A 51927-nucleotide genomic window follows, 5' to 3' on the forward strand; every position below is an offset into this window, starting at 1 on the left:
CCTAATTTTGGGAGATTGATCCACGCCTTTACTCCTCCCACTCTCTTCCCTATATAAACCGTCACTTCCTCTCTACCTGTGTGTCAAACAAGTTCGCACCACTCCTCCCCATCTTCCTCCTTCGTCCCTTCAGCGAAGCTGCCACAAACTCCTGCCCAAATCCTCTAAATCCTCTGCCACATTGCATGGGAGACTGTGGTTCAATTCCTGGCCTGGGTGACTGAACGCTGTGCTACACCAAGAAGAGTCCTTGGGCAAGACTCCTAACACTCTATTAATCCAATAATAAGAAAAACCACGTAGGCCGCTCTGGATAAGAGCGTCAGCTAAATGCCAAAAATGTAATGAAATGAAATGTAAAAATAAAGTATTAAACATTAAATGAGACGGGGTGTGTCCATACTTTTGACTGGAACTGTACAGGAGAATAAATACAGGGGTCCTATCTACACATTCCTGCTTTCCCTGTGTGTGAAAAGCTTCCATGCTGCAGCTGCTGAAGCTCAGCCCATAAAACTCCCCTCTCCACTGGAACACGCCCTCAGACTGTCTCAGCCAGGAGGAAAAAGTTTAACCTGAAAAAAAAAACTAAATCACGGAAGAGGCTCTGCAGCCTTTCGAGTTTGACAAGTTTTGTGGTGTTGAAGAGAGAGAAGGAGTGAAGAGACGGGAGAAGAGGGGGAAGAGAAAGGAAGAGAGAGAGAGAAGTGAAAAGCTGCAGCTCAGTCGTCGTTTTCGTGTCCCGGGTTTGAGGGTAAGTGTACTGAACTCCTCCGGCTCTGCTTCCCGCTCTGTCAGGGGCTTTTCCCCTCACACAGAACCGCCGCTCAAGCTCTGACTCTCAGCGCCACGTTTTACATTTTACACACACACACGCGCGCGCGCGCACACACACACACACACAGGCTGCCGGCCACGAAACCGCTGCTGCTCCAGGGAGCCGTGGCCTGTCCGCCGGGTCTCTGCCCTGTTCTGCTGCTGTGTTGTATGTGGAGGGCTGAGGTGAGGAGCAGCTCTCTGTGGAGCTGCAGCAGCAGCAGCTGTTCTCTGTGGTGTGCGGTTCTGTTCTCGGGTGTTTGTTAGACTAGCTCAGATAAGTGAGCAGTTAGCAGTTTGACAGCTTTCTAAGGTTTCTGAGGTTCAGATAGTGGAGATTTGTGAGATCTATCACACACAGATCAGATGCACAGCTCCTACTTTTTCAATTGGACCTTTAACTAGAATTTTAACTAACATTTTAAAGCCTATTGTACATATTCTACAAGGTCTGTGCTAATACTGCAAGTTAACATAATAATAGTAATAATAATAATTAAAATAAAAATAATAATGATAACTTTTATTTGCCAGTGTTAAATAAACACTATTAGATGTAATAAAATAATATATAAAACAATATGAATAAAAATAAATAACACTTCAACTTATTGTAATAGTGGCTATGCTAAAAACATGTTTAGCTCAAGCTGGTTAAGTTTTAAATATTCTTTTGATCACTTTGTGACTGTCTGACTAAGAGAAGTTTATTCATATATTAACAACCATAAAAAGAATACCAACAAAACCAAGGTGGCTGACCACATGACCAACTAGACCAAGCTGGGTCACCAGAATGACCAACAAAATCAAGTTGATTGACCAATAAAACCAAGCTGGCTCACCATCATGACCAACTAAACCAAGCTGGCTGACCATTAAGCTGGCTGACCATTATGACCAACTAAACCAAGCTGGTTAACCAACATGACCAACTAAACCAAGCTGGCTGACCATTAAGCTGGCTGACCATTATGACCAACTAAACCAAGCTGGTTAACCAACATGACCAACTAAACCAAGCTGGCTGACCATTATGACCAACTAAACCAAGCTGGTTGACCAAAATTACCAACTAAACCAAGCAGTGTAGGAACCAGCTGCCAGCAAAAGCTGATACTGGATGCTGGATTATTACTACTACTAGTAGTAATGGTGTGATGATTTTTACCCTTATTATTAACACTTTTAGTCTTGCTACAGTAGATCTATCTGTACTTGTTGTTGCTCTGGTTCTCGTGAAGGAATCTGTGTAAACCCTAATTTGAGTTCCTATAGCTCAGCTAGCTAAATTACACCCACGCGCCAGGCAGGCTCATATTAATTGAGGCTTGTCTGGTGTGTCAGTCTGTGGTTCGTGGTGCTGGACAGACCCGTGGCTGAAAGCACAGGCAGGGCGGCCGCTTTTATACGCAGCCTGACTTTGTTCCTCTGTGAATTTTTCATGGCACCGGGCGGATCACGTTCACCCTCAATCTGTATCGCGCACTGCAGGGAAACGGGAGCCCGCCAGGCTTCATGTTTAATGATATGCCTCGGGTTTTTATGTCTTTTGCGAGTAATAATATGCAGTGGTGGCTGAGAACTGCCTTCAGCTTTTTAGATCTGTGTACTGATCTGTGTTCTGAAGTACAGTTTTGATGAACAACTGTTTTTAATAGAAGCTGCCTATCCTGTTTTACCTCAGGAGCTTTTATTTTTTTAATTAGTTTCAGTTTAGTTCAGTTCCTCGTTTCTTTTGTGTTCATTTCATTTGGGGATTTCTCTTCTGTTTCTCTTTGTCTGCTTGATAGATGCCAGACTGCTGGACGTAATAAAATAAGGAAAATATTGTCCCAGAAACAATTGTGAGTTTGAGACCTGTTACACCCTTTTAAAAGAAATTAATTTTTAGGTCATTTTTTTATCTTATGCCGCATTACAATCTGTGTATGAAGTCACTGTGTGACTGTTTAAAATACTGAATAGAGAAGTTTTTTTCATATATAAACAAACATGCAAAGTAATACAATCGATTATATCAAGGTAGACTAAAATGACTGAGGTTGTGTCCATTTTTTGCCCAGTAAGTCCACAACTTAATGATTGTGTGATAGGCCCAAATTGTGTTTTTGGTAAGTTTTAGGTCCAATATATACATTACAGGTCAACATTTTTTTTAGAACACCTAATTTTTTCCCATTTATTTCTGCCGTTTAAATTCTTCTGGTCCAGTCAATAGCTGAAAACAGTACAAAATCCAGTTTAGAAACGTTTACAGTAAATTGCTAGAGCTTTTAATGAAAACAAATGAACTAAAAACTGAGTGAAAGTGGTTAACTGCGCACAGCTGGTAAGTAGTAATGGAAATAATCTGAGTTTTGGAAATGAATTTTATAAAAAGTCAATATACTAAGCTGTAGTAAAGAAGTATTGGAACGGATTGTGTTACTGCACACTCTACAGCAGCATAACACTTTACTTAACACTACATGCATCACATTCACACTTTCATCATAATAACTAGAAAAAGACTTAGACACACAGATAACTCTGTAACTATGAAAAGTGTAAGTCTTTTTAAAGAAATTTCAGTTGAAGCCAGAAAGCGGTGACTACAGTTTCCTACACATAATAAAGAACAAAGAGAAAGAGGTCTGGCTGATCCACATGGCAACACCTTTAGCTCAGATTAACATTGGTCTATGTCTCAGTTTCAGCAGTAAAGAAGAATTAGAAGACTCTGACATGTGAAGTGCAGTAATAAAGTCATTGCTAAAATGAGAAAATAAAAAAGCAGCTTGTCTGGGCCATACAGCACTGCTAGTTTTAGACAACTAAAAAATAGGTGTGTTCTAAAACATTTGGCTGGTAGTGTATATATAAATATTACTCCTACAAAAGTAATTTTTCATAGCTTTGATACCTACTTTTATCGTTTCTACTCCAGTCATTCATTAAAGTAAAAAAAAAGCCTGACAATACCTTTACTTAACGGTCTGCTTTTAGGCCACTGCCCACCTCTGAAGGGCCTTGGCTCGAGCTTTTAACTGCCCACTGGATATCCGGGCTACCGGCCAAGCCTTCAGTCATTCATGTATTTTTATGACTGGAATGGAAGTTGAGAGGTTGGCATCCTGGGGTGCAGGATCACCAAGCTCACATTTAGTGACACCCAGCCCACAGACTTGAACAGTGGAAGTGGAGACAGTCTTGTTTGAGCTTCAGGTGGTGAAACATGCTTGCAGGGCTGTGTGACAACAGTTCATTGTCCCAGAGAGAAGGGGCTTGAATGAAGAGATAGTAACCTAGATAGGCACTGACAGCACTGACACACACAGACACACACACTCAGCTTAACACACTCTGCAGCTGTTTTTTGAAGCCCAGCAAACAGGTTTCATTCATATTCATGAAGTTGTTAGATATAAAAATCTCATTAACACAATAAATTAATTTACCTTATTAGATTTTAATTGTATATACATACATAAATTCACATACACTTACAAAGCACTTTATTACACACACCCATTTATGTAGTCTTATTTGTGTGTCTGCAAACAGAGCATAAAATAGTGCAGATAAAATGAAAAAGCTTCAGGAAATGGGTAAAACAGAATGGTTAAAAATGCATTCTGCAATTTTGAGCTGTGTGTGGTTTTAAATCACATGGGATTTTTATTTACAGTAATCTGTAAAAAAAAATGAATATTGCAAAATAGGAAAAAACATTTAGTGACAAAATGCTTGAGCTGACAGAAAGGCTACATTAGTTGTGAAGAGATACTTGTTTGGCCATGTGTTTACATAGACAGTTGGCTGTGTCATTAATGTAACGTTTACATACTGAACGCTGCTGCAGGCCAACACGCCCTGTCTATTTTTTTTGTACTGCCACTTGCGAAAGCATAGCATTTATCTCTGAGGATGTGCACATTCAAAGCAACAATAGGATGCAGGATATGTGAGGCAGCCACCAGGAGTATGCAAATACATAGTTAGCAGCTAGTAAATGACTAGCCCTCAGATAACTCATATTTTTCACAATTGTGGTGAGTAGAAATGCATCCTAGAATGCACAAAGAAACTTTATTTGGATTAGGTTACACAGGTATATGTATGTAGATTCAGGAGTCTTTTTTTATAATAATAATTTTATTTCTAATTTTTATCCCATTTTTTTCTAATTTACATGGCCAATGAAGACTAGCACATGCCTCTTCCAATAAATGTGAAGTCAGCCACCGCCTCTTTTCGAACTGCTGCTGATGCTGATGTAGCATTTTCGAGTAGCATCACAGTGTGCTCGGAGGTTTGGATACATCGGCTCACAGATGCCTTATGCTGAGCATCATCACCCTCTTCCCACTCAGAAAGAGCAAAGCCAATTGGGCTCTCTTAGGGCTCCGGTAGCCGATGGCAAACTACATAAACTGGAATCGAACCAGCAATCACCTGATCATAGTGGCGGCGCTTTAGCCTCCTACCTTTAGGAGTATTGCCCAAGGACTCTTATTGGTGTAGCATGGTATGCTTGCCTAGTCATGAAGTCAAACTCTGATTTGCTATTGAAAGTTGGTGTGCTATTCAACCACACTACATCAAACATTGTCGGATTTAATTCTGACACCCAAGAAAAGAAAGCTGAGGCTATAGTGAGCACACATTCATAAAAACTGGACAGTTTAGATGGGAAAAATGCAGTCTGATGATCTCACGAATCTCGACTTCTGCAGGTGCACACAAATAATGGGGGCAGAATTCGGTGTCAACAGAATGATGTCATGGACCCAACCTGCCTTGTGTCAGCAGTTCAGGCTTAATAAAAGCAAAAGTCATCTCGAACTGGTTTTATTAACATAACAGTACATACAATATTCTTTAGTGGCCTTCCCAGTCACTAGATCACTGTCTAATACAATACAATGGGATGTTGTAGAACAGGACATTCACAGCATGAAAGCATACCAGATAAGTCTGCAGGCATTGTGTGATGCAATCGTGTCAACAAGGAGCATAATTTCAAAAGTATGCTTTCTGCATCTTGTGGAATTCATGCCATAATGAGAATAAATAAGTTTTTAAATGATAGAGATTATTAATATTGTGTTGTCATTTTGTACAGGAAATATGGCAGTATTTTATAATATGATACATTTTATTTTAATTTACAATTTTAAAAATGAGCATTTTTAAGAATCTGCCACAGCTAACACATTTTGTTTGCAAACAATATGTATAGCACTGAATCTCTCCTAAAAAAACTTTATTTGTGTGAGTAAAGTGCTTCTGTTTATTTACAGTAAGCTTAGATTTACAGATTTACACTAAAACTGGAGCATTTGCGTTAGCGGCTAACCGGTAGCAGTTAGCGGTAGGACGACCAGCGAGCTAGCCCTAGCAAGCAAGCTGTTTGCACTGTTAGCAGCTAATGCTAATGCTACTCCAGCAGTGCTAGCCGAGGTTAGCAGCAGGCTACAGGCCGATAATACTCACCTCTGGATGGCCAAAGAGCTAGCACAGTTAGCAGATAATGCTAATACTGCTGGAAAACTAAACTGAAACTCTCTACTTCAGCTGAGTGGCTTTACTGCTCCTTATAACTGGACTGTTAAAATTCATACATAAAACGCACTGGATTATAAGACACACTGACGATTTTTTAGAAAATTAAAAATTTTAAGTGCACCTTATAGTCATAAATAGTACAGTGATAAATATTGTGCATTGTGAACCATATCGCCTCAACAGCTCTGCTGTTGAGCTCTCAATAGTTAATAATGCTTTTATGATCTCTATGGGCTTTAAAAAGACCTTATTCATCTTATATATATTCTTCTTATATATCTTTGTATGTTTTTGTATAGTTAATCATAAAGCACAGTTTTTTTTAAGACTTTTGGTTCATTCATAATTCTATTTTTATTTTTATTTTTTGCTGCTGTTGTTGTTGGTGGTGATTTACGTACTGCTTTGTCCCTTAAAATAATTTTCTAAATTATGTATGTATTTTGAAGACTGTATTTTACAATAAATATTATTTTTGTTTATTATAACCCTAGTGCCTTAATAAATGAATGGCACAGGAAACGTCTCTGAATTATATGCATTTATAAAATGCATTTGTGTGTACTCATTGATGAGTAAAGAACTCGGTATGATGAACTGTATAGCCTGAAGTGGTTGGGTTTCACCAGAAGTGATCTAGAGAACAATTTCCTGTCCACATGCCAGAGACTCACACAGCAGTGTCCTCACGCCCGTGTCAAACCGTCTATGAAACCAAATACTTTAATAAGCAAGTAATGCGTCGTCTCTCTCTCTCTGTTCTTAGTAATTAGTCTAAGAGCTATGTTTCCTAATTGGTAACTGCCTGTACATGTACGTATTCCTGACAATTAGCGTGGAGAGGGCACACTGTGTGTGTATACATGTGTGTGTGTGTGTGTGTGTCCAAACAGTAGGTTAGCTAACAGTACAGCAGTTCATCATGGGTAACAATGCCTGCCAGGATTTTATCAGGCTAGAGCTTTCTTAGTTGTCATTTTAAATGGTTCTGTTAAAGCTTTAAACCCCTATATCTTAATCGACACTTTGAGGTACACTGGCAATAGCGAGTCTAACATTCCAGTCAAGTTTGTGTGACTCACACACACAGCAATGCATGGAATCTCTTTACTAACAAGTGATTGGCTGTTTTCTGTTGTTTTCCTCTGCGCCTGTATCTCACTTTCTCGATTGCTGGTTCCTGTCTCACTGGCATATTTCTTGTTTGTCAGACAGATACTAGAAGGAATTTACTACGTTCCCACTACTACTACTGCCGTCAGTGACTGCCACTTCAAATTATATTAGTAGTCAGTTAAAATAAAAAAGATTTGTAAGATTTTTTAAGCACTCAGAATTTAAAAAGGCTACACAACAAGATTTTTAAGGATTTAAGATGCTTTATTGTAGAAAGAAAGAAAAAAAAACTTAAAAAGAAAAAAATATTTATGTAGACATAAATGCATATAAATGGCTCAGTTTCGTATTGTAAAAGAGACATAAGGCAGTATACATTATTATACATTTATATTTATAATTATTTGTCCAACGGTCACTACTGATAATATTAACCTCTTAAACTCCACTGAGCCTTTAGTAATCTTAAAAATCACAGATTATAAGTAGTACTGGGAATAATAATAATAATTTACAACCGTAAATATTTTGAAGAATAATAATATTTTAGGGCCCAACAATAAACCATATGCTATGGTTTATTGAATAATAATAATAAGCTCCTAGAGCCATACAAAATGTAATTTAAATTGAATTCAAATTCATTCCGTTTCAATACTGAAAATACTGAAAATATTTAATATAAGAAAACACAGTGGCAAAAGTGCCAATAAATAGGTTTATCTTTGATAAGGTTTTACAGTGACTTTACAGTCACGTTAATAGCAATGGCAATTTGAGACATTTGGAGATTTTTTATTGCTGATTGTAGTTGGACATCTTTACTTTGTAAACAACCTGAGTTACTCGAGGAGAAGCCTGATAGCTTTATATATTTGACAGCACACCTGTTAAGTCTAGACCATATAAAGATCATATACAGCTCTGGGAAAAAAAAAGTTTCTCTGATTTATAGGTGTATGTTTCAGTATGTTTTAGAAACATCGCACAACATTTCTCCCAAATTCCAAATAAAAATATTATCATTTAGAGCATTCATTTGCAGAAAATGAGAAATGGCTGAAATAAAAAAGATGCTGAGCTTTTAGACCTCGAATAATGCCAAGAAAACAAGTTTATACTCATAAAGTTTCAGAAATCAGTATTTGGTGGAATAACCCTGGTTTTTCATCACAGTTTTCATGCATCTTGGCATGTTCTCCTCCACAAGTCTTACACACTGCTTTTGGATAACTTTGTGCCATGCCTGGTGCAAAGATTCAAACAGTTCAGCTTGGTTTGATGGCTTTTGATCATCCATCTTCCTCTTGATTATATTCCAATATTTAAGTGGTCTCTTATTTTTTCCAGAGCTGAACATGAATGATATTAAATAATACATACATGCATTACATTACATTTGTAACTATCAGCATATGTTTATATGTGAGATCCTGCTGGTGTGACTGATCCCTTTAAAAAACATACTTTATAAAGAAACATAGCCTTCTAATGGCCAGCCTGTTCTTCATCAACATATATGTCAATATATTTTGATTAATTACTTGAATTCAGTAGTTTTTACAGCCTTAAATCAGCATTATGCAAGGATGTTCATTGTACAAGCTGAGAGATACACAACTTTTCACTAAGATGGTTCTTAGATGGTTGAGCAGGCTTTACACTGAGCACTCTCTCCCTGTTAAGATTTTTGAAATGCTAAGATGCTTTTGGGAAACTGGGCCCTGTTATCTAATGTAAAAGAATTGAATGGGCTGACATGGTTGAATAATATTTCAGGATTTTATATTAGTATGGCTCTGGTAACACAGTTTTTCGCAGTTCTAGTGCACACTTCACTAAAGGTACATAGTGCAGATGCAGTGCAGTGCAGTGGTGTTCTGAACCTGGACTAGCAATGATTTGAATTTTGAAATTTGAAGATGTTATTTTTAGGTTAAAACACAACAAACATGAAAACTGTACAGTATATTGTCACTATATCTCCAACTCCAATCTCCATATCAGCAACTTTACAAGAAAGAAGATTAAACCTTTTTAGTTTTCAATGAAACTCAATATAAAGAGTTTACTTCAGGTCATTTGGGAGAATTTCTATTGGTTCATTCATTAATACATTTAAACACAGTGTGAAGGATAGTTGGTGTGGTAAACTCAAAATCACAAAAGACAAAAATGGTGCTTGTTTTTCAGTGGACAGCGGCGTAATCATTATCACATTCATCTTATAACACTTTTGAGTTTTGTGAAATGTCTTTTAGTTTCACATGCTTGAGACATGCGAACGTGTAGTGGTGAAGTGCACGTTTGAGCAGTGGAATGCGAGACAAAGGCGTAGAACAGACAGTAGGAGATAAACGAGCAGTTGAGCAAGACAGAGTGAGACTGTCGGTATCTGCAATGAAGTCGCCGAGGAGGGAAAAAAGACAAGTTAGGAAAGTAGAGAGAAAAAAAAACAGTTTGGGTGTTGGTAATCCCTCGGGTAACACGAAGCCACTGTGCAGTTAGGCCTTCAGGAGATCAGATGACCTATCAAAGATCAGGAGAGCCATTGTGGCAACTTGCTCCTCTCTCCTCTCTCCCCTTATCTCCAATCAACTGTCAGTTCACAGCGCCAAGATTTCCACTCTCTACACACAGATAAAGCCGGCAGATCACTGATGTTGTTGGGGTCCCCAGTCTTTACCAAACAGCTCAATAATCTGGGGTTAAGCTTTCTGACTTAAGACCTTTCATTATGATCTCTATCATTCTATCTTCTATTATGGCAGTTTTGTTATAAAGATGGATACAATCTGATTCAAGACCTTCAGGCAGTTTCACCCAGTCAGTGTCAGTAAACCAACTCTAGAGAAGCTCAAACAGGTTCAACCACGAAAAAAAAACGAACCATGAAATCTGCTTTGTATAAACTGCAAATGATGTGCCTGTTATGTCTGCTCTTTTATGACCTTCAGACAGTTGCATATGCAAATAAGTCATGTCTTCTAATCTCTCCTTCTTTTCGTTTTAGATAAAGAACAATCATGGAAGGGGCCATCAAGACAGTAGTGTCAGTCTTCTTGAAATTTGCAAAAGGCAAGGAGAACCTTGGAGGAAAGGAGTTCCAAACCCTTGTGGAGAAACAGCTAAACAACATAATGACGGTTAGAAACCTTCACATAAACAAACTTAACTGGATCTGTCCTTTATGTATCTTCAGATATACCTTAAATCAAAAGGGCAAATATTAAAGTTATGTGGATTCAAAGGGAGTACTAATCACAGTGCCCACCAAAAAATGTTCTATGAAACAAAGCACTGATATTATCATGGTGTAAGAATATAAATATTCTAGATTTAGTTTGACACAGTGTAGTTGTGTTCCCGGAGGCACTGCCCTGTAGATTTTAGTTGTTTTCTTGCATTAACCCACCCTTTGCCACACCAACTCTAAAAAGGCTTGTTAATGAGGTGTTGGGGCAGGGAAAGCACTAAAATGTGCAGTACATGGTGCCTTCAAGATACTGAAGAGAAACACTGAGGTAAAAAGTCTACAGGTGGTTAAAACCTGCACTGAATTTGTTGAATGTGCTATATTTGGATATAAATACATTTAAACATTTCTACAGAGCTACAATTATATCCTACATATGTTTTATGAACAGAAGTCTTAAAATCACAAGCCCTAAAATTGAGAATATAATTAATGTATCCCTTTACTCTGACCACTATAACACTTATGGGGCCCTATCTTACACCTTGTGCAAGGCAGGCCATGATGCTCATTCCTATCTTAAACTCCACACTTAACAGTCTACTTTGTTAAGCATTGTGCCTGCCCCATCAAAATAGCGTCAGAGTAATGAGAAGTGAAATGAAATGTGATGAGAAATGAGATGTGTTCAGGTGAACTTCTGGCGTGTTGCTGTTTTGGCCGTGGGAAAACACAGGTGCTCCACTGACTAAAATGAATCCAGACAACATCAACAGAGTCCATTACTATCTCAGCTACACAGGTGCGCCATAAGCGTACACCCTCGCTTGTAAAACACACACAAACCTGATTATCACCTTAACAAAAAACAGAATAAAGAATAAAATAACAAATACTTTTCCCTGCTGGCGTACCTTAACAGCCTGAAGTCGCAGGTCATTGTCCTCTACTGAGACGCATAAAAGCGCAGATATCAAGGCGCCAAAGTCAGAGCGCACCTGGCTCTTAAAGGGAATGGCAACCGACACACTGATTGGTTTATTTCATGTTATGCCCAAAACACACCCATGATTATTTAAGAGAATTAGTACCTGCCTTCTGCTCATTTCGAGCTGCGCAAAAAGACATATTGAAACCAAAGACACACCAACACGCCTATAGATTGCTAAAATAGGGCCCAAAGTCTTCACTTAGATGCCTTGTTGATCCTGGACCCCATTTAGTCCTCACTTCATACATCTTAAATATCATTACTATATTTGATATAATACAAGTGTAAACTCATATGGCACATTAAGTGACTCAAAACGAATTTGAGTCACTTAACGAATTTGCCTGTAGTTTTGTAAGAATCAGCTAGTCAGTGTGGCATTGTTTTTTGGCCCGATTGAAACTGAACTCTTTGTGGGCTGTACATAATCTTTTGCTGGTGTTATTTTGTGTTTAAGGATGCAGAAAACTCTAAGGCCGTTACAAAGATGCGCCAGGGCCTTGACGAAAACAAAGATGGAAAAATCAGCTTCCAGGAGTACATGATTCTGGTTGGCGAACTGGCACAGCAGTACAGTCACCAGTGTTGCAGCGAGAATGAGAGTGGAGTGGAGGTTTCAGTGCAGGAGACACAGGCCGAGGCCCCTGCAGCGGCAAAGGCGGAAGCAGAAGTAGTGGTAGTCGCGGAGCCTGTAAAAGATGAGGTGGTGGCAGTCGTAGTGAAGGATGAGGCAGAGCCAAAAGTAGAGGCAGAGGAAGAGGAGGAAGAAGAAGCGAAGGAAGAAGGAGCGGCAGAGGCAGAGAAGACTTCGTAGAAGCTAGAGCCAGTTTAAGCAAACTTCTCCAAACCTTTTTACCCTTTTTGTTTATTTCAGCCTAATATTTGTAATAATGTCATAATGTATTACATAGCCTCTCAAATTTGGCCAACACTGCATATTTTACCACTACGTTGTAGCATAAAACACTAAATATTGTTAATTTTACATGTCCTAATGTGTATTGTCATTTGTATTGATCTGTATTGTATTTTAGCCATTTAAAGATTTGTACTTACGTTAACACTACACTCTATCATGGGGATCTAAATGTGCCACACAGTACTTCTGCCAATATGTTTACAAATGCTACATTTTATTGGCACATTCAATTAAATAATCAGTTGACTCTGATGGTAGTACAACAGCATGAATACCAGGGAGCCTTATGCATTATGACTGGTTCTTTTTTTTATTTAAGGTTTTGTTGTACACATTTGGTTGCTCAGCATGAATTCTGATTTCACACTAATTTCACACTAATACAGAGCCCTGTTTATATACCACTGCCAGAATTGGAATGAAGTCTTTTTTTTTTTGCATGACAATAAACAAACTTTGTCTTTAAGCTTTTTGTTTAATAGCATGTTTGTTCTTGTGCTCTTCTTTTACTCTTGCTTTTTACCTTCTTTAAGGATTGGGATAGTTTCATTTCTAATCGTATTGGTTTTCCTCTCCGCCCACATTCATCTCTATCCACATTTCTTTTCTCTCACGTTGTGCCTTAACTTTAACATGAGTTTGCGTTCGTCCCTCACTTAGCGAGCTTTGTCTAGCATTGTCTCAAGAACTAGTATATCAGGTGCTCTGTGTCCTAATAATGACCAGGGCTTAATAATTAAGGACCTTTGGGATGGAATCCACACCAGGGGACCCATGTGGCCCCACGGGAGCCCAAAATAGCCTACAGCATTAGGCCACTGACCCAGGGAGGCCCCAGAATAGCCAGGTGTCCTCCACGCAACGCAATCCACATATGATCCACAAGTTAGAACTGGAAGAGCGAACAAGACAATGAGAAAGCCTCACGCTAATTGCTCATTGTTTTCTGGTGTATCAGATCTCAAATTTGACCATTCACGTGGAGATGGTTTCGTCTATTTTATAGTTTGTTTGTTTGTATGTTTAGTGAAGTTGCGTTTTGATCTCTTGATACCACTGCATCATCCAGTTGAATTTTTATACAATACAAATGTGAAAATGAGTAGCAACAAGTAGGCTTATCACAGTAACTATTTTTTAATAATATATTGTCTGAGAAATGACTGCAATAAATTATATTGCCAAATATCACGATAAGACCAAATGCCATGCCACTGATATAATAATTATAGAAGTGCACAATAATACAATTGCACCTTAATAAAAAGCAATTTTTTTATTATTAGTAGTTGGCATTGAAGCAATATTTAAAAAAAAAAGTCCTAAATTGCAAAATAAAAGTAATAGGCGTAGCAAATGAGTCAGGAATGCAAATAAAAAAATTCCAAATAAGTCTTTAAAACACCTGCTTTTCAGTATTGTTTATTTAGTGGATTATGGGTTTAGGAGAAACCAACATATCATCTCTAATTAGGTTCTCTATTTTATTCTTTGTAACTTCTGCATTTCTCCTGATATCTGTTCAACAGGATTTCAGTGTAAATTAACTTCATATATAACATCTTTCCTTTCAGACCTGTCATGATAACCTTTGGAAATTTTAGAGTATTTGACAGTTGAGGCAATGAACCATGAACATAGTGTTATGCTGTGCTTCTGGATCCTTGTCGAGCCAGTATCAGATTGTTGTGGTTGTTGCTGTTTGTTGGGTGAATAATTATACATCCTGGCTGAGCCCTATAGGTGTTAGGTGCTGGATTTTATAATATTCCAGTACATTGTTTTGAAAGTCATTTTCAGACTTTCAGATTTAATACCATTGTTATTACAACCATTTAACACCATTATTATGCAATTGCAATCTTTTAAAAGAGCAATATTACAACATTGCAATTGGAATAGAAAAAAAGAACATAGTTTTTAAACAAAATTGACACACCGAGTTCACTTTTGAACAGACTCTGCACTAAAAGTAACCACAATTGGTCATATTGATATAAGCAAAAATATGATTGCGGTCAAGTCCATATACTGTATTGTGCAGTCAGTCAGTAATGATGTTGTTATTATCGTGAAAGGTCTGCTTCCTATTTCTATAATTTCATCTCTATATCTCAGAAAGGTCTTTAATTTTTTCATTTAAATTTCAGTTTGGGGCTTTACCGGAGTAACATCTACAGTACTAAATAGCCTCTCAAAAACCACTACATTGTTTATAAATGTATTATTTGTATGTATGTATGTATGTATGTATGTATGTATGTATGTACGTATGTATCTCTGAGAGAACTTTATACACTTATAAAATCATTATTAATCCATTATTACAGCAGCTATCCATGTTTTACTTGTCTGCTCATTATTTCAGCTTACTTTTTGTTATTGACAGCTTAAAATTGTACAACTTGAAAATTTTTTTTTGTTGTTCTTCAGAAATCTAAAATAGCATCTATCAATAGCTTTGCATTTGCTTTCTATAAGTGATAGTTTAGTACCCGGTAAGTTCCACTGAATTGTGCAACACATAGATATAAATAAACCATGGCTTAAGCAGTACTGGCCATTAAAATTTGATATAAAGCACCAGGTAGTCACACAGATACAGAGGCAATGTCACCGGATTACCATTAGGTACTATTAGCAAACTATAGCTTTAGTATGCTTTTTAATTCCTCACATCTTTCCAAAATGTGTTCTGTACACTCATGTACAATTGTGTGGGTACAGTTAGTTAGGCAGGTAGATCATGTTTATATATCTGGGCTATGTAAAACCACCTCTACGGCTATGTTACTGTCTTGTTTGCTTTTGGTGTGTCTGATGTGTCTGGTGTGCCTGCTGACGTGGGGCTCCATTACGTTAGCATTAGCAATGCGTCCTCACTGTGAAAAGCGATATGGGACGCCACCATGCCAGCGCCATGCAGTCAGCACAGTGTTACAGCACAGAGAGTTAAGAGTTAGCTTAGTGGTGTGCTTTGTTGACATTGTTTACGCTTTATTAGTAGTAGTAATAGTAGTAGTACTTTAAGTCACCGCTAATTAGGCTAAAGGCTACAAAAAGCTAGCTTAGCTGTATTTTAGTAGCCTTCAGAGTCCCAAATTTAGAAGAAGGGATATTTTCAAGGATTTTAATAGTAAAACATGAACAAGCTAAAACTTCTAGGTTATTTTTAAGCCATTTTCTTACAACCAAATGTGGGTTTGCTTTTGAAATGTCTTAATAAGTATAAAGTTTGTAAGTGGATAGCACTTGTTAGCATCTATTTTAGAATTAAGTACACACGTTGAAGTAACCCATTAAACACTTATGCTACAAAATGTATGGGGTCTGGGAGTTCCCAGACAGGAATTAAACCTAGTCTTGGACTACCACAGCATGTTGAATGGAGATTTTTTTCTGAGACAAAAACATGTAGTCTAAAACTAGGCTTAATTCCTGTCCTGGAAACTCCCCCTATAAGTCAGTTAACTCTCATTAAAACTAATAGAAATCAATATGACCATGTATAGGTCTTAATAATGTGTTTATTATTATGCATTATTGCAGCCAACACTTAACCTACTGGTGATTTTACATAGCACAGAACCGTAGGTGTGGAGTAATACAGTTAATACTGAATAAACTTAATCTATACACACTCTTAAAAAATGGTATTGAAGAATAATTGAAAATTAAGCTTTATAGAATCATATACAATAGATTTGTCATAATAAGTAATAAACATTTAACTTTATAGGAAAAGAATGTTGGGTTTCTTTGATTTTACCTAATTAAGAACCTATAAATATAATAAGAGGAAGATGGATGATCACAAGCCATCAAACCAAGCTAAACTGCTTGAATTTTTGCACCAGGAGTGACATAAAGTTATCCAAAAGCAGTGTGTAAGACTGGTGGAGAAGAACATGCCACGATGCATGAAAACTGTGAATAAAAAACAGTTATTCTACCAAATATTGATATCTGAACCGTCTAAAACGTTATGAAAATGAACTTGTTTTCTTTGCTTACTTAAGGTCTAAAAGCTCTGCATCTTTTTGGTTATTTCAGCCATTTCTCATTTTCTAAAAATAAATGATTTAATGACAATATTTTTATTTAGAATATCAGAGACACTGATTCAGAAACTGAAATGGTCTCTGTATACTTTGTAACCAATACAAATTAATTTGTAACCAACAAATACATTGTTAGCATTTTTAGGGTGGTACTCAATTTATCGAATATTGTACGGTCCATTGTCATTGTCATTGTCATTCCCACAGCTTAAATCGATAGATTAGGTTTTAGAGTTGTAAAAACTGTTGAAAACTCAAAATACATCGTCTTCATCCTCCACGCTGTATCATTTATAAATATAATGTATATAAACCCTGTCTAAACAGCAATAAACAACTGCAAATCTAACTGAATTTGCCTGTGGAGTCTCAATGTGTCGACTCTTCTTTTTGCATCACAATGTGATCAAAGCAAGTGAAGCGTATAGGGAGGGAGGAAGGGACCATAGAGAGAAGAGGGAAACTGAAGCTGAGGGAGATGTACAGGAGAGGGGAGGGGAGGGGAGGAGGGGGGGTGATTGATATTTAAGCCCTTCAGATACTCTCTCCTCATCCATTCCTCCGCTCTCTCACTATCTGTCCGTATCTCTTGCTCTTCATCGCAGACAAAGGAGGCTCTTCAGAAGTACTCAGGTAAGATAGACAGCTTGGAAGTGAGCTAGGGCACCTTATTCCTGCATCCTTTCGCAGATGACTGCTCATTCAGATCAGTCTAGCTTTTGCTTTTTAGCGTTCTTGTTACTGTAGAGTTACTAGTAGGGTATTTTTTTTTTGGGTAACTATTAGTTTTATATTTTGAAGGTATGATAAGATACACTGATGATGTTATGATGTTTGTTGAATTTAACCAAACCATTTCTTTTTTCAGAGCTTTTTTATACATTTTTCTTTCTTATTGTTTTCTTAAGCGGGTTCCGTAGACCCCTAAGAATCTCTTCTTCTCTTCTTGTTTCTGCTTTTTTGTGACTTAAACTAAACTCCAAAAAAAAAGAGGTCAGCAACCCAGAACGCATGGAAAGGAATGTTTATTTCTTTGGTGTCACTAGGTCACAGTATTACATTACTGTCCACTGCTTTAGTTGCTGTGCCTTCTCATTGTGGTACTTTGTCCAGTTGATTCCTCTAATGCTAATTAAGCTGTCATCGTATTACCTGCTGTCTTCCTGTCTTCTGTGCATGTGCCATATTTCTACATCTTGCTAAGATTCCATGCTCCACTAATGCAGCGTAATCCTCCATTCACAGCCATGTTACTGCTTCACCTTATGACCTTGTGCCATACACATTAATGCCAAAACTGCTGCACGCTCTTTCCTTTTTGGGGTGTGGGTGGGTGGGTTTTGTGTGTGGGGTGGGGGTGGTGGTTGGGGGTGCATCCTAACATGCTCCACGTAGCTTGCAAAGTAGTGTCATACAACTCCAGTCCATGAGGGCACAGTGCCCGCAGGTATTTGTTCCAGGCCTGCACCTTACCATCTGAGCTGCCTAATTAGACCGCCACTTTGGTGAATTAATTAGTGAAATTAGATGGTGTAGTACTTGAAATGGGCACTGGAGACGAATAGCCCTCAGCTGAGTAACCTTGTCTTAGACTTGACGTCAATGAGCCCGCTCTACATCCGCAGCACCTGCAGTGGAGCGAAAAGCGAAGACGTCACTATTCCAAAAAGAGTTGTCTGATTTGGTCATTAGATTACTATTTGCGGGACAGTTCCGTAATTAATTTTATTGTTACAGGGAAACAGAATTTAAGTTTAAAAAGAAGGAGACGTTCACATAACACACTTTCAGTTATAGACTAATATGGGGCATACTGAATACATTTTATGCACACACACCATTAAAAACAGTACTAAAAAAGTTTGACAACATGAAAGTGGAACTACTCTATATTTTCCATTATTTTAGCTAGGAGGAGAAACATTTTAAAAAGAGGATAGAGTAGTTTGTACATCAGTGAACTAAATAAAACCAGTGTTTTTTAGGTCTAAGTTCAAGACAATTATTAGGGTTTTTAATTCCCAAAAATGTTTTTGTCAGTTGGTTACTGTTAGGATAAGTGGATGATGATTTGGATGATTAGATGTATCTTTGCTGTAAGTGCTGTACATTTTTTGTCTTGTTTTCTTGGCAAGGTCCTGCAGAAAACTTGGCATACTTATTATTTTGTCTTCATTTTAACAGCTTTGGGTTTCGTTTTTGGTTTTCTTTACTATCATGTGACCTTTGTTACATAAGCTGACAGCACATTAGGCTACAATAATGAATCTCTATAATGAAGATGTCAGAATACAGGATGAAAGAATGAGGCTGCTGGGAAAGTAATCAGCTCTTCTGGGCTAATGGAATTTCTGTAGGCCCACACCTAAATATGTCCGTATTTCCAATTCAATTAAAAATTTAAATAAATTATACAATGGTCAACCATGGCAAGGAATAACTTTCCGAGACTGAGGGGAAGACATCCTTCTCTTTTTCCAAACATATTACTTTCATAGTGTCACCAAGTAACTAAGTAACTAGTAACTAAGGTATACATCTTAAGATTTGTAATTAAATAATTAACATTTTGCTTGTAGAGTTTGGAAGAATGCTCAGTATGTATTTATCTCACTCCACTTGTTCTCTCCATTCAAGTTTTTAACTTCTCATCGTCTTTTCATGCTCCATTGACTTTTGCTTCTTTCTCTGAATCATTTCTTTGGTCAATGACTGTGTTTGTGTCTATATAGCCACAGTAGCTCGGCGAGCCTGGAGACAGAAGAACCAAGATGCCTCGCTCAAAATGCGATGTGTAAGAATGTTGCTTTTCAAGAGCCCCTTTTTCCTCCCTGCCCAGATCCCTTATCTCTTCATCTGATCACTTTCAAATGAGAAAACTCGTAAAAAAAAAAGCTATGGAGAGTGATGGAGATCCATTTCTAATGTTTTTGGCTCATTTTAGGTACTTTAAGATTAGTCCTTTACTCTGTAATATTTGAAACCGTTCTGTTTACACCCCCCTCCCACCACCACCCTATATTTGTGTGCCATTTCACTAGAGCTAAAGCTCTGCCCATGCCAGTCATGTGACCACACATGCGGCTGGGCCTAGAGAAGGGCGCACCACGGCCTGTGTGTCTAACTTTGGACCTTTCTGTGAATGACTTGACAGCATGTCCAAAGAACCAAGCTCCAACCTGGAGAGCGCCATGCAGATGCTCATCAAGACCTTCCACAAGTACTCGGGGAAGGAGGGGGACAAGTACACACTCAGCCGAGGCGAGCTGAGGGAACTGCTGACAGAGGAGCTGGGGAACTACCTAGGGGTGAGAGGACACTATGCATGCATGATGATGCCTGACTGAAGCACAAAGAACTGTTTAAAAGAAACTTAAACAAAAATATTAAATACTTTCATTCTTTTATTTCATCTGGTTGCAGAAAACCCTAACAATATCCTCATATATTCTAGGCCTGTGGAACTAATTGAGACTTCAGAGTAAAAACAGATACAGAGTAAGATACAGCCTTATATTTCAAGCCTAAAATGAAGCAACTTCACAAACACGTCTAAAAACAGAATATAACAGAGTCTACAGGCAATCTAAAATACCACCTGGTGCTTTGTTGATGCTGTAAATTAAAATATAAAGTTGTTGTTGTATTATTAATTTTTTCTTTTTACATAATTCGAATATTTAGTTTAAAATTTCATAGTAAAATAATCCTATAGGACCAAAGGTTCTTTTAATTAAAAAAGCACTATAGAAGAGAACTTTATTGCATGTTACATTTTAAGTGAGTTTTAGTAAATAGAAAAGAAGTTTCAAAATATGTATGAATTTAAAAATGTTAATTCGTAAATATAAGACATTTTTAGATGTTTGTAGAATGTAAAAGGCAGCTGTTTTCAATTTTTTTGACAATAAAAATGGAGTTATAAGGCTTTTACACCCAAAAAAAAGTACTACAAAATGTTTTTAAATGATGCTGCAGAAAAGAGGAACCTTTAAATTCCTAATTAACATTTACATCAGATGAATATTGTCTATATATATGTATGTTTTTCACTAATATGATTGCTTGTGGAACCAAAGGTGTTTCTTCAACTGCATCACTTAATGAAAGCACACCCTTATTTTAAGTTGAGTTTATGACAACGACATATATCTTGACAGGGCTACTCGCGTAGCAAAAGAGATGGAAAAGCATATTTTCATACCCTTACACTCAAGTTCACCATCAGACAAGCCCCCATTGTGCTCAGTAGCATGTTGGAACGTGCTGTAATGCTCATTGCATTTAGGAGACATAGTTTGAATGCTTTCTCACACACATATATATACACACAGTAGAGGCATAAAAAAAAACAATTCAAGCCATTCACACTGACCAGAGAACTGATTCAACCCATGTAATCCTGCTTTATTTTCATTTGTAAAAATTCTGAATACACATCCAATGACATTACATTCAGAATGTGACACTGATGTCTCCAGTGCATATCCCCAGCAAACATTAACACTTATCTCTCGTCATTTAAAGAATGCACAAGATAAAGACGCAGTGGAGCGGGTGATGAACGACCTGGATGCCAACAATGACGGCGAAGTGGACTTCACCGAGTTTATTATCCTCATGGGGGCGCTGACTGTGGCCTGCAACGACTTCTTCCTCGACAGCCCACCTCCCAAGGTGAAGCCCGATGCCAAGGGTGGCACCTCAACAGAGGGCGAGAACAAAGAGTAACAGGGGTACGAGGAAGGGATGTGGAAAATATGGGCAGATTGTGAGATAGAAGAGAGAATGAGGAAGAGAGCTCACTGTGTTTCATCCATTTCTGTTATCTGGAGCAACAGACAGGTCCTTCAGAACATCCTTCTAGTTTGTGTTAGACCTTGAATCCATCAGTTATCAATTTTGCCATTATAATACATTCTTAAAAGTAAAGGTTCCAACTCACGTAGGGCTCACATGGGTGGGGCTCACAGGGGTTGAGCATGGGCTTGGTGGGGTTCAAGTTGGAATGGGCTCTAATTGGTTGGTTCAGTGTAGAACCCAGATGGGGCCCATGTTTAAACCCTCCTGGTCTCATCATTGACATCCATGTCCATAAGTGGGGTCAACCCATAATCCATAAGTGGACTACCCATTCAAAAAAGTATTATAGTGGTTTATTAAAGAACTTTCAAAATATTTGATTGCTCTTTAGGGAACCAAACTGCTCGCTCTGGCACCTTTATTTTTTTTAAGAATGTATTTTCCCAAAGGAAACATAAGCAAGTAGTCTTTCAGCATTACAATTAAACCTATTCTTCAACCCCAGATCCACAGAAAAGCACTCAAGTTCTGTTTAAAGTAAATAATACTTTGGGTAACTGGAAAGATTTCTTTTAGAGTTACACTCTATGATTTTGAAAGTGCAAAGTGAAGCCTCTTTCACTTGATTTTCAAAATGCTCTGTAAATATCAACTGTGAAATCCTTTAAAATGTGAAAAACAACAGCCAATCGCAGCAAAATATATAATCAGAATCTGTATGACGTGTGCAAAATGCATGTTATAAATCAGTAAAATCTAAAAGCCACAATACTGTGTAGAGTGAACGTTGTCTTCAAGAATGCTTGTGAACGAGATGTTTTGAGTGAGAAACATTAAGTGAGCAAGTTGGCTGTAAAATCACAGAGTGTAACTTTAAAAGCACACCAGAGAAAACTCACAGAGAAGGAAGACAAAAAAATATACGCTCTTGAATGCTTAAAGTCTGACCACATCCAGGAGAAGATGAATGCTTACAGTGTGAATGGTGTCCATACATGCAATACTAATAATACTATCAATTTTAATATTGGAATGTGTTCTGCTTCTTCCTTGGCACCTATTTTGTAGCCTGTTTTGTTAAGTGTTAATATTTCTCTTTCTCGTTAGAATAAAGATGCCTAATTGATCTTCACTGGGCTCATGCCTTTTTGTATTCTTTCATTAATTGTTATTTTCTATTCTCCAGACTTAAGGGAATGAGATTAGTATTACTGTGAAAAAAAGTTCTGATCAAGGACTAAAACATGAAAACCTAACAACACCTAGACCATGGAATATCTTGGTGATATGAAATAATAATAACAGAAAATTGTATTCAAGAATACACTACTGCAACAAAATGAAACTTTAATTGTATTATTGCATACAATATGATATGGCACACCTCGATATTAAAAAATACAAAATTTTATCAGATTTGTAAGAGAAGGCAAAGATCCAGAATGTTATGATGCTTATAATGCACTCCAAATATCTCCATACATCCAGGACTGAAGTAAAATTAATGATACAGGACATAAGATATAATCTGTCTCTAGTAGACATACAGCTCTGACAAAAATGATGAGTTTCTTTGATTTTACCAAATTGAAAACTTCTAGAATATAATGAAGGGGGAAAAGGATGATCACAAGTCATCAAACCAAGCTGAACTGCTTGATTGTTTGTACCAGGAGTGGCAGAAAGTTATCCAAAAGCAGTGTGTAAGCCTGGTGGAGGAGAACATGCCAAGATGCATGAAAAATGGGATTAAGCCAGGGTTATTCCACTAAATATTAATTTCTGAACTCTTAAAATTTTATGAATATGAACTTGTTTCCTTCGCATAATTTGAGTTCGGAAAGCTATGTGTATTTTTTGTTATTTCAGCCATTTCTGATTTTCTGCAAATATATGCTTTAAAATTATTTGTATTTGGAATTTGGGAGAAATGTTGTCCGTAGTTCATAGAATAAAAGAACAATGTTAATTTTACTCAAACATAAACTTAAAAAAAAAAAGCAAAATCAGAGAAACTGATTCAGAAACTGAAGTGGTCTCTTAATTGTTTCCAGAGCTGTATGATGGGAAATAAGAACAGTGTGATTTTTTTGTTGCTAAAAACAGCAAAAAGTAGTACCATGATGTGATAATTAGGGGTGAGTGATATGGCATGATAATTCAGGGTATAATATTGTTCACGATATTTAAAAATGTTGGCGTTAGTTTTGCGTATGATACGAAATGGCACATCCCTAATTAAATGACTAAAATTTTAACAAAGCATGTAATAATATTCACAAATTTTGAGAATGAATAGCTAGGGCTATTAGCCCAGCCCTTATGCTTTCTTCTAATCTGAATGAAATTCACTGTCTGGCCAAAAAAAAGTCTGCACCTGGATTTAATAAGTAAATGATGTGGGGTTGCCGCAGTTGTTCAGGTCTAGGTTCAGCAACAGTAAGTGATGAAAGAATGAGGTCAGCTGACTACCTGAATATTCTGAATATAGACCAGGTTATTCCATCAGTGGATTTTTTCTTCTCTGATGACACGGCCATATTCCAAGATGATAATGTCAGGATTCATGGGTGCTGGAATAGTGAAAGAGTGATTCAGGGAGCATGAGATCATCATTTTCACACATGGATTGTTCACCACAGAGTCCAGACCTTAACCCCAATGAGAATCTTTGGGATGTGCTGGAGAAGGTTTTGTGCAGTGGTCAGACTCTACCATCATCAATGCTGCAAGATATTGGGGAAAACTTAATGTGGCAACTTTTTTTTTCTTTTTTGGCGAGGCAGTGTATGACTGTATGAGTACAGGAAAAAATGTTAATGAACCTTGAGGCACACCAAATATTTAAGTAAATTTAAATAAATTTAATATACACAGAACAAAATACCTTATTACAAGTCAGGACTTGTAATTAAGGACTGTAGCACATCATGTGTGGGAGGTCTAGAAGTTCCCCCCCCCCCCAAAAAAAAAAGAAGTGAAATCTAATGTTTTACTCACTGCAGTAAATAAAAGTTATTTGCATCAATACAAAAAGTCACGACACACCTTTCTGAACTCTTTCTGTATGAGAATAGGAGAGTCTGGGGAGTCCCTCTGAGTGTGTGAGTAACTCTAAGCAGCTTGCTTTAGCATATCCTGGATCTTACTCACATCCTGCCTGTCCTGTTAAACCTGTTCTGTACACACAGATGTTAGGAAAAACACACACTAGAGACTGAAAGTAGTAAAAAAGAGACTAAAAGAAGAAGGTAAATGAGATTTAATAGCTGTGCAATGCTTCAAATAAAATAAAATTGAATGTTTGAAACTGTCAAATGTGTATGAATGTGTCTGTGTGTGTACTGTGCAGGCATGCCTTTGTGAGTTTGAACTGGTGTGTTTGTGTGTGTGTGTGTGTGTTGGATGCACTCTCTTGTCATACCTGTCCTGTCTAAATTCTCAGGCTCCTGGGCAAATTCCTACAGTCTGAAGAAACTTCCTCTCATTAAGCTTCTGTACTTGATTGTTCGGATCAGCAGTTTCAGTTAAATATATCATTTAGCAGACGAACACAGAAGTATTTAAGAAGTGAAATTAAGTTTTTAGGATTTACAGAAAGTGTGCAATAATTTCTTGAAACAAAATTAGGCAGGTGTAAAAATGTAGGCACTCTTGTCGTTTAATTGATTTAAATACATTCAGCACTAATTATTAGAGCACAATATTCGTTGGGTAAGCTCATTGACCCTTGACCTACATACACAGGTGAATCCAATTGTGAGAAAGGGTGAAGGAGCCAATTGCAAGTTTTTCTCCTCTTTGCATCTTTTCTGAAGAGTGGCAACATGGGAGCCTCAAAACGCAACTCTCAAATGACCTGAAAACAAAGATTGTTCAAATTCATGGTTTGAGGGAAGGATACAAACAGCTATCTCAGAGATTTCAGCTGTCAGTTTCCACTGTGAGCAACATAGTGAGGAAATGGAAAGGAAGACCAGAGGTACAGTTCTAGTTAAGACCTAAAATGGCAGGATAAGAAAAACTCAGATAATCAGAGGAGAAGGATGGTGAGAACAGTCACAGTCAACCCACAGACCAGCTCCAAACACCTACAACATCATCTTGCTGCAGATCACTGTGTCACTGTTCATTGTTCAACTATTCAGCGCACTTTACACAGGGAGATTTTAAAGTGTCAAGGTGAATGTAAAAAAACATTTTTATTAATAATAGTAACAATGTTTAAGTGGTTGCAAGTAAAAAATGTTACATTACAAATGTGTTTTTGTGTTTTTTCTTTCTTGTGATTGCTTTTCATTACTTCATTACTAAAACTGTGCCCATGAAAGACATTTTATATTTATTTTTATTAATTAAACCTTCACATCTAAATTGAGTATTTCAGTTTCAATCAGTGTAGGCTGATTAATGGAATTGAAAATATATATTATTATTTTTATGCCGACTTTTCTTTTATTTATCCATCATCCCCTACAAGGGGAAAGGCTTGTATTGTTTTAAGTAAATTCAGGAGGATGGAGGCATATTTGACAGTACCTTCAGTTAATGAGTGGCCCCAGAATAAATTCTCTGTAGAAACTGGTCAAATATAAAAATATTTTGCATATCTCTAGCTTCTAGGTTAGTAGTGTCTGTGGTCACACCCATTGCCCTGGTTACAAAGCCCAGGGAAGTCGTACTCTGTTGGTGGAACTGGCATTTCCTCACCTTAACATGCAACTGATGTTAAACCAATATGAAAATTGTTTGGCTGGATGTTCATCCTCTTGGATATCTTCCACTTTTATGTATTTTCTAATAGGAATCATGGTCAATATTCCTGTTCTTGTCCGGTTCTGTGTCTTTCCCGTGTTTTCCTAGCCATGTGCTTTCTTGCATGTGGCTCTGTGTTCTCCTTGTCCCCCTCTTCTCCTTGTTACCTGTCCGCAGGTGTTTCTTGATTCCTGTTTACTTCTGTATATATAGCCCTTTTGTTTCTGTGTTCTGTTGTTAATAAATGACTCGCTCTTACGTCTGCCTCCTTGCCTCTCTGCTGCACTTCCTGATATATATAATTTGTCTTTTCAAAAGAGTTCACAAAAAAAAAATTAAATAATCTTTTTCTGACTATTAGAAAAAAGGGACTAGTGAGGGAGGCCACTAAGATACCCATCATTATTCTAAAGGAGAAAAAAGAGGTATCTTTTTGCCCATCAACAAGATGCTACACCAAACACTGCACATTACCACAAACACACCATCCTTACTATGAAGCATGGTGGTGGCAGTACAAGTCTAACTCCTTCATAGCAGTCATAGCAGTTTTTTCTCATTTTAGTGTTAAAGACAAGTAATCTTAATAATGTACTATTTACCAAATTACAAGGACAAATAAACCTTCAAGTGTAATGAAATTGTATCTGTATTTGCTGTGTTTCAATGGCAATTAAGGCCATATAGATTGTTTAAAGGATGGTTTTGATGTTTTCCAGGGACAGATGTTCTCCTGAAGGCTGTTAACAAGACACTGTTGCTTTGTTGGGCAGAACTGAAACTGAAGAAGTGAGCTTGGGCCACAAGAGCGTGAACCACAGGACACCAAGGCCAGAAGACCTTCCTACCTATTTACTCATTTCTTCTCAGCTTTTTAGCTTTACTACAGACACTGACTCAAATAAAGATTCTTTAACATATGGAGACTGAATGTTCTCAGAGGAGGAGACAGTGACATGAGATAAGAACTTATTGTGCTCATCTTTAAGCCTTTCATCTGATCAACAAGATGTTGTTGATTAGATGCTGCTGACGTGGTCGTACTCAAAGATGCCATCTCATGGTTTTCTATTTAGCCTGTAAAATCAGTAGCAAGTTTTGATATTTGTTGTGGTTTAATATAAAGAATTATGTGACATGTATTTGATTTATCTGATGTACATGTAATCTGCATAAAGTTGTAATTCATGGCATTTAACTGATGCTCTTATCCAGAGTGACTTACAAGGTTATTTCTATTACAGAAGTGCGCCAATGAAGTGTTAGGAATATTGCCCAAAAACTCAATTGGTGTAGCGCATTATCACCCATGAGGTTGTAGCTCACTAGCAGGTAGTGATGTTATCCACTACACCACACCAACCAACTGCTGTATTTCCCAAACTTTTCCCCTTGATTTCCAGTCTTTAGTATTGCCCTTTATTACTGCCAAGAGTGATCTAAAACCTTTCTTCTTACGTTTCTTTCAATCTTTTATTTGTCCTTGTGCATTTTATTAAGTTTTAGCTTTTTTTTATCAGTTATTCATTCAGATTTTTAAACAATCTTTGCTTTATTTTTACTTTATTTTTATTTCAATCTTGTTGTGGCAAATTACCCAAAACCTTTTTTACAAAATGAAACTTTTGTTTTGCAAAACATTATGCTTTTAGCAGCACCTTTAACTTATTAATAATAGAATACTTTGTTTACTGTATACTACCCCTTCTATAAATATGTAAACAACCCACAAGGCATCCTTTACTACCTGATGACGTGCAAGCGAGCACATGAGCTCGTTCAGAGTGCATTTAGAAGAGTACATTAAACTGTATTTATAAGCACTTTGCTGTTTTTATTTATTTATTTACCTAAAGTGACAATGTTAACATTCATGTGGCAAACTCAGAACTTCCCCAACAAATCAAATAACAATCTTTATAAATTTCTTTCTTTACTTTTTCAAAACTGCAGCCACTCAAGGTACTGCAAAAAAGGGGGTTCAAACTAAATGTTATGGGCTCCGAGTGGTCCAGAGAACTAAGGTGCTGTCACTATGATCAAGAGATCTCTGTTTGAATCCCGGTCATGCAGCTTGTCATCAGCTACAGGAACCCCGAGAGAGCGCAATTGCCTTGTCCCCTCTGGGTTGGTGGACAACACTCTGAGTGCGCTGTGATGCTACTCAGTGATGCTACATTAGCAGCAGTTCCGAAAGATGTGGTGGCTGGTTTAACGTGTTGGAGGAGGCATGTGCTAGTCCTCACACTCCTGGTGGTGGGGCTTTGCTAGAGATAGGGGGGATATAGCTGAGTGAGTGGCATAGGTAGAAAAAAAAGTGGGATAGAAATAAAAAAAAAAAGAAAAATTAAAGAAAACTTAATGTTATACTGAAATTGCATTGCATTGAAGTATTTTGTGTTTTTACATATTGTAAAATTTTATATTTGTACAAATATAGATTTATTAAAGCTCAGTCACATATGAATCCCTCACTTAAACATCCTTTCCTGGATTGCAAGACAGCTCTGAATCCCTGAAAACTACACTATTGCCAAATACACTGATCAGCCATAACATTAGCACCACAGGTGCAGTAAAACATTGATTACAATCATCTACGTCTGTCACGAGGTCTGTTTAATACAGTATTAGACAGCAGGTAAACAGTCAGCTCTTAAAGATGATTTGTTAAAAGCTGAAAAAATGGTTATGTTTAGAAATCAAGAACAAGGATCAAGATGTGATCGCTAGGCAATTACGTCAGAACATCACCAAAACATCAGGCAGGTCTTGTGAGATGTTCACTGTATTCACTATTTAACATATTTAAAAGTGGTCCAGAGAAGGACAACTAATGAACCAATGGCTCCCTGATGCTTGTGGAGGCCCCACCTCACAACCTAAAGAACTTAAAGGAAAACTTTGGTGTGAAATTGACTTTGGGTGTAGTAAAACATGATAAAGAGTACTAACCTTTGTTGGAAAGCCCACCTCCTCTCTCCTGCAGCTTTCTGAGATCTATTAATTTTATTCCATTTGTCCAAACATGCTTTAGACTGTGTGATATGGGGCATATTTTTCTCTTGCAGAAAAAATTCTTTTTACACTGTTATCCTGACTCAAAGAAGTTCCACACTTCATTGGAAGAATCCAGAGAGCCTTGACATTTAATAACTTTAAAAGTGCACAAGAAGCGCGGTTTACAACCCCTAGCATAGCCTACATCTCCGGATGCCGCCATCTTAAACTAGAATTATGATTAGTAGAGTGATACTGGCGGTGCCTGGAGATGTAGCTTACGCTATGGGATGTAAACAGGAGTTTTCAATAAGTTTCTTCTGCACTTTTAATGCCTTGTTTTAAATGTCAAGGCCCTCCGAATCCTACCAATGAGACGTAGACCTACTTTAAGCCTGGATAACGATGTAAAAAGTGATATATCTGCAGGGGCAAAATATGCCCCATATCATCCATTCTAAAGCATGTTGGGACAAACGGAATAAAAGACCTGGATCTCGGACAGCTGCGGGAGAATGGAGGTGGGCTATTCAACAAAGGTAAGTACTCTTCATTATGTTTTACTACACCAAAATCAATTTTACACCAGAGTTCTCCTTTAAATGATCTGCTCCTAATGTATTGGTGCCAGTTACTACAGGATGCCTTCTTGTGGAGTCAGATCAGTCAGATTTGTCAGGTTTACTCAATATTATGCAAGTGGTGCTAATGTTATAGATGATCAATGTATTTTATTTGGATGGAAAATATACACACATTACAATCAAAAACACAAAAAAAAAACAAATCAAATAAATAGCATGTTATGTAGCATGTTTCCCATGATGCCTAGGTCTTGTGTGTCAGTACCCGCATGGCTTAGGCCTGGCTTAGGCCTGTTGTGGCCGGTTTGACGGTGCGGTGTCGTCTGACCACACTCGGCCAGGAACCACGCTGATCCCTGTCACTGTTATCTGTCCAGGCTGTCTGGACCAGGCCTGACAGACACCTTAGCTTACCTCACACACAGGACTACCTCCTCTGTCTGCGCCTTCCTCATCATGACATACGGCTCTCCTGTCAACATGACGACAGACATGAAGGCTGGACATGAGGGAGGAGGTACAAGATAACACACTCGCATTCCAACACAGATCACAAACTGGATAATGCATGCACAACATACCCAGGCTGTAAAGAGCAGAAACGTACATATGCATGCATATTTTCAAACACAAGCTTTTAACATGCTTGTTACATACCACAAGTACTTACATTTTTAAAACATTTTAAATAACTAAAGGTCATAGAAGGTTGTAAAGAAGGTCTGGAGCGAGAACAAAGGTAAATGCTACTAAAAGGGGTTGAATCGAGCTGTGAGAAGACTGTAATAATATCATAATACAGCCTTACAGAAAAAAGAGAGCATATAAAAATTATGAATTTCTTTGATTTTACCAAATTGAAAACCTCTGGAATATAATCAAGAGGAAGATGGATGATCACAAGCCATCAAACCATCAGACCAAGCTGAACTGCTTGTACCAGTGTGGCATAAATCTATCCAAAAGCAGTGTGTAAGACTGCTGGAGGACAACGTGCCAAGATGCATGAAAACTTTGATTAAAACCAGGGTTATTTCACCAAATATTGATTTCTGAACTCTTTAACTGTATAAATATGAACTTGTTTTCTTTGTATTATTTGAGGTCTGAAAGCTTGTCATTTTTTGCAATTAAATGCTCTAAATGACAGTATTTTTTTGTGGGAATTTGAAAGAAATGTCTGTAGTTTATAAAATAAAACAACAATGTTAATTTTACTTAAACATATACCTATAAATAGCAAAATCAGAGAAACTGATTCAGAAACTGAAGTGGTCTCTTAATTCTTTCCAGAGCTGTAAATAATATTCACATCAGTTTTAGCAAAAATTTTGAAAACATCTTCTTCTACAACTTTTTTTTCTGAATTAATTGGTATTCATGAGTAATATTGAGAAGAATGTTGTGCAGATTTGATTACATTCATCCACGAGAGTATGAGAGAGGTCAGGTACTGATGCTGGATGGATAGTTCCAGCAACCCATCCAAAAGGTATCAGGTGAAGCAGAATGAAGCCCTTGGCTTCATAAACCAATGCAGGGGGGGTTATTCCCGTGTAGCTGTCACTTGCCATTGAGTAAGATAACCTTTGGCTCATGTGCTGCCACTCCAAACTGCTTCATTCTATGAAGATAAAAGAGCAGGCAACTGAAAACATGTTTCATTGAGTGATGAATGAAAGTAAAATTCTTTATTAGAAAGCATAACTTGATTAGTTTTGGACATGAAAAAACTGTTCTTAGTATTTTTTATGTGCAACCTCTGGTCCTCATTTGCCTATTTCTAATAATTTGATGTACAAATTAGCTATAATAATGTTACATACAATATATATATATATATATATTGAAATGTTCAATATCATTATATATCATTATATATATTGAAGTATCATTACATATATTTTTTGAATACGGATGTATGTTACATTTAAGACTAAGTCATGCTTCTCTACACTCTAAAAAACAGAGGTACGATATGAGCACTTTTTTGTACTCAAGGGTACACTCAAAGGTACAATATTGGTCTTTACAGGGTCAGATTTGTTCCCTCTGAAGTACAAAGTCATTCCTAACAGCAATAAGTACAGATTTGTACCATTTAACCAGCCAAGAGGTACATTCATTATTCTGTATCACTGTACTAATAAACAATACATATTTTAATTGCACATTTTTTATTTAAAAGCAATTTTGGATCATCAAGTTTTTGAGCCATATTCAGTTGATGATAATAATAAAAATCTTTATTGGCACAAAAAACAAGGGTACAAAAAAGAACTTTCACTGAAAGGTACTTTTTTGTACCTCTCAATATAAGGTACAGCCCCAGCGACAAGCTTTGTACTCTGTACTTATATAGAGTGTATATGTTTATCATATGTACATATTCAAATGCAACTTAACTAAAGCTAATGTCATTCATCCACTCTAAAAGCTCTAATCCTATGCTCTGTCAGGTTATAGACAGACGATGTGTTAAATGCTAATACTTAAATGCTTGTGTGGATATATGTAATTGATCTGTCACCAGAGAAACTTGAACCTGCATTAGACTAAGCACTTCAGACTTTAGTCTGAAGACTCTAATTATAACCTACTCATATTACTCATGCATCATTTTATCTAAACACTTTTTAGTATCATGTAAACTTGTGTGTTTATCACTGTAAATTGATCAGTTTATTATCATACATTCATGTCAACTACATTTATGTGATTGTGTATTAGATACATATAATAAAACTTCAAAAAGAAAAGGAGTGAGATAATTACTTGTTACCTTATCTGCTTGATGCTTTTAAAGGATTTAATATCTTAACCTTCCTAAAATAATTGGCAACATAGACTTTTTTTTACCTAAATCATCTCCTCATGATGCTGCCTACACCTTAAGTTGGGATAATGACCTATGACAAGAGTTTAATACAATTTATTAAAATAAAAAGTGACTTTTTAAGGCAATTTTAACAGCTTTCCAAGATGGTGGCTACCTTTACTGAGCTAATTTCCACGATTCAGGTATGGTCCCCAGTTGGTAACTGATGAGATTTTTTACTCTAATATAATGTTTACTTCTTATGAATAAAGGCTATAGGCAACACATATTAAATATTTGTTTAGGCATATATTTTTATTGAGTTTTTAGTATACATTTTAGTCAGTAAAATAGCTAAGTTTATTTTTAAATTAGGTTTGTTTCTGGTTGATTCTACTGTATGACTGTCTAATAAAATATCCTTTTAAACCATTGCTAATCTTTTATTCAATTGCCATAACAATGGTCATATGTTTTTTGTGTTTCCTGAAAAAAAGGATTATTTTAGGTCGATATTGTATTAGGGCTGTATTAGCAAGGTGTTAGCTTGCATTTATAATTAATTTCATCTCTAGTGGGTGATACACATTTTAGACAAAGTAGACATTTGGAGCTCATAACCAGTGTTTATTATTGTGGTGTTAGCCCACTAGCTCAGTATTTCTCAACCTTGCTCCTGGAGGCAATCTGTCCTACAAATTTTGGTGCTTTTTCTGCTCCCAGGACACCTGATCCAACTAATTAGCTTAGTAACAAATATTTTTTTTAATATTTAAGTTTTAAAATCCTTTTCAGACAATGCTTTTGCAGGTTGAAATCCATAACCATAAAATACAATTGCAGAAAGAACTGTCAGTTGAACATTACTGTTTGTTGCTAAATGTTTGGAATTAGCCATTTGTACATTGTACATTTGTATGTTGCCATTCTTGTACTTTTTGACTTGATCAGTTCTAGTGACAGTCGTGATCTTTAAGTTGTCCCAGAATGCCACAGAGACACTTAATGAGACATAAAACAATAGTTTAACAAGTTATCACACTTTCTTGAATGTAATACTTTTTTTATATATAATTTTATTTCTAATTTTTCCCATTTCCTCCCCATTTTAGCACAGCCAATTACCCAACCCACTCACTAGGACTCTCCCTATCACTTGTAATGCCCCAACACACCCTAACACATGCTTCCTCCGATACATGTGAACAACCACCGCTTCAAAAAAGTGCAGCGACTCAGCTCCGGTACATCAGCTCACAGACGCCCTGTGCTGCAGACATCACCCTACGAGTGATGAGGGGAGATAGCACCATCTACCCACCCAGAGGGAGCAAGGCCAATTTTGCTCCCTCTAAGCGCTGGCAGCTTGATGGCAAAGCTGCATGAGCAGGGGTTCGAACCTGCGGCCTCCCGCTCATAGTGGCAGCGCTTTAGACCGCTGGACCACTCGGTGCCTCTTTAATGTAATACTTCATACATTAACATACTGCATTATACCGTTTTTGTAAAGTCAATTAATTATTTAGGAAAACACAGGGAAGTACACGGAAATGCTTCGGAATTACTATCACCCAACAAGGTCCTGACTGATTACATTTTCAAGCATGTACCTGTAACATTGTAATATAATCTCCATAAGGAGACACTGTTACACTCAACTAGCTACATATATGAATGTTATAACAGAAATAAAAAGTCACAATATAAACAAATATAAACAGCAGCAGGATCTGACCAGCACATACTCTTTCACTTGATTAGAAACAGACATGGTAACAGTAGTGACCTTGTTCAGGCTGTAATGTAACCTTTGCTTGTAATTTCTCTATTTTTTAAATGTAATGATAATCTAGTTATTAACTCTTATGATTGTAACTAAACATATTACATTTACTGTTTGTATGTATCCTGCTTACATAACACCATTAGAAGTGTACATTACTACTCAACCGTGTTGACCAAACAATACTGGTAAGAGAACATGTCGTGTTTATTGTTAAGTAGGGATCAGATCAGAATGATGCCAGAGCTGATATAAATTGATTGGTTTGAGGTTTCAGGCCTGGTGCGTACTCTCTCTCTCTCTCTCTCTCTCTCTCTCTCTCTCAGCATGTAGCTCCACACCTGAACTGGATCATGGTAAGACAGTCACAAGAGACCGCTTATCGGACTCAGCTATCACAGTGATGGAGTGAGAAAGGTAAAGGGAGAGGGATCTCAGCGGACGGAGCGAAACAGGGAGGCGTGGTGTCAGTTCCCTTTTTCCCTTCACGTTAAGTGTCTCTAATACCAGTGAAATGATCGGGTGGCGGCGCTTTACCGTTTTAGTGGCTATGTTTGTCCCCTGGCTATCACGTACTGGCGCAGGCTCTAACCTTAGCCTCAACCTTGGGGCCCGTATACTGGGTGTACATCTGATCTGCAAACAGTCATTAACCCCATCGCCTCCTTCACCCCATCCTCTAACCTTTAACTGTGATCGTAACCTGGCCATGACAGCATCGCCGGATTAACATTTAATCTGACCCCAAGACAATGCAGACAGTCACTCAGTCCCAGAGCTAAAATTAGCCCTAATGAGGGATTAAGTGTGCAGAAATGGTTAATTATGACTGACAGGGATAGACTCACATGGGGTAACATCATCGGGATAATTCATAACTAATGATAAGGAGTGACGGATGTCTAGTGGCTGATTGACAGCTGTTCTGTTGGAGAGAACTGTGATCTGTATGTGCACCTCTCTAATGTATTAGAGAGACCCAGAGGATCATGTTTTTTCTCTGGGTCTCTCTAGTACATCTGAGAGGTGCACATACAGATCAAAGTTCTCTCCATTAAACAAGGTAAAATAAGAGGGTGAAATAAAAAAACAGCATGTGTAAACAAAATGTAGTTTGTAAATGTAAAAGTCTTTTACGCAGATATGAAGGAAATTTGGCTCAAACTATAGGCTACATTGGACTGTACATTGACCCGTGCTGCATAACCCAACTGCCCTTGGGTTTTATGTCACAAACATAATGGGTGGACATTTTCCTTCAAGATTTTCTGATAGACATTGGTATTTACAGTTCCACCAAAAATGATAAGACTTCCAGGTTCTGAAGAAGCAAATTTGCACCAGATGACCACACTACCACCACCATGTTTGACAGCTGGACAGTTTTAACTTAAAGGAGAAAACATGATAACAAGTACAACTTAGCCCACTTACATGTCCTCCCAGTATTTAGAAATACAGAGCTTTTAGCCAATACACCCAACAGGCTTACAATGTTATCTATAGGGGCATAGCTCTGCCCATGAAAATAAATAACTATTTTTACACCATTAACAAGCTTAAAATGGCTTCATATTTAACTGAAATCTGATAACCCTGACCGTTATAACAAGGCACTTAGAACTTTAAAAGGGGACAGGTTGTTTATTAAAAACATTCATTAAATGCACACATTAGCTTGAGGTATTCTCTGGGTGCCGCCATCCTGAAATTAAGTCGAATGACGAGCACAAATTAAACTACAGCTTATTGTCACGTCTGGTGCTGTTAGCTCCTCTGTCCCTTCCACACCCAGCTCTAACGGAGGTTCTCATGTCAACAACTACATTACCCAGAATGCACCACCCGCTGACATCACGCACTCACCTGATCATGTGACACCTCACCTGCTTCCTCCAGGAAGTCCTGAATACTGATTACTGGCACTATAAAAGAGCACTCCACACAAACACCCACGCCGCGTATTGTAGGTTCTCCTCATTACAAAGCGTTACTTATCTCTTGTCTCAGTTTATCTTGTGTATGACCTTGCCTTTGTTTTCTCGACGCCGATTATTGCCTTTGCCTCTGATACTGGATTGTTTGTGTATTACCTGGACTGTGTTTTCACTACTGCCTCTTGGATTACCTCTGACATTGGATCTCTCGTGTATGAACTCTGGACTGTCTCTCGTTTATGGTATGGTTTTGTCTACATTGCTCTGGTTTCTGGTGATTAACTGTTTTCTGTATCAACCACGTATTACATCTGTTTATTTTTATAATAAACATATATTTTTATCAGTATCTGCACGTGTCTGCAATTCTGTGCTCATCATGACACTTATAGGTCACATGAATTAGTTTTGGACTGGAGTTGGTGCAGCAGGATTTGCAGGAGTATTGCAAAAATGGCAGAATATAAATTGATTTTGCTATTGATCTGTTATGGTATCCTACCTATTCAATTATGCTTGCCAGTCAACTTATCTTGACTTAATTTCAAGATGGCAGTCTACCTGAAGGTACTGTATCTGTATATAATTAGTGTTTTAATAAACTACCTGTGCACTTACAATTTTCTCAGTGCCTCGTTTTAAATTTTAGGACCCTCAGAATTCTACCAATAAAGTGTGAAGCTACTTTAAGCTTGTAATGGTGTAAAAATAACATTTTGTATTTTTTAATGTAACTTATTACATGTACTGACTTAACCCCAAATAGCCCACATACAGTATGTGTAACAGGCCCTTTAAATAGCTCAGATTCTTGTTAAGACCTTTCAATAAAATCATAAAAATAGTCAGAATTTTGTGTTTTAAACATATTTCTAGTTCTGACTTCATTTCTAGAACACAATGATGTGGCACAAGTGAAAACATAATTTGCTGTGCATGTCTCGTGTCACATGCTGTTTTAACCCTAAAATATTTTTTTAAATTTTGTGACCCTATTATCACAGGATGAATGCAACTATTCATTTAAAAGCTCATTTGTGTTTTTTATGACTGTGATAATCAAATAAATCAAATAAATATTTTAAACTGGGTCTGGGCTTTTATGGGCTAGTAAGAATTGCATTTCTTGTTTTTGAAAATGTTTCTCCATGAGGACATTTGTACATTTTTGTTCTGCTTTTAAAGCACATTTGTGACTTGCGGACCAATGGTACCCTAACCCCACCCATTAATAAAGCAAACATTTTTTTATATATAAATATATAGTTTTCCTTTTAAAGTATTTTTTTGAACGAATTTTAATAGTGCAGTATTCTAAAATCTGTATTTTAAAAACTCAATAAAAAAACACCTTATTTATTTGAACAAGTATTTGAATTTTAGAATCACTACTCTTGGCAAGTCTGGGCACCCTGGTATAGAGTATCCATGCCTATAGTTGTTAATATGTAATGTGATATATGTGTATGATACCTGTGACAGCTAACTATGCAACTTTAATTGTGAATATGAAACGGATGGATAAAGATCTTCAGGTTGCACAAGTAAAACAAGCAAGAGGACCAACCTTACCTGCAAAGGTCAGACTTGATTTTGATCCAGGAACAGCTCTGTGAGCTTTACATTCATAAACATTTTATTCAGTGGCTGCTGTTTTTGCCTCTTCAGATTATATGATGTTACCAGAGTTTGAAATATTGCCATCAGGTTTGGGATGTGAAACAAAACAATGTTCAACATAAATTATTTATCACACAGAATTATCACATACTCTACGGGAGAGGATATGTTTATCTTGTGTTGCTGTTTGAATGACATGTTGACACCTCTGTTGTGTAGGCTAAAAATGTGTTTCCTGGACAATAAAGTACAGTAATGTTTTGTAAAGTAAAATAAAGTAATAAATAATAGTAATTTATAATAGATTACTGTTTTTGACTACTGAGGTAAATCTTAAGTACTGTCTATTTTTTTAAGGTGAGAATATTAATCATAATGACTCTGATAGCTAAAATTCTTTTTAACAAGGTTTTTAAGATCTTTGAGAAAGAAATGGCTTTGCAGCATCATATACTACCATTCATATAACTACTGTCTATAACCTATTGCCAAAAAAGGCCCAGGCTAATGTCATCTTACCCTGTGGTCTCAGTACTCAATGTATTAAATTCTGAAAGGATATCTGGTTGCTGGGAAAAAAAATACTATGGGACTGAAGAGAGGCATAACATCAAGTCTGTCCGTCCCTCAGATAATCATCTGAATATGATACTAGCTACATAGCTACACTAATCATCACAGTAAATTCTACATTTTTTTAATAACAAATATTCAAGTAACTCCTATGAAAGTGATGTTCTGGTAACTACTTTAAACGTAAATATGTTGAAACTGATGCAAGTTAATTAATTATGAGAGAGAGGAATTCATCTATGGACCACAAACAATGTATTAGCTTAAAATTCACAGTACTGTCAAAACTCAAAAACATCCATCTTTTTTTATTTCAGTCCCTGTCAGAAACAGCCATTAGGTTTTCAACTGGTTTTTGATTTAGGCAGCTTCAGAACCATGATTTGATTAAATATTCTTTAATTTTTTTCTGTTTCCTTTTGTCAGTAATTCCTGATGAGCTCCACATTATTTCCTTTCCACCATATTTAGTCATGCTATCACACTGAAAGGTTATACACAAACAATGATGTTTGTCTTCCTCATTCTTATGTAGATTTTATTGTTATATCTTGATTTTTTAATCTTTATATTTCTATCTTGTCATTTTAATGACTGTGGGATTGTATATTTGGTTTTCTAATAAATATCTGTCACAAATCAATATCTTCTTGGAGTATTGTGCTTAGTGGCTGTTTTCACAGGCCATAACATAAATGAAGGACAGACTCTTACAGCTAATCTATAAACCCTTAAAAAAATTAAAGCAGGAGTTTGAGTCTGTCCTTGCACAGGTGTGTCCCGTTTATTTGAACAGTACAGTGAGAGATTAGCACCTTTTGGCAATCTTGGTGATTTCCAAACAGTGCAGTGTGTGTTAAAAGGATCTGTGGGTTATGATGAAAGATGAAGTTAGCAACCCATTGTGTTGTATTACAATTAACTAGTTGGGCAATGTGAAACCATTTACCAACTAATTGCATATGAATCCGTGTTGCAATCCCAACCCTGTTTTTCGGACACACCCTGAACCTGGAAAACAAAATGGCCGATGTCCTTCAAGAAGAAGCTATTAAAGGCTAACTAAAAAGCAAAGAGGAGAACTGATTGGGCTGAGCAGTGTGCCTCTGATAACGGTGAGATGCAGATGGTTGAATGTCACTGGGGGAGCAGTATTTTGATTGGCTGATTTGCATATTGTGAGCATCCCTGTCTATTGTTGAACCTGTATAGGCATGAATATGTATATCAGACTGCAGCCTGCATGTTAGCCCTGCTACTGACATTGGCTAGCGCTGCTGCTAACCATGGCTAACGCTGCTGCTAACCGTGGCTAGTGCTGCTACTAACCTTGGCTAGCGCTGCTGCTAACCGTGGCTAGTGCTGCTGCTAACCGTGGCTAATGCTGCTGCTAACCGTGGCTAGCGCTGCTACTAACCTTGGCTAGCGCTGCTGCTAACTGTGCCTAGCACTGCTGCTAACCATGGCTAGTGCTGCTGCTAACCATGGCTAGCGTTGCTACTAACCTTGGCTAGCGCTCCTGCTAACCGTGGCTAATGCTGCTGCTAACCGCGGCTAGCGCTGCTACTAACCGTGGCTAGCGCTGCTGCTAACCGTGGCTAGCGCTGCTACTAACCTGGGCTAGCGCTGCTGCTAACCGTGAATAGTGCTGCTACTAACCGTGGCTAGCGCTGCTGCTAACCGTAGCTAGTGCTGCTACTAACCTTGGCTAATGCTGCTGCTAACGGTGGCTAGCGCTGCTGCTAACCGTGGCTAGCCCTGCTGTTAACCTTGGCTAGCGCTGCTGCTACCCGTGGCTAACGCTGCTAGAAACAGCAGGCTAGTGCTGCTGCTAATCGTGCTACAATATTGCAGATCTAAGCATACTGTAAATAAATGGAAGCACTTTACTCACTCAAATAAACAGTTTTCAGGAGTAGATTGTGTAGAATATTTTTTTTTGTTTGTTTGTTTACTTAGTCCCCCCAAAAAAGGAAAACATGGCGACACTTATTTTTCTTTAGTATTTTCGCTTAAAATGTGCCTTATGTATGAAAATATGCCTTACAATACGGTGTGCCTTACAGTCCGGTAGTTTTATAATATTATAATATTATATTATAATAAATACAGTAGTCATTTTTTTTTGTGCTCAGTTGTTAAGAAGACTCTCTCTGGTCCATAATACAATTCAGATTTTGTGTTTTTTTTTACTGACAGTCAAAGAAATTGGTCAAATGCATTTCTTTCTAAATTTAATACTGAAGACATTGAAGCTATAGAGCAACACATTCAAAATTATTTTGTGAACAAAATTGTTGAACAAACCAGAATATGTTTTATACTTTAGATTCTTCTAAGCACCACGTTTATCTTTGTTGACATTTTAGCTTTGCACACATCTCGGTGTCTTCATTAGGGAGAGTCACCTGGAATAGTTTTTTGGGGTCTTGAAGTAGTTCCTGGAGGTGCTGAACAATAGTTGCTGCTTTTCCTTCAGGCTGTAAAGCTCCAGCTCATCCCAAATCACCTCAAATTAACATCTCAGTTGGGTTTAGATCAGGAGATTGTGGAGGACAAACACTTTTTTGTGTGTACTACATGCCTCCACGTGTCCCTTAATTGTTTTCATGTCTTTAATATTCATTTGTAGAAAATAAATTAAATAAATAAATAAAAAAAACACTGAATTTGAAAATGTGTCCAAACCTTTCACTGGTACTGTATATTTTCACACTTTTGCAATGCAATGAGACAGATCAGCCACCAGAGGGCACCAGAGACTTGTTTGTGAATCGCGGCAAATTGGTTCTCAAACCACAGCAGCCTTAGATAAATGGTTGCATGTATGCAAATAGTAATGATTATATCATATATCATTTTCATAACTTTAGTTTTTTGTTCTAAGTGCTTAACCTGATAGACACTGTATGTAATCTCACACCTCAGTTCTTTACTATCAAAACTACATTCTAATAATGTTTCATAATCAGTTTCACAGGCCCTATCATAGAATTCTGCACAACTAGTTTCTGCATTAGGAATTAATAATAACTGAATAATTAACTTAGAGTTCGATGGGATGCCAATAGGGGTGTCAATGGGGTGTCTCAGTAGGCAAACTGCTTTGATCAGGAAAAATGATTACAAAAACGGGCAACATAGCAGCTGCTTTTGGAGGTACTTGGAAATGTATGACAATATATTCTGATCCAATATACAAAATATAAAAAATAAGAGAGCACTTTTACCTAATTAAAAACGTGTGGAATCAAGAGGAAGATAGATGACCACAAGTCACCAAACCAAACTGAACTGCTTGCATTTTTGCACCAGGAGTGGAGTAAAAATACCCTAAAGCAGTGTGTAAGACTGGTGGAGGAGAACATGCCAAGATGCATTAAACTTGCATGAACTTGTTTTCTTTACATTTTTTGAGGTCTGAAAAGCTCTTTTTTTTTGTTATTTCAGCCATTTCTCATTTTCTGCAAATAAATACTCTAAATGTCAATATTTTTATTTGGAATTTGGGAGAAATGTGGTCTGTAGTTTATAGAATAAAACAATGTTCATTTTCCCAAACATATACCTATAAACAGCAAAATTAGAGAAACTGAATCAGAAATTACAGTGGTCTTTGAAGCTGTATTAACTGTTTGTTTTTTTTAAACTAAAACATGTCTTTATATATTGTGGTACCATAAAATCAGTTGTTATTGTAATGAAGACAGATAATTAGAAAAAAAATGATCTAAGAAAGCAGCTAAATGTATTTGAGAATAAATCTTGCATTACATATAGTTGTGTACAATTTAGAATGTGGAATGTGAAAGCTAGTGCATTTCCAAGCCGTACCAGCATTGCACAGAACAGCCTCCTTATGTAAATCATTCAAAACTGTTTTGCATGTCAAACTGGGTGAAATAGACTTGCAGGCATGTCCTATTTATGTTCTATTTATGTTCTATTTTATTTTTGTCACACCTTAATAAATTAGAATTCAGCTATTTTATGTTTTATTTATTGCTGACAAAGATGTGAAAAGGCACACAACACACACACAGCTTGTCTAGTCTCTCGCAAGAATTACTGCCAGTAGAATAGGACTCTCTGGAACAGATTGACAAGACCCTTATGGCAGCACTCCAAATTGCAGGTGTGAGCCAGACCAGTATAAAGCCCGCAGTATTGAGATGTGAAGCAATGAGTTTAACAGGCTTTACTGTTGAACATGATTTATAACCTTCACTTTATCCAAAATGTGTGAGGTTTAGGATATTTAAGGGTCAGTAGTAAAAATGTTTAACTGTCAGTTTTATTTCCCTTAATTTCCACACATTACACATGTTGGAAGTAATGTTTTTGTATGTGCTTGAAGGTGAAAAAAAAAATTTCAGCTAAAATCTGAGTTTATCGCATATCTTAGAAGGACACATCCAGGCAGGACAAACTGATCAGGCGGGCTGGCTTAATAATCGGAGTGAAACTGGACTCTGGTGATAATGACAGAGAAGACAACTATGGGCAAACTACTGAAAATTATGGAGGATGCCAGTCATCTTCTGCACACAGTCAGCAGCAGTCGCCTGATCAGTGACTGACTGCTCCTTCTCAAGTGCAGAATTAACAGATTCAAAACTTTGTCCTTTATGCCATCAGACTGTACAACTCCTATTTGCAGGGGAAAAGTGGTCACAGGAGGACAGAGGATGGGAGCAGTACTCCTTTTTAATGTGTGGATTTTCTGCTTCTACAAGTCTGTTTCAACCACTCCAACAATTTAACCATTTTATTAAAATGTAATCCGATTCATATAATGATTTAGAAATATATATTATTTCTAGAAAAAAAATATTAGGCTAATTTTTCTGTTTCATTTATGTTACATCAGCAAATTTAACTTTAAAAACGTAAAAAATGTTTACAGTCATTTGTCCACAGTAAGAAAAAACATGAATGAGCTGCTAATTGAAATTAGCTGATTAAACTTTAATTTTGGTAGGTTATCAACATTCAGAAATATGTCTGGGCTCTAATGGGTTAAGTTTGCTGTACCTGAAATGAGAGTGGTATGACCCGCGGCCCTCGGCTCGGTATGGTTTAGTCTGGACAAGACCAAGTTGTACAGTACGCGCGGGGGTTCCTCCCAAAAGTGAACATGTGCACAATTAACCAAAACCAGGGTGTATAGTGGAGTGTACCATGTTATAGTTTATTATTACACTACTGTACTCTGTTTATATTAAAGCGTGTTACATACAGCGTGTCCTGTTTGTTGTTTATAAAGTGGAATAAGTGTAACACGCGCGCACCCCTGTTTTTCGGACATCCAGTGTGGGCGTCTATCCCGGCTGGTCCCTCTTTGTCCGGCAGCGACTGTAGGCCGCAGTAGTCATGGCCATTTTCGCGTTTGAGGATAAATTTTAATTGTAAGTTTGTTTGATATTGAATGTTTTTGTCTCTTGAGGCCTGAAAAACATGAGATAATGTAGCTGGCGGTGTAGTTCATGGTAAATGGTAGCGGGAGCGACGTGCTGCTGGCTTGGGGCCGGAGCCTGAGGAGCTAGCTATAGCTAACCGAGCTAGTTAGCGTTAGCTAAGCTAGCTAACCGCTAGCTAGCCGCTGTGCTAGCCCCGCGCTCGGCTGCGGTTAGCGCGAGCTGGCGTTACGCTATACACTGTACTATACAATGTGGTCTGTAGTTTATAGAATAAAACACGGGTTTCTCCCGTGCTCAGGGCTGCTGCTGCTTCGCGTGTTCAGGGCAATTTAAACGCTTTCACTGGATACAGTGTTAACCTGCCTAAGCTAAATAGCTAACTAACTTGGCGCCAGTTCACTAGTTAACCTAGCCTGCTATCGCTTAGCTAGAGCTAACTCAGCTAATGCTAGCTAAAGCTAAAACAGTGCAGCTAAACCCAGCAGCACATCTGTAAGTGATCATAGAGGAAGGAGGGGGAGTGGAGTGTGGGGCCGAGAGCGAGCACATTCATTCATTTCGGCTTCATTTTTTTTCTTTTTGCGCGGGTCTCGTCAATTCAACAGATTTCTCTCTGTTTTTATTCCCCCGGCGAGATGTGTAGCTCTCAGGGTTAGCGGGCTCTCGTGTTTCTGTACATATCTGGGAACTTTACGGAGTGCCATATAATGCCGAAGAGATGAATGAACCAAAGACAGGGACCTGGTACCGTTACTAGCTCACGTTAATAATCAATGGGATTTAGCCTCATGTTGGGGTTCAACTCTTCTCATTCAACTGAGACTAAGCTCGCCTTAGCTAACGTTACTGACCTGTCGTGATTAGTCAGTAAGTTACTAGCTGGTCTCTCTGCCCTAAGGACGCTCTCGTCACTTGTACACTCTCTCTTTATGTGAACGGTGGCATGGCACCGCGCCAACAGTCATTTTAATGGCAGCCGAATCGGGGAGACTACTGGCCGGACAAGGTCAAGGAAAACGAGGCAAAGGTAGGCAAACGTCCATCAAGCGCATCTCTGTGTCCACAAGCGGAATCCACAGCTCCTCGCTGCAAAAAAAAATCTGCCTTTCCTTGTCCGCACGTTCCCTGTATGTACGGTGGCCCTGTTTTCTCGTGGGATCTGTCTCTTTCTCTCTGGGTAGCTGTATTTAACTACTATGTGAGCCTGGCGTTCCCTGTCTGTGCACTGGGCTGTACCCGCGCCTTCGTGTGTCCACTCAGTCCTATACACTCTGTATTGAACTCTTCTTTTGTTTTGTTTTTTGTTGTTTTTTCCTACTTGCAATCCGCATTAAAGCCTCTCACCCGGGTCTAATGTTGGCTACTGCCGTGTTTGGTGCGGGACTGTCGCTTGTTTGTAATCTCGTTTTTTAGCGTACACACGTTTTTAACACTGACTGATTGTCGGATACGTGTTAGGTTATCTAGCTAGGTTATTTTCCTCTGTAGTTTCAAGAGGTTTCAGCATAAACTTAAAGCTTTAGTGGCAGCTCACACTATAGTCGGTTTTAACAGTTGAAAAATAGAATAATTGGATGTAAAGAATAGGCTACTTGTAAACAGTACTTTAGCTACAAAACATAGTTTTACTTCAACAAATTCCAGTAAATTAAGAAGTTCAAGGAGAACGGTGTAAATTAGACTTTGGGTGTAGTAAAACATAATAAAGAGTACTAACCTTTGTTAAATAGCCCACCTCCTCGCTCCTGCAGCTTTCCAAAATCCAGTAGTTTTGTGACCAAAGTAGCTCCACACCTCATTGGCAGATTTCAGAGAGCTCAGGCCTTTAAAATGAGCCAATAATAACTTTAAAAGTGCATAAGAATATTTTTTTAAAACCACTGTTTACAACCTGTAGTGTTAGCTAGAGCTCCGGTGCCTTCATTACTGTACTGATCATGACCATAGCCTGCCTCCTGCCATAGCAGCTGGACGCAATATTGGAGGAGTCATCCACGCATCCCCAGTGCATTTATTTGTACTATGGAAGGTGTATAATACACCTATATTAATCTCTAATCTGTTAAAAAGTAGTAGAGTTGTGATTATTATAGGTGTCAGAGCTGTCGACTGACGAATCACTGAATAGTAAAACCTTTTGATCTAAGTTTATGCCATTTGTTGTTTGCTGCTCTTCATTCTCATGTAGACGGTAACCAGATATTTTCAGCAACAGGTGGAATTAATGCATTTCCACTAAATAAAGTTTTGTTCTCCTAGCCTACTTTATTTGTTCGTGCTTGTCAGTCGACTTAACGTAACTTAATTTCAGGATGGTAGTGCGCAGAGAACTGAAGTGTACTGTATTGTGTGTATAAACAGTGTTTTTTTAATAAACTCCCTGTGCACTTACAAAGTTCTCAGTGCCTTGTTTTAAATTTCAGGGCCCTCAGAATTCTACTATTGAAGTGTGGAGCTACTTCAAGCTTGTTAATGGTGGAAAATGACTCTCTTTGCATGGGCAGAGCTATGCCCTCTATCTCTAGCATTGTGAGCCAGTTGGAAGCATCAGCTAAAAGCGCTGTAATTTTGGAATGCTGTGGGAGAATGAAGGTCGGCAAATAACATACTCGTTATCAACCCAAGTTCATTCCACACTGGATTTCTCCTTTAATAAGTTGTGGCCATGCATTATTACATTTTGTCACCATAGGGGCTCTGTATTATTCACTGCAAAACGTAACTGTTGTTCCACTAGTGCAGTGGTTCTTATCCCTTGACCTGAAATGTTTTATGGGTCATATGGGTTAATTTATCTCAACTGTATGGAAGAGTTTCCCGAACAACTGAAAATCTTAATTCACAGCTTTGTAGTACACATTTGGTTTAATCAATCCCTGTTTGGGAAACTGTTCCATAAAGTTGATGCAACCAATAATGTAGCTAACTAATAATTGGTGTTACAGCAGCTGTGTAAAACTAGGCCCTGGCTGGTGTATGGTCACCCACAAATGTCCACGCTTTGTTAGTTTAATGTGAATACAGTAAAACTCGCAGGCCTACATGTTTTTCTTGGAGACAGTCTTGAGTCTCAGAAAATGCTATTATTTAAAAATATTCACTAACGTTTAATTTTTTTGTTTTCTATCTCTCTCTGTCTTTTCCTAATTTTGCTTCTGTTAAGGTTCCCAGATGAAAAGCCCGGAGAAAAAGAAGAGGAAATCCAGCACTCAGGTGAATTGTGTTTTTGTTTTATGCATTATATGTTTTTCAAATATTTATTGGGATATTGGGATCGATGTGATAGTGGCTAAATCACTGTATTGAATATCGGTAGAAAAAATAAATTATTCATTATGATTAAAGACCATGGATAATAAGTAGGTATAAACATTTAAAACAAAATGGATTGTTTTCAACGTTTATATATTTACTTCATTATTGGCATGAAATTGTTGTGTAGTTAAAGGAATGATTTTCTAAATCTCATCATGGAGCAAACACCATGTGACACGTGAATGAAGCATGTTCCAAGCTGTTAGCAGTGAAAATGCTTACAGCTGGAGTAGAGGGAGAAATTGAAAAGCCTCCTGCATAGTTTAAATTACATGAACACAAACATTTTGGATTTACTGTAAAACACAATGATTGCAGGGAAAGATGGTGGACAAAACACGAAACAATGTGACCGCGGCAAAAGACGAGCATGACAACACTTAATGCACCATCAACCTAGTGTCACAGTTTAAACCGGGAGTCAAGACTCAACAACTTCTTGCCACAGCGTTTAAGCAGCCCTGTACATCAGAATCAGAGCAGACTAAAGCTATTACCACATCTATTGGGATGTTTACCTCTGCAGACATAAGTGCGTACTCCAGTGTGGAAATATTTTTAAAACATGTAAAATAGGCTCAAACCTTGCTAATAAATTTACAGAATTCTTAATTATCGACAAAATATTGTATCCAACGTATTTTTTGCAGCGCTTATGACAGATTAATGGACCTCCAAGGCAATAGAATGCTATGTGATTGACTGACTTACTTAAGCAGTTAGAGTGGAAGCTGCAGAGAACCAATAAAAATATCCCAGTCACTGCAAATTTTCTTATGTTTCAATAAATAGAAAGAAAGGTTAAATTTCTCTAACTTTTTTTTTCTGGTCAAAAAACTTTCCAATCCTATATCCATGTCATCTATTACACTAACAAACTGTTGAACCCAAGCCAACATGTTTTAAGCTTACATGCCTAACAGCTTGGTTTAAGAGAGGGAGTAAGATGGTATCTGATTGATTTCAGTGTCAGCAGATCAGGAGATAATCAAGGCTATAGGATTGGTATCATAAAAATGTGATACTGTGACATCCCTAGTTTTTGGTGAATGAACCAAATTCCTAGTCATGGGTTTGTCAGAAAATGAGATTAGATTAATAAAGTGTAATGCTATTCAGCCCTTTTCTCTTTCTGTTGTGTTTGCAGGGGGCAACGTTCTCCCACCTCTCTGAGTTTGCGCCTCCCCCAACTCCTATGGTAGACCACCTAGTGGCCTCCAACCCATTTGACGATGACTTTGTTCCTCCATCGCGTGCCGGTGGAGCCGGTGGTCCAGGAAATGTGCCTTTTCTGCCGAGCCCAGGGGCTGGTGGGGGAGGTGGTGGTTATGGTGGGCCTGCCAGAATGGGAGGAGGCATGGGTGGTTTTATGGGTGGACCTGGAGGACCAGGTGGGGGACAGCCTGGTAGAAGACCCCCCTTTGTTCCTCCACCACCCAACGCAGGACCGCATAACCCACTTGGATTTGGGGGGATGCCTGGATTTGGAGGCGGAGGTGGAGGAGGTGGTGGCGGAGGAGGCTTCCCTCCAGGGGGGCCATCACAATTTAACATGCCGCCCAATTTCAGCCCTCCCATGCACCCTGGCCAGGGTTTTAACCCTATGCTGTCACCTGGTGGAATGGGTGGCGGTCCTGGAAGTGGTGGTCCTCCTCATCCACGTTTTGGGATGCAGCAACCTCAGCATGGACAAGGAGGGCATCCGTTCAACAGCCCTCCATTGCCTGGGGGCCCAGGACCTCGTGGCCCTCCCCATGGCCCGATGAATCCCATGGGTGGGATGGGGCCTGGGATGAATATGATGGGAGGTATGGGAGGAGGTATGGGACCAGGTAACATGGTTGGTGGACATCCAGGTTTACCACCACAAGGACAGTTTCCTCCCTCACAGGATGGTCCCTATCCTGGCCCTGGCACTCCAGGCAGTGAAGAAGGCAAGAACTTTGTCGGTGGACCAGGTGGTGGTCCACCAGGTCCTCCTCAACAGCCACCTAGCCTCAACCCCTCCGGCCCTCCTTCCAACAATGCCACACCGGGTCCTTCCCCAGCCTCTGGACCCCCACAGCCTGGAGGAGGGTTCCCTGGTCACCCTGATGTTCAGCAGTCTACTCCTGGCACACCTGGGCAGTCCTCATCTGCTCCTCCACCACCCAACCCTAATTCCTCTCCAACCGGTCCCCTCAATGGTCCGCAGCCTCAACAGGTACCACCTAACCAGCATCCTCCACCTAATTCTGCAGGTGGTCCTGCTCCTAACACTCCATCCAGTCAGCAGCAGCCAACACCACCCAATTCTACCCCAGGATCTACACCCTACAATCAGCCGAACAGTGCACCTGGTGGTGGCCCCATGCCCAACCAACCACCCAACTCCAACCAGAACAACCTTAACAACAACAGTGCTGGCAACACTCCAGGTAGCAACCCCAACCCTCCATCCAACTCCACCTCCACACCCAACACACAGTCTCCACTTCCCACTGGCCAAGCACCTCCGTCTGCCGGCCCAGGATCTGGTCCCCCAAAGTTAGGAGGGGGCATGGTGTTCCCTTGCGGCTTTTGCATGTCCGAGGTGCACGACGACCAGGAGGCTATTCTGTGTGAAGCTTCATGTCAACGCTGGTACCACAGAGACTGCACAGGCCTGACCGAACCGGCGTATGGGCTGCTGACCCGAGAGAGCGCCGCAGTGTGGGCTTGTGATATGTGCCTCAAGTCCAAGGAGATTCAAGCAGTGTATGTACGACAGAGCCTAGGACAGCTGGTTGCTGCAAATGAAGGCTAAAGGACTGAAACTGAAAGAGGGAAGGGAAAGAAACAAGAGAGAATGAACGAATGAATGAAATTGATTCTTTCTTTGAGGTGCTTCAGACAAAGAAACAGGAGCAGGTATGCTATCGAAATGGAACAGGGTAGGAACATGTTGGGGAAAAAGGTGATAAGTGAACCAAGTGAACAGACAATACGGACTGCCTCATAATTTGATGTTACTTCCTGTGTTTAGTGTTCTCATTAATCACACAAGCACTTTTAGGGCCCCTATTCCTAGATGATCAGGCAAAGTTTGAGCATAGATTTTCAAGAGTTCTATGATCAGTATTTATAGCGTACCGCTGTCTCTATCGTTACTGCTACACTTTTGGCCAAAGTTCAGGGAAAAATGGATTTCCTTTAACTGCTTAAAATTGATAATGACCATGAAGGTACACACAAATATTTTTGAAAATTATGCTTGAAAGAATGATTTAACATCTGCCTCTTGAGTTGACTTGACAAATTGAACTCACCCACTCACTCATCCACTCCCCCAAAACTTAGCTCATCTACCAGCAAAGCACTGACAACAACTCACTACCTCACAGAATTGACAACTGACTGGTACAAATGCTTAGGCACTGGCAGGCTAATATCTAGTTTACAGTGAGGACCCCCTAAAACCACATTTCCACTTTTCTATGGTTTCCATTTCAATATCTCTGAAGGAAACCTCTCTCCTCAGTCACATTCACCTTAGACAAAATGGTGTGAACACTACAAACATTTAAAGATTCAGATTTTGTCAGTTCATCTTGGGACTTAAGAGTTGTTCTGTAGATAGAAAAACTCCAGTCATTTATTTTCTTCACTGAACTGCCATTTTGTCTTATGTCTTAACATACATCTATTTACCATTTTTTTTTTTATACAAAATTGAACGCTGATATTTCAGTGTTGATGGTTTGCTACATAGGGAGTAGTGGTATCATTATCATATCAGATGTGTATAGTCTTTGGAAAATGCATGTGAACCAATGCAGTAATTTGTCAGCTGTTTTAATGTTTTTTTTTATTTGTTAATTATTTTTAGGCCTCCATCTGGGCCATGAAGTAGACCAAATATAACAGAATGAATTCAAATATCAGCTCGTATTACTGTCATTGAGCAAGATGTTTGCTATTTTCTTGATTCCATATTTCTGTCCAAGTTGCCTTTTCTTAGCAATTTTTTTTTGTACTGATGTCCGTGCTGTCCAGTGTGCTTTCTCTAGTGCCCTCTGTTGGCCAAGATGGTGCAGTGATGTTTGAGGTGGGCAGAAATCTGATAAAGAAGTAAAACAAAATGTTTTTGTATGTGAACTTGGCGTTGTTTTTTATTTGTACTCTATTGTTGAATTAAATTGGGGTTTGACAACCCACTTAACCAAGTCATGATATTAAAAATGCTCGTTATCTTTGAGTTACAAACCTTAATGTACATGTGCGCATTATGGATATTCCTGCAAAAAAAAAAAAAAGCTAGTTGACCACTTAAGTTCTCAGCCAGCATAGGTTTGATTGTTAAGCTGGTGTACAAGTATGACCTGCCTGATCAAGATAGACCAGTCAATAAACAATTTGGGTAGCATCACTAGCATGAATAAAATCAAATGCAACATGAGTTATGCTGCTCAAGTGCTTATTAACCAGCTGGCTTACCAGTAAAGGGCATGTTTTAGACCATCTAAAACCAGCTTCCAGCAAAAGCTGGCCAATAGTCATTTTTTCAGTGGGGATATTAGACTGTAAGGTCAGCTGTACTGGTCATTTAATTCAGTGTTGCATTTAAAGATGAATTTAATGCAATCCCTTTCTCTCCCATGAATGTCAAACATATTTTGTGAAGTAGGATGTTTCTGAGTAAACAGTGCGCT

General features: G+C 38.2%; 3 protein-coding genes across 5 annotated transcripts; all 3 read left to right on the plus strand.

Moving 5' to 3' along the window:
- The first annotated feature begins 530 nt into the window (after positions 1-530).
- Positions 531-14912, plus strand: s100u (S100 calcium binding protein U). Its single transcript, XM_007230537.4, has 3 exons — positions 531-754; positions 10496-10628; positions 12127-14912. Exons 2-3 carry the CDS (start codon positions 10509-10511, stop codon positions 12481-12483), a joined length of 477 nt encoding a protein of 158 aa, XP_007230599.3. The 5' UTR covers positions 531-754; positions 10496-10508; the 3' UTR covers positions 12484-14912.
- A 2289-nt stretch (positions 14913-17201) lies between these two features.
- Positions 17202-22584, plus strand: s100s (S100 calcium binding protein S). Of its 2 annotated transcripts, XM_007230538.4 has the most exons (4): positions 17202-17282; positions 19382-19443; positions 19804-19957; positions 21177-22584. In XM_007230538.4, the coding sequence occupies exons 2-4, from the start codon at positions 19421-19423 to the stop codon at positions 21378-21380; spliced, it is 381 nt and encodes a 126-aa protein (XP_007230600.1). In that variant the 5' UTR covers positions 17202-17282; positions 19382-19420; the 3' UTR covers positions 21381-22584. The 2 variants fall into 2 exon arrangements, with proteins under 2 accessions (XP_007230600.1, XP_007230601.1); XM_007230539.4 differs by lacking the exon at positions 19382-19443.
- Positions 22585-43829: 21245 nt separating this feature from the next.
- pygo2 (pygopus homolog 2 (Drosophila)) lies at positions 43830-51441 on the plus strand. 2 transcript variants are annotated; one of them, XM_015607362.3, is made up of 3 exons: positions 43830-43930; positions 47106-47155; positions 48405-51441. In XM_015607362.3, exons 2-3 carry the CDS (start codon positions 47114-47116, stop codon positions 50040-50042), a joined length of 1680 nt encoding a protein of 559 aa, XP_015462848.2. In that variant the 5' UTR covers positions 43830-43930; positions 47106-47113; the 3' UTR covers positions 50043-51441. The 2 variants fall into 2 exon arrangements, with proteins under 2 accessions (XP_015462848.2, XP_007230591.2); XM_007230529.4 differs by lacking the exon at positions 43830-43930 and adding an exon at positions 44204-44969.
- Positions 51442-51927: the final 486 nt, after the last annotated feature.

The sequence above is a fragment of the Astyanax mexicanus genome, chromosome 3 (assembly GCF_023375975.1).
Source record: "Astyanax mexicanus isolate ESR-SI-001 chromosome 3, AstMex3_surface, whole genome shotgun sequence".
In the NCBI taxonomy this organism is placed as follows: domain Eukaryota; kingdom Metazoa; phylum Chordata; class Actinopteri; order Characiformes; family Acestrorhamphidae; genus Astyanax; species Astyanax mexicanus.

What these genes read in the sequence shown, in the direction of transcription:
- s100u (XM_007230537.4), top strand. Translation starts at nt 10,509, where the DNA reads ATGGAAGGGGCCATCAAGACAGTAGTGTCAGTCTTCTTGAAATTTGCA. An exon ending in AGCTAAACAACATAATGACG is followed by an intron (nt 10,629 to 12,126) that starts GTTAGAAACCTT and finishes TTTGTGTTTAAG; the next exon opens with GATGCAGAAAACTCTAAGGC.
- s100s (XM_007230538.4), top strand. Translation starts at nt 19,421, where the DNA reads ATGCCTCGCTCAAAATGCGATGT. An exon ending in CCTCGCTCAAAATGCGATGT is followed by an intron (nt 19,444 to 19,803) that starts GTAAGAATGTTG and finishes ATGACTTGACAG; the next exon opens with CATGTCCAAAGAACCAAGCT. An exon ending in AGCTGGGGAACTACCTAGGG is followed by an intron (nt 19,958 to 21,176) that starts GTGAGAGGACAC and finishes CGTCATTTAAAG; the next exon opens with AATGCACAAGATAAAGACGC.
- pygo2 (XM_007230529.4), top strand. Translation starts at nt 44,912, where the DNA reads ATGGCAGCCGAATCGGGGAGACTACTGGCCGGACAAGGTCAAGGAAAA. An exon ending in TCAAGGAAAACGAGGCAAAG is followed by an intron (nt 44,970 to 47,105) that starts GTAGGCAAACGT and finishes GCTTCTGTTAAG; the next exon opens with GTTCCCAGATGAAAAGCCCG. An exon ending in AGAGGAAATCCAGCACTCAG is followed by an intron (nt 47,156 to 48,404) that starts GTGAATTGTGTT and finishes TTGTGTTTGCAG; the next exon opens with GGGGCAACGTTCTCCCACCT.